We start from the raw sequence: 62,207 nt of genomic DNA, 5'->3' as shown, positions 1-62,207 counted from the left end.
CTCTAAATCCATTCATAATCCTTTTCCAGAAAAAAACCTGGTTCTTTCTTCTCTCCAACTACCTAATTAACTTTCCTTCAATACTTATTTTTATCTCAATGACTCCACCTCCCACTTATCTGTGTGCCCTTCTTCCCTAGGAAAAATATAGTCTCCAAGGCCCCAACTGGCCTTTACCACCATATAACAATTGAGGCCCTTTATCTCTCTTTACCTAAGGGAACTTTCAAGTCCAAAATTACAGAGTGCTGGAACTTCATCCAATTATTCTGATTTATTTGATTCCCAATTATTTGAATTCTTGTCTCCATGTTTGGTGCTCTCCCCATTGCACCACATAAATGCCCTCAAAGTGATAAAGTTAGTAGTAGTTGTGATAAGGTGCAAGAATTGAAGGGAGGAGGGGGTGGAAATCCCCTCTGTTCATAAGTGCAGGTCCTATTTGCAAACTCAAAATCTGTGTGGCAAAAAGAGATTTATTGGTAGTGAAAAGACAGCTTGCTAGGGCAAAAGGTCCTCTTAGGAAGATAGCAGAGGTTAGCACTGAGAAGAGAATATCTTTACCAGTGGGCAAAAAAAGTCCTGGTAGGACAGTTTGCTAAGATTCTGGGCAATCACAATCCTGTTTGGACTTCTGCAAAGATTCAGGGTTCAGAGTTGTCTTTTATTAGCCATCTGAGGCTTGGGCTTCAATTCAAAATTGAATGAGATTCCCTCAATGTTGTCAATGCCCTGGGCCTAGATCTCAAATTGAAAAGAGATCACTTATCTTATGAGTTTGAGCTATTGGGAGTAGTTCCGGACTAATCTTCAACTGAATAAAGGGTTCGATCATATCCCTGGCCTTGATCTCCAACTGAATGAGACCACTTAACTACCCTGAAGGGTGAGCCTCTTTCAGAGGAGAATTTGGACAATTTCCCCAAAAAGTCAAAGGGAACACAATTTGCATCAAAAGGACCTTCAGAGATCATCTAATGCAATTGCCAGTGCTTTTTCTATTATATAACTCTTTCCCTAGAGGAGAGGCCTCAAGTGGAATTCTTCAATGTACTTTCTGGCTTAGACTAGGTATATCTGGTGTGAGAGGGTATGGAAAAATACTGTGTTCTTGCTCTACAGGCTACACAAAGGCTCTCTTCACAGCCTCTGTTTCTAGCTTCTCCCCTCAACTACTGGTGTTATAATGAATAAAGAAATATATCTGAAGTTATGAAGATCTAATTAAAAATATAGCCTCAAATAATTCTATTAGCCATGTGATCCAGGGCAAATCACTTAAGAGAAACAGGAGGGAAGGAAAGGGAATAATTATATAGCATCAGTTATATGAAAGGCACTTTGCTATGTTGTTTAACTAACCTCTGCCTGCCTCAGATTCTTCATCTATAAAATGGGGATAATAAATTATCACCTACTTCCCAGTGTTGTAACAGACAAGAGAAAATAAAAAAATAAGTAAAAAACTTTGTAAACCTTACAGTGCTATATATATCTGTTAGCTATAAATAAAGGTAAAATCCCTTGACCTTAATTGGAATATGGAAAATAATACATCTTCTGGATTTGGGCCAAGGATGTAAAATATCAGAGATCCTATTCCACTTCACTGAGCCTCTCTTGGTATCATCCCTATTTGAGGCTGGTCCTCCTTTATGAATATGAACTCTACCAGGAAAAATAAAAAGACAGTACACATTTGAAGGCTTTGAGAGAAACAAGTAGCAACATACTATATAAGGTCAGAGTTGGGATATGACCAGAGAGACTATCTAATCTTGTCCCCTTTACTTTATACATGAAATTGAAATCAGAGGGACTATATAATTTGTTTAAATTCACACAAAAGTTGTGACTTTAAACTAGAATCCTGGGCTCTATGGTTTATTGAATGATTTATGAACACATAGATATTATATTGCCTTTCCTTTACCCAATTTCGGTAATAATTGGTATCTCTCCACAAAATAAGTCTCAGGCAAAGAATCATGCCCAACAGACTTGGCTTTTACATCATTTCCCCTTTCATCTCCCCATAGACCTATGACTGGGACCCTGAATTACCTAGATCCCTTCTTCTACAGGGGCATCTTAACCACATATGGCTTCCTTTGAAAACTTTTATCATTCCATCATAAGATTTAAAGCTAGAAGGCATGGTATTTGGGATCAGAAAATCTGGTGTTGTGAATCAGAACACTTCACCAGAATTGGAAATATTTAAGCCAACTCTCACATTCCCACCAAGGTCTGTTGTATACCAACCATAATACTATACAGTAGACCTGGGGCAGTTTTAGTAACTTTGCTTCGAGGTAAACTAATTTGGAACCCAGCTGTGGGCTCTTTGAAAAGGCACTGAAGAGGAGATCTGAAACAATAAGGAGCCTCCTTGATGTTTGATTTTAGTGATTTTTACCTGTTTTTCCTACCATTGCCTTTTACCATCTTATAGATCATGTCTTCTCTAGGGATTAGCAGGGTTTTGTTTTATTATTATTTTTAAGAGTCTGAAGAGGAACCTAGCATAGTGCAACAAGGAAGTACGAAGGTTTTGATGCCTGAGGCAACCAGATATGATCTCTGCATCTAGCAGTGACCACCTTTTGAGCTGGAGGTGTCTCTCCTTCTCTTACTGGCTGTTCATATAATTTCAAAGACCCAAAATAAATAGTGGGGACCAGGAAGTAGAGGAGTGCAGGATGTGATCACATACAATAAAGACTTGAGCTTGCAAGCTTCTGTGTCCGGGTGCTCTGTTGAACAAAGAACCACTGCTCAGTGAGGCAGTGGTTGGAGGTTTCCCAAGACCTGGGATTAGGCAAGACTGGCAATCAGTAATCTCAGAGGGAGGTTACAATTATTATTAAAGGAATTTGAACCCTCTGGCTCTGAGTGACCCATCTCACCAGAAATGAAAATATGATGAGTCCTCCTGGATTCAAACCCCAGCTCTGCTGCTTCATAAGATAATGAGATCCATTTTGAATGATTCAGAATGGTATTATCCAGAATGGTAACTAGCAAGGGGCTTTCCCCCAGTGTTGGTGTAGAAGGGAGAGAAGAGCTTGCTCCCAATGACAGCCCTGTACTTGGTTCAGGTGAGACAACCTTAGAGGTATGGAATGAAATGGAACCTTAGAAATAAAGTTCTAATTTTCCAAATGAGGAAAATTAAGTCCAGGAAGTTCAAGTTGAATTCTAGGTTCAAACTTGAATTCTAGGAGCTCTTTTCAGCAAACCATACTGCCTTTATTTATTATGGGATCTTAGACAAGTTATTTTTCTCTGAACTTCAGTTATTTCAGCTGGCAAATGAGATGTAAAATGACTTAACATGATTTAAAATGGTTTGACTCCCATTTTATAAATAAAAAACTATATTATTTACCACTTCCCCCCAGCCCTTCCTAAATTAGAATGGTACCATGATGCCTTTAAGGTAAATTAGGTAGCAAAGTTATAGAACTGTGAATCTCAAGTCAAGAAGACATGAATTCAGACCTGGTTTACTAGCTAGCTGTGTGACCCTGATCAAGCCACTTTTCTTCTGTCTGTCTCAGTTCCCTCATCAGCATTATAATAAATCTCATTTAACACAGTGACTGTCACATAGCAGCTGCTTAATAAATGCTTTCCCCTCCTTTTCTTCTTCTTCAATGAGATTTGAAATGGCTTATCTGCCTTTCACTACTAGCTGCAGTCATCTTAACTAGTGCATCATGGGAGATCTCCACCCAAGAATGTGCTGGAGTCAGCTACATAGCTGATTATGTAAGTGAGTATTTACACTTCAGAAATCAGCAAGCAATACAAATCATGGCTTTATTTATTATTTTGTTTACTGTCTAGACTTAAGAAAGAAAGCGATACATAAAATCTTAATAATGAAGATTAAACTTAAAACTCTGTCCTGCACACATTATTTCCCCCAGAGAAGTAATTGCTAAGAATTTACCAGCATACATACCCAAATGTTGAAAATTTTCAGATCAAATAGAGATGGCAGATGCAGATAAACAGGTATGTGATAATAGTGCTGTCGTGTCCAACTCTCTGTGATCCTATTTGGGGTTTTTTTGGCAACATCTAGAGTGTTTTATCCACTTTTATCAGAGTTTTATTCACCGCACCATCTAGCTGCTAGCTAATAGCTAATTTGACACTCCTAGAATAACCTTGTCTTGGTGGTCTTCCAGGTGTATAGGGAACAATGGACCTCCTATTCTGAAAGCTCTTCAAAGTTAAGTCTCTCATCTCTTGTTTCCCCTCAAGCACTATCCCCTCAGCTTCCCTCATCTAGTAACAATATTTCTGTTTGTGGTACCGCTCTAGGGTGGCTAGGTGGTGTAGTAGATAGAACACTGGGACTGGAGTCAAGAGGACTTGAGTTCAAACCAGCTCACTAGCTGCCTCATCTGGTTTCACTAGACATTTACTAGTTGTGTGACTTTGGGCAAGTCATTTAACTCTGTTTGCCTCAGTTTCCTCATCTGTAAAATGAAATGGGGAAGAAAATGGCAAAAAAAAAAAAACAAAACAAAAAAAAAAAAACTCCAGTATCTTTGTCAAGAAAACCCACATAGGGTCATGAAGAAACAATAAAAAATTAGTGCCACCACAAATAAGTGGGAACCCTAGAATCTGGAGCAAATTCACATGAAGAGAAAGTAAGAGGAAAGACAGAAAAACCAGTCCCTGCTGGGGAGAGTGGCTCATTATTACTAATGACCCCAACTTTCCCTTGAGAGCCCATTTCCAAATCCAGAGGTAGGTCCTGGAAGTAGTGGGTGGCATTCAAAGGCAGGGTGGGAAGAGGGATTTGCCTTACCTGAACCAAGGACAGGGCTGTCATTGGAATCACGCTCTTCTCTCCCATCTACACCAATACTGGAGGAAAGCCCCATGCTAGTTACCATGGATAACACCATTCTGAATCATTCAGAATTGAAATTTTGGATCTGTCTTTGAATTCTTTCTTTCTCTCTCTCTCTCTCTCTTTTGGCTAAGGCTATTGGGATTAAGTGACTTGTCTAGGGTCACACAACTAGCAAGTGTTAAGTGTCTGAGACCAGATTTGAACTTAGGTCCTCCTGACTTCAGGGCTGGTGCTCTATCCACTGTGCCACCTAGCTGCCCTCAAATTCTTCCTCAATTTATCCCCCACAATTGGTCACAAGGCTTGTTAAACCTTTCTTCAAACCTTGTGAATTCAACTATTCCCTTCCACTGTTATTTAATCACCTCAATAATAGCTTATCTGGTCCTCTTTCCTTTATTTTATTCCTTTCTTCAATCCAACATCTTCTGTTGCTCCTCATTGCCTGAAGGATAAAAATCAAAATTTCAAACTTAATAGACATTCAAGGCCATCCAACATTCTGGCCCCAAACAAACCAGCCAAACTTCTCTCTCACTACTAACTGACATGAATCCTCCACTCTATCCATTCCCTTCACTATCCTCCAAATAGGCCCTGCTCAATCTCAATTTTATATGTATATATATATATATATACATATATATATATATATATATATATTTTTTTTTTTGGCAATTGGGGTTAAGTGACTTGCTCATGGTCACACAGTTAGGAAATGTTTGTTCGTTTATTTGTCTTCAGCAAGGTAATTTTTAAAATTATAGCTTTTTATTTACAAGACATATTCATGGTAATTTTTCAGCGTTGATCCTTGTAAAACCTTCTGTTTCAACTTTTCCCCTCCTTTTCCCTATACTCTCCCTGAGGTGGCAGGTAGACTAATACATGTTAAATATATTAAAGTATATGTTAAATATATATGTGTACATATCCATACAGTTATTTTGCTGCACAAGGAGAATCAGACTTTGAAATAATGTAAAATTAACCTGACAAGGAAATAAAAAATGCAAGCAGACAAAAACAGAGGGAGTGGAAATGCTATGTAGTGGTTCATACTCATTTTCCAGAGTTCTTTCAGTGGGTGTAGCTGATTCTATTCATTATTGAACAAATTGGTTCATCTCACTGTTGAAGAGAGCCACGTCCATTGATCATCTGTGCTGATTGATGATCATCATCATTGATTTGATCATTGAATTGATCATCATATAGCGTTGGTTGTTGAAGTATATAATGATCTCCCGGTCCTGCTCATTTCACTCAGCATAAGTTCATTAGTTTCTCCAGGCCTTTCTGAAATCCTATAGCTAGGAAATGTTAAATCTGAGAACAGATTTGAACTTAGGTCTTCCTGACTTCAGGTCTGGTGCCACTGTGCCACCTAGCTGCTCCTTCAACTATAAGCTTTTTATCCCATCTGGAATGTCCTTACCCTTTCACCTCTGCCTAAGCCAATGGATCCAGCCTTTAAAGCCCCAACTCCAATAGCAACACATCCATAAATCCTTCCCCAACTCATCTAGCATCCACCCAGCAGATTCCTTGTGAATTCCTTTAGAGTCTATTGGTCTGTAGCATTCTTTCTCATGCTTCTGTCTTAGATTGCTACTTGCATGTTCTCCCTCACTAGAATCCAATTCTATTCAACAAATATGTGTTGAGTGCCTATCTTTATGCAGTCCCTCCAGAAAATAGTCCCTGACTTTAAGGAGTTTTCAATCTATAAAGAAAAAAGTTAAACAAGGTAGAATATGAAGTTCTCACAGACTCATTTTATAGTTGGGAAAACTGAAGGCCAGAGAAGTTAAATCGCTTGCCAAAATCACATAATAGTGACAAATCAGGCATAAAAACAAAATTCAATTCAATAAAATCATTCTTTGAAAAGCACAGGCTTTTCGGTGGCTACTCTAGCCCCCCATTCTTTCACCAGTTGCACAATGACTTCCTATTATAAGCACCTAAGCAACAACTGAATTTAATACTTCTTCATATCTCTCTCAGCCTAGCAAGTACAATGGATGTCATAGGTACTCTATGAATGTTTCAACAAATACCTACTGTGAACACAGAACTATGCCAGGCTTTGGAGAACTAGTAGAATAGACATAAACTCTAAAATCTATCAAAAGAGAAGTAAAAAGTACTTTCAAAAGGCAATTGGGTGGATCAGGAAAAGCTTCACAGCACAGAAAGTATTTGAACTGAATCCTCAGAGAAGTATGATGTCAGCAGGTTTTTAATGGAAGAAAGAGGTTCTATTTCTCTCCTCTATTTCTATAGAGGAAAGAAGTTAGCAATAATGATGTCAAAAATAGCAGTTCTTAGCACACTGTCTGGAAGTCAGTAAGCATTTATTAAGCAAATACTGTAGGCCAGAAACTGTATTAAGCCCTGAAGATACAAAGGAAGCAAAAGATGGTTCCTTCCTTCTTGAAGAGATCATAATACAGAGGGGGAAGCCACCATGTAAATAATTATATACAAATAAGTTATATACAGAATAAATAAGAAATAATCAACAAAAGGAAGACACTAGAATTAAAAGATTGAGAAAAGCTTCCTGTAGATGGGATAGTAGCTTGAACTTGACAAAAATCAGGGAAGCAAGAAAGTAGAAATGAGAATGGACAGAATTCCAAGTATAAGAGATAGCCAATGCCTGGAATTGGATAATGGAGTATCTCACTTGAGAAACAGCAAAGAGATCAGTATCACTAAAATAAACAGTGTGTGGGGAATATTTAAGTAGGAGTAAGACAGAAGATCCTGAAAGTAATAGCCATTGGAATTTATTGAGTAATGGGCCAGATCTACACTTTAGGAATACTTTGGTAGCAGGGTGGAAGATGGACTAGAGACTTAGGGCAGGCAGACCAACAAAAAAGCTATTTTACCCGACCAGGTATGAGGTGTTAAGATTCTATATCAAAATGATGAAGAGGAAAAAGGAGCATATTTCAGAGATGCCGCAAAAGTAAAATCAGTAGGCCTTGGCAATAGATTGGCTATTTCTGGAAGAGAAGGGGAGATGACACTTAGGTTGTAAGTCCAAGGGACTGAGTGAAAGGATGGTAGTGCTTTCAACAGTATTAGGAAAGTTAAGAAGTGGAGAAAGTTTAGGAGGAAAAATGCTTTGGATATGTTGAATTTATAGATATTGAGCTCAAAATGTCCAATAGGCAGTTGGAAAATGGAGATAAGCAGAGGCTAAGGATGGCTAGGTAATTTTGAGAATCATCAGCACAGAGATAATAATGGAATCCATGAGAACTGATAAGTGAAGTAGAGTGGAGGAATAAAAGAAAAGGGCACAGGACAGAGCTGTGGAACACTTATGGTTGGCTAGTATGACCTGGATGAAGACCCAGTTATGGAGACTGAGAAGGAATGGTCAAATATATGGGGAAAATCAGGAGTTATGAAAACTTTGAGAGAAGAAAGTATAAAGGAGAAGGTGATTAACACTATCAAAGGCTGCAAAGTCATTATGAGACTGAGAAGATGCCAATGAAGAGATCATTCTTAACTTTGGAGGATGATAGAGGTTGGAATCCAGAATGAAATTAAGAAAATAAGAAAGGGGCAAAGGATGGCAAAACAAAACAAAACAAACAAACAAAAAAAAAGCAGGGACCTGGCCTCTCTTAAATTTCCCTCCAAACAACTTTAAGTAACACTTCAAAATGAATTCTTGGGTGGCAGAAGTCACAAAAGGACAGGATAAAAAAATTTTTTTCAACCTAAAACAACTTAGAAGGTTGGCAGGAAAGGTCAGTTATACCAGGGGAAAGTTGATGTGCAGGCCAAATCCTAGCAAACCAGCAGTAAGCCTTGGGGACAACTGAGTCAGCAGCTTCCAGAGGTCTCAAACCACAGAGAGAAAATGGGTAAGACAACTGATCAGAAGATTACAGAGGTCTCTGCTATCACTGGGTGCAAGACAGGCAAAGGCCTATTACTTTGCCCATATAAAGATCCAGGTCACAATCCTGGTTCACTGTCGCAAAATGAAAAGGAATTCTAGCACACCAGAGCTTATGGCTGCAGGGGAGTACAAACTTCACACTTCCAGGGTAGAACAGAGTGCTTGTGGTCACTTACAGACCAGAACACAGACCAGGAGAGGTAAACTAAAGTTTACCTTAGTAAAGACCTTAAAAGATGTTTACCTTTCCTTCCACTTTGTAAGAATTGAAAATTTACAGATCCTAAAAACTAGTTCTGAAAACAACTGCACAAAAAAACTGAAACTTAAGGCAGTATCCCCTCCATCCTCAGAACCAAGCTCAATTTTTACATAAATTTAAAAGTTAATAAACTGGAAAGGGGCAGCTAGGTGGTGCAATGGCTAGAGCGCCAGCCCTTAAGTCAGAAGGACCTGAGTTGAAATCTGGCCTCAGACACTTACCACTTCCTAGCTGTCACTTAACCTCAATTGCCTCAGCAAAAAAAAAAAAAAAGAAAAAGAAAAAGAAAAGAGAGAGAGAGAGAGAGAGAGAGAGAGAGAGAAAGAGAGAGAGAGAGAAAGGAAGCAAGGAAGGAAGGAAAGAAAGAAGGAAATGGAAAAATGAGCAAACAATTAAAAAATAATTTGACCATAAAATGTTACTATAGGGAAAATGAAAATACAAACTCAGAAGACAACAAAGTCAAAACAGCTACATCCAAAGCCTCAAAAAAAAAAAAAAATTGAGTTGTTTTGAGGCCCAAAAAGAATTTCTGGGAGAAATGAAAAAGAACTTTTTAAATCAAGGGGGAAAATTGGGGAATGAAATAAAAGTGGTGCAAGAAAATTGTAAGAAAAAAAGTTTTGGCAATTTTCAGATGAAGAAATTAAAATCATCTATAATTGCAACCTCCCACCCAGAGGTTCTTGATTGCCAGCTTACTAAATCCCTGGTCTTGGATATCTCCAGCCACACTATCTCTCGGAGCAGTGGTTCTTGTCCAACAGAGCACCCTGATGCAGCTGCTTGCAAGCTCAGGTCTTTATTCCACATGTTCACATCCAGCACTCTCCTACACTCTTACTGACTTCTTGCTGACTCCTGTTAAACTTCTAATGAACTCCACCTACTTTCTGGTCCCCACTGATTATATAGGGTCCGTGAGGTCACATGCATAATCAATAATGGAAGGAGAGGTCTCCTGTTGATGATGCAATCTCAATAGGACCACAGCGGCGAGAGAGGCGGTGCCTGCTGGCTGCAGAAATTACATCTCGGTGCCTCCGGCTTCAAGGCCTCTCTGCTTCCTCTTATGCTGTGCGAGGCTCCTCCCCTGACTCTTACATATAGTCATATGAAAAAATGCTCTAAATCACTATTGATTAAAGAAATGCAAATTAAAACAACTCTAAAGAACCACCTCACACTTATCAGATTGACTAAAATGATAGGAAAAGAGAATGATATATGTTGGAGAGGATTTGAGAAAACAGAACACTAATGCACTGTTAGTGGAGTCATGAACTGAACTAGCCATTTTGAAGAGCAATTTTAAACTGCCCAAAGCTATAAAACTGTGCATACCCTTTGATCCAATAGTGTCACTACCCAAAGAGATTATAAAAGAGGGAAAAGGAGCCACATGTGAAAAATGTTTGTAGCAGCTCTTTTTGTGGTGGCAAAGAATTGCAAATTGAATGGATGGCCATCAATTGGAGAATGGCTGGATAAGTTATGGTAGATGAATGTAGTGGAGTATTATTGTTCTATAAGAAATGATGAGCAGGCTGATTTCAGAAAAGTCTAGAAAGATTTACATGAACTGATGCTGAGTTAAGTGAGCACAACTAGAAGAACTTTATATATAGTAACAGCAAAATTGTATGTTGATCAACTATGATAGACTTGGCTCTTCTCAGCAATACAGTGATACAAGAGAATTCCAATAGATTTGGGATAGAAAATGCTCCTCACATCCAGAAAAAAAACTAAGGAGACCGAATGTGGATCAAAACATACTATTTTCGTGTTTTGGGTTTTTTTTGGTTTGCTTTTTCTTTCTCATAGTTTTCCCTTTTATTCTGATTTTCCTTTTACAACATGACTAAGATGGAAATATGTTTAAAATGATTATATTGCTTTCTGTCTTGTGAAGGGGGTAGGGAAGGAAAGGAGGAAGAAAAAAATTTGTAACTCAAAATCTTACCAAAACGAATGTTGAAAACTATCTTTACATGTAATTGGAAAAACAAAATACTATTAAAAATTTTTAGAAAGAAATGAAAATTTTAAAAAATAATCTTGGTGAAGGAGGCATGCAAAAAAAAAAACATGCTGAAGAAAATAATACTATAAAACAATAGGCTAAATAATAAAAGAGATACAAAAATCCACTGAAGAGAAGAACTCCATAAAAAATAAAATTGGACAAATGGAAAAGGAAATACAAAAAGCTACTAAAGAAAAGAACTTCTTAAAAAGTAGAATTGGCCAAATGATAAAGGAGGTATAAAAGCTCACTGAAGAAAACAATTCCTTAAAATTAGAAAGGACAAGTGGAAACTAAGAGTTTCATGAAACAACAAAATTTGTGTGTGTGTGTGTGTGTGTGTGTGTTTAAATTCAGAATTTCTTAAAATGAGAAAAGGGTTCTCAGCAGACAAAGAAAGAAAGAAATGAGGAAAGGAAGAAGGGCATTTGAGGAAAGAAGAATGGTATAAACAAGGCAAAGAGGCAGAGGAATACATATCAAGGTGTATGTGTAGAATCATTTTGAGTTCCAGGAAGGCCAGAACCATATTTTATCAATCCTTTATAGCAATTCAGCTTGGTGTAATAGGTGCTGTGGGAGATCAGAAGAATCAAATCAGTGAGAATTGGAATAATCACTGAAGCCTTGGTGAAAGAAGTGAAACCAAAGGTAAACTCTGAAGGACATGTGGATGTAGCTACTTGGAGCACCTTATAAATGTTTTGTTGAAAAAGAAATAGTAACATAAGCACAGAGGAAGCAACCAACTAGCTTGGAAAGCAACCTTGACAAATTACCATGGAATAGGAATGTAATAAGTGCAATAAACATTTAACAGAATTCACAATTTAGTTTGGCTAGAAGGTACAATTACGTGTAGGGTAAAAAGAATGAGGCTGTCAGACAATATAGCTTTGAATGACAGGCTAAATCAAGTTTCCATCTGTAAAATGAAAAAGCTAGACTGGATTTTTTTCCTAAGGTCCTTTCTAATTTTATCATTCTACAGTTCTAGAAAAAAATGAGTTCCAGTTTCCAAGGAATTTTTAATACCTCATCCAAAGGAAGAGGCAAAGTCAGCATAGTTGATCCCTTTTCTTTTCCCCTGGCCAGGTATTAAAGTAAGTAATCTGGCCCCACCCTATATAACTAACTTTACTTCCTTACTACTCCTCAGAGGTCAACAAACCTTTCCTTTATCAGGATGCCCACATAGCTAACAAAGTTCACTCCCCTGCCACAAAGGTTTATATTCTTCCCCTCTTCTCTCTACTCCAGCCCCATCTAAATCTTGAATGGTTTTTAAATAGCCAGATCCTACCTAAGTCCTTCAAAATCCAGTTCAAATCCCTCATTTTATAAGAAGGCTCTAACCTTTACTGATCTAGCACTCAATTTCAACCATTTTATATATAACTTTCTAATTGCCCCTTAGTTCCTGGGTATATAGTATTTCTGTGTTCTATCTAGGCCAACCATAGCTAGAATAATCATTAATAATAATAATAAATGCTCATTCCATACTTGACATTCCCCCATGTAACCACAATAAGAAAAGAGGCCTGGGGAGAAAAGAGAATTTATTAGGGAGAGAAAATGTTTTGCAAGGACAAGTTGCAATCCACTTCTCAGGATCAGCGGGCTAGGGCTAGGGAAATGCACAGAATTGGGGTAATGGGTGGTAGTGACACTGGGGCACAGCCCTAGACAAAAGTGAGATGGGTGGAAGGAGAGACCCCACAGCTTTCTTTGTGCTCCTCAAACAAATTTTCTATGGCTTCCATGTAGAGTTTGTGATACTGGTCAACCTCCTCTTGACTGGGATTTGGACGATGGGGGACTGGGATGGGGCGGCCAACTAAAGGAGGGGAAAAAGGTTTTGTGAGTTAAAAGGCAACACAGAAGAGATGGCTGACATATACCCAGAATAAACAAACTTCAAAGGGGAAAAAACTCACCAACAGTGGTAATAGGCACAGGAAAAGGTAAGAGCCCCCAGGGGAAGAGGAGACCCCGACCCCAGAATATACAGGGAGCAAAGCCCAAGATATTCTTGAAGGCTGTCTGCAAAGCCCTCTGCCAGGTTCCAATCCCAAATGATGCTTGTGTGAAGAGTTCATTCTCCCCAAAGGAGTATACAGGAACTAGGAAGGCTCTATTGGACAGAAATTTGTTGTTCAGTTGTGTCTCATTCTTCATATCCCCATTTGGGGTTTTCTTGGGAAAGATACTGAAATGATTTGCCTTTTTTCTCCAGCTCATTTACATATGAGGAAACTGAGGCAAACAGGGTTAAATAACTTGCCCAAGGTCACATAGCCACTAGGTGTTGGAGACAGGATTTTAATTCAGATCTTCCTGACTCCAGGCCTTGCACTTTATCCATGGTGCCACCTACCATGCTATAAGGTAGGTTAAGAGAAGCTCTCAAAGGAAGAGAGAAAAAGGTAAAGTCACTTCACAGAGATGCCCTAATTTCTCACCACATCCCAGCTCCCTCATCATCATGCAGACAATGCCCAGAAAGCTACAGAGAGGAGAAAAACCAATACAAATTCAAACACAGAAACTGTGAAGATGAAATAAACACTGGGATCTTGGTATCTCTAATAATTAGCTAGCCCAGTGTTCTGTTTTCAGCTGTAGCATCAACTCCTATTGCAAAATTACTCCAAAGGCATGGACCTCAGAGGTTACCAATGATGGGATTTGGATGTGGACTCTACCATTTTAATCTAGGATCTCCTATTTAACACCCCTAGGCTAGAGTTTTATTAGCTATGTGACCATGAATAACTAATTTAACCTTTCTGGGACTTAGTTCCTCTTCTGTAAAATAAGGTTTTTCCTCTAAGGATTCTTCCAACTCAAAATCTAAAACCCTCCAACTTGCCCCAGAGCAGTTAGGGCACACCTGGCTAGGTATTATCAGAATGGAGATCTGAACTTATTAGAGGCAACTGGTGGTACAGTGGACAAGGCCTGAAGTTAAGAAGAGTTGAGTTCAAATATAGCCTCAGACACTGTGTAATCCTGAACAAATCACTTAACCTCTATTAAATTGTAAGATGAGATATCTACCTTCCAGGACTGTTGTAAGGATCAAAGGAGGTAATTTTTTTTCCTGAGGCAATTGTAGTTAAGTGACTTGCCCAGGGTCACACAGCTAGGAAGTGTTAAGAGTCTGAGGCCAGATGTGAAATTAGTTCCTCCTGACTTCAGGGCTGGTGCACTATTCACTATCCCACCTGGCTGCCCCAAAAGATAATATTTTAACACAGTGTCTGGTGCTTAATAAATGTTTGTTGCCCTCCAACTTGTTCCCTCATTTTTTGGATTCCAAGTCTAACATTCCATCTCCCATGTCACATTGTCTCAATTAAAATAATATTGCATGTGTAAATTGTCAACACACATTTTCTTCTAAAGCTTTCCAGCTTTCTAACCACTCTCCTCCACACCCTAACCAAACTGGACTCTATCCTCCCCCAAAATTAACTATATACTCATATTTTTTCCCATGATCCCAGAAAACTCCCCCCAAGAAGGCTTCCTTGATTTCCATCTTTACTCCTCTCATCTCTCAAAGCATTTTTAAATTTTAAATGCATTTTATGAAGTGATGTGCATTACATATCTATATATGTTTAGATATCTCCCTACTAAACTGTAAATTTCAAAAAGAGCAGGTTTGTTTTAAACTCTATTTCCACTAACAACTAAATATACTTCTTGCTACAAACAGTAGATGCTTAATAAGTGACATTTTTATTTATATTATAATTTAAGACTTGCAGAACACTTTTCATTATCTCATTTAGTGAAACTTGGAACCATATATAGCATAGCAAGAGATAGTGGACACCTTAGGGGAGAGAAAATTAGGTCCAGAGAGGTCTGCCTTAATTACACGGCTAAGTTGAGACCAAATTTTCCATCTTCCAAGTCCATGTGTCTTTCTATATACTACACTTAAAGATGGAGTTTTCATTGACTGACAAGGGACTAAGTCAAACTGAACACTAGAGTGTGAACCCCAACTGCATATGTTTCATAAAACTCACAGTCTTTTTCCAGCAGAGAAGGACAGTTCCAATGCCTTTGTTTTTCAACTCTAGCTCACCTGCCACCTCCGTTGATGTCAGCAAACTTACCCATGCCTCAGAGCTAGGCGCACGAATCCCTTGCGATTAAGTAGGGTGAGGCAGTGTTCTCCTGGGACCCCATACAATGATTCATTAGCGCCCCCGACCAAGATGATCACAGCCTGGCCACGTTGGGGCCCCGACAACACGAAGTCCAGGCTCTGACGGCTCACTGGGCACGCACCTGCGGACAGACTCACACTCCAGGACCAACGGCTCAATTTTCTTCCCCAACATTTCCCCTTGATCTTTGATAGATGGTGAGGTCTTTTTCCCTTACCTCCCCAGCACAATCACAAATACACACACGCACAAATGCACACACGTACATACATAAATAAATACTTACCACAGCTCATGAGATAGTCTCGGTATACCGGGAGTCGAAAAAGGCCGGCCAGACCAGCCAGGAAAGGACGAATACCAGGGAATTGACGGGAAAAGCCGTTGCTCTCGGTGGCAAAATTACAGAAACTTCCAGCGCATATGATCCCATGAGGATGTGAACCCAACACATAGTTTCTGTCTGGGGGCAATTCTGCTGTCTTCACCAGCTTTGCGGAGAAGGGATGTGTGTGGGGATTGGGAGCGGAGCAACACGGGCTGAAACACCAACACCGACCCCCGCCCCAAATCTCTCCGGTTAAAAGCCTTCCTGAGATTAAAGAGCCCTTCCCTTCCCTCCCTCCTACCCAACCTGCGTCCCTCCCTCTCCACGTCCCGGAGCAAGCTGGGGAATTTAAGAATTTAATATCTACTTGGAGTCCAAAATAGCAAAAGATCAGCTCCTCCTGGAATGGGAGAACCTTCTTTACCACCCCAACCTTTAAGTTTAAGGACTAAAGGAATTAAAGGCGACTTGGCCACAGATAGATTACACATGTAACAACACCCCACTACGACCTTTGACTTACTGCCCCTCAGACACAAATTTTATATATTAGACCATTAGGAGGAGGAGAAATTAATGATCAGAAGGGTAGCAGAGAACAGTATTAGGAAACGAGGGACAGACATGCCCAATATTCCTCTCACCCTGATGGGATAGTAATCTCTAAAATGTTCCCAAACTTTCCAGTTCCTCATGCACTCAAAGCGCCGACCGCCTGCAAGGAGAAAAAGGGAAGGTAGAGGGTGAAGTCTAAGAGCTACCTTTCCCCCACCCATCTCTCCCTCACTTTCCCTACTTTTAGGTTACTTTCTTCCATTCCTCCTCTGCTCACCTCGTTCTGGTGTGTCCCAGTCTACATAAAGCCATATCAGGTAGAGAACGGAAAGGAACCAGAACGACGTGAAGAGGAGAAAGAAGAGGAGAAGAGAAAAGAAGAGACCTGTAAAGAGAGGAATGGAATTTGGGGAAGATTAGACACACACACATACAACTAAAGAATAGCCCCTCGGGCCCTCCTACTTTAACCTCTGTCCCTTAAACGACCCAGATGTCCGGCAGCCTCACCCATGAAGAGATAGGTAAATACAAAGTGATAAACGCTGACGATTTCTATTGTCTGCTTCTTCGGAGTCTTCATGGTGGGAGACTGTAAAAAGTCAAACCTATTAGAGGGGAAAATGACCACAGGGAGGCTGAAGAATGGAATCTTAAGGAGAGGATGAGATCAGAGGAAGCCAGACTCAATGTGCACCTCTCACCTGAGGCGCTCAAATATCCTCAAGCTTCTTTTGCTTAAAACCTCAAACTAATCTTTAACCTTTGACTTACCTTTCTGGTTACTCACCAAGTGAAACAGAAACCAGTCAGCCAAAGTGGGTAGAAGAAAGAGCACTTTGGAGGACCGAGGTCCAGAATCCCCTGAGGGGAAGTGTTAGGGTGTAAACATAGGGAGCGGTACACTAAGGTTCTTAGTGAGGGCTAAAGATAGGGAGGGATCTTATATTTTCTTGCATGTTTCCTTTCTCTCGCACCTGAAGACCTACATCTATGTGCAGATCTTAGTAGGAGGGGTCTAGAAGACCGATTGGGGTCTCTCACTCCAAACGGATGCCTCCAATCACAGACTTCTTGGGCGTCTCAGCTTTCCCTAAAGCCATCCCATCACACAGGCTTCGAAGATAAGCACTGTCTTATTTGTTTCCCCAAACCCAACTCCTAACTTTTTTTTTTCTGAACAAAGAGGAACTTATAGGCTGAAGACACCGGCTCCTCAAAAGGCAGGGGAAAGGGGAAAGGAGGAAAGGAGAGCAAGACCAAGAATTAAGCAGCTCCTAGACCAGGAAGAGGTGGCAGTTCAGAGCTACTTAAGTTCCTTGAAGAGCCGGAATGAGGCATTTCACCTAGTCTTTTTTTTTTTTTTTTTTAATTAACAGACCATTAGAAAAACAATCATGGTAGGCAACATGAGTTCATTCTTCTAATAAGCCTGCTGGTCTGTTTTTATTTTAATCAGTAGCTTCCCCAAAATGTGTAGTCTTTTTTTTTCTTCATTCCATCCCCTGGAAAAGATCATTCGAAAGGCCACAGGAAGTTGTTGGCAACTTGGAAGTGGTTGGCAAGAGTATAGATGTCATGGATCAAGTCCTCCCTGCAGATAATCCCATATTTATCAAGAGATTTTGCAATAAGGGTATTATGAATCATGGAAACACTGTTTTTTGTTCTTACCATGATCACTTTTATCATCACAGACTTCACCTTTGGATAACCCTATGGTTCTACAATCAGCATGTGCACTGAAGTTGTGTTTTAACAAAAGTACCCCTGAAATCCAACCATTCTAAACAGCAATTTGGGAACCATGCCCAAAGATTTCAAACTTTTAGTTTCAAACTGTACATTCCCTGTGATCCAGCAGTGTCTGTACTGGATCTGTATCCCAAAGAGATCATAAGAGAAGGAAAAAATGTTTGTAAGCAGCCCTTTTTGTAGTGGCAAGATCTGGAAATTGAGTGTATGCCCATCATCAGTTGGGGAATGGCTGAACAAGTTATAGCATATGAATATAGTGTAGTATTATTCTATAAGGATTCTATAAGAATATTCTATAAGAAATGATGTGCAACATGACAAATATGGAAATATGTTTAACTTATATTGGATTGCTTGCTGTCTTAGGTATGGGGGGAGGGAGAGAGGGAGAAAAATTTAGAACACAAGGTTTTGCAAGGGGGAATGTTGAAAACTATCTTTGGATATTTGGAAAAATAAAATACTATTTAAAAAGGAAAAAAAAAGTACCATTGAAAAATTGATGAAGAAGCTACAATATTTGTAATACTTTAGGGCCCTTTGGACTAGTAACAATGATACCTATGATTATGGTGGCAAAAATTAACTTGGATTCAGCAGGTACATTGTAGTTGCCAGCTTTGTGTGCCACTCTAGCCAGATTTTGCTCCAGCATATCTGTCTGTATTCTTTATAGTAGGCTTTAGCTTTTTCATAGATTTCTTTTCTCTTTATTTTATAGAGCTTTTTTAAATAGCCATCTTCTTCAGGCATCTGGCACTCAGTATTGCAAATGCCTTCTTTACAGAAGAGATTCTGGAACTAATGGTAGCTTTTTTCTATGCCCATCATGATTACAAGCTGGAAAAAAAGTCTTTTCAAGCTCTTCCACCTGGGCTCTTTTCAGGATTGGGGATCCTCAATGAGAGGCAAAGGCTTGTAATACACAGACCCATTTTTAGCCTCCCCATGATATGATCTCCATGGGATCAGTATTCCCCTAATATAGGATTTTTTTTACAAAACAGTTCCTTCCCTCTCTCCTTCTCTCTCTCTCTCTCTCTCTCTCTCTCTCTCACACACACACACACACACACACACACACACACATCCTTCTCAAATGACATAGACTTAAAGCTCCTGAAAAGATCCTTGAACTTACTCTCCAGTGAAGAACAAGTCAAGGTCTGAGGAAGGAGAGCAGGACCTAATCTCCTTTTCTGTCATGTGTCATGTGTCTGCACTGTATGTAGAGCTAGAGCTTCTGCCAAAGTTCAGGCATAGGGAAGGAAAGAAAAGACCCAAAGTCTCTCATGGGATAAACAAATTGCAAGAAAAGAGTAAGGGGAATAGGTTCTATGTGTGTGGTAGATTTTTTTGTCTTTGCATCATAGGGGACTTGAGAACATCAACCCTGGAACTGAGAAAGCAGAGCTGGAAGGACAAATGTCTGGGATTACCTGGTTAAAATGGAAAGTTATAGAAGACAATGTCTAAAGACGATATATGTCTGCACTCTCTTTTATTGGTTTGTTATTAGGATCTGTAGAACCAGGGTGAGTGTTGAATGTAATTTGATTTATGCAATCTGTATGTATGTGAGAGACAGAGAGACAGAGAAAGAGAAACAGAAAAAGACAGAGAGAGAAAGAGAAACAGAGAAAGAGAGAGAGACACAGAGAGAGAGACAGAGACAGAGAGAGACAGAGAGACAGAATGAGAGAGAGGAACGGACAGTTCAGACAGGACAAGGAGATGAGAGGTTTTGATCTCTGGGATCTTGCATAAGCAGGTATGACTACAATCCTGGGATAAGGTGAGAGAAGATGATAACTTCAATGAGAAGTTACTGAAGGAGCCAGCGACCAAAAGAATCCTATGGAATTGGAAGCCTAACAGATAGTTATGTGAAGAATCTTGCTCCACTGCATTCATCAGCTAAAGGAGAAAGAAAAGGAGGTTGGGCTGGAAGAGGGGATATACACAGTAATGAGTAGGATAAATAATCTGCCCATTTCACCAGAGTACCTCACAATCCATTCCTAGCTGACTTTCCTTTGCTGATAAAGCAGGTGTTCGGGGTTATAAGGCTGCTGATAATCATTGATATGGAGAAATAAGTCACAGAAAAATCACTAGACAACTCAGTTGCAAATCCAGGCTGAGTGTTTGCTCCAGCCTTTGCCTCAGTCTTTGTCATTTTAGCCAGATAATGTACAGGAATTTGAGGAACCAGATTCATCCCAATTTCAGCTGCTAGAAGACACAATCAAGCAAACCTGAGGATTGGGAATAGGAGGAAGGAAACAACCTTCAGGTCTCAGGGAGCTCAGGTCTCCTCTAGTCTCTCCTACTGACTTTAGGAACATGGCAAACTCAATAACCTCAGTAACAAAATAAGTACTTAACACTCATGGACTTATCTGGGATTCTGGAAAAAAACAAGACTAAAGCAATAGACAGAAGGTTCTCCAGTCTTGTTAAACCTCACAATCTGCCCTGCTTTGCAATCTAGTGATACTAGCCACCCTCTTAATGCTTTCCTTCAATTGATTATTTCCTATTTATCCTGTAGATAGCTTGTTTGTACATTACTGTTGGCATGTTATTTATTCCACTGAATTGTTAGTTCCTTGTAAATAGGGATTATCTTTCTACCTTTCTTTGTATTCCCATTGCTTAGTACAGTAGCTGACATATAATGATAGACTTTTAATAAATGTTTATTGAATGACTGACAGCAAAATCCTGGGATGTTTCCCAGAAGTGAATGAGATGGAAACAGTCATGTGTCTGTCCAAAAACTAAGTTCCTATGCTAGGCACTAATTTCTCTGTGTTAGATGTTAGATTCCAACCAGCTTATATTTCCCACCAAAAATAAAAATTCTTCCTCTTTAGTCCTGCCTCTTCTATTTTTTTAAACAAGTTTTTATTGATACTTTCTGTTTTTTATATCTCTATAACTCTATAGTATTCCATTCTTCCTTCTCTCCCTCCACAAGAACCATCCCATATGATAAATAGTTTTTAGAGAGGAAAAATTGTCAGAAAAGCCTAGAAACATGTGTAATGTATATCACTTGTGGACCTCTTACCTCCACCAAGGTGTAGATTAGGGAGGGAGTCTTCTCATATCTCTTCATTCAAGTCCTGTTTGATCTTTGTAATTGTTACATTTACTTTTGATTTGGGTTATGTCATTCCTTGCATTTACATTATTGTTACAGTATATATTGTTTTCACAACTGCTTGCTTACGAAAGGGACCTGTATGTGCCAAAATGTTTGTAGCAGCCCTGTTTGTAGTGGCTAGAAGCTGGAAAATGAATGGATGCTCATCAATTGGAGAATGGTTGAGTAAATTGTGGTATATGAATGCTATGGAATATTATTGTTCTGTAAGGAACGACCAGCAAGATGAATACAGAGAGGACTGGCGAGACTTACATGAACTGATGCTGAGTGAAACGAGCAGAACCAGGAGATCATTATATACCTCAACAACGATACTGTTTGAGGATATATTCTGATGGAAGTGGATCTCTTCGATAAAGAGAGTTAATTCAGATCAAAGATGGACAGAAGCAGCTACACCCAAAGAAAGAACACTGGGAAATGAATATAAACTGCTTGCATTTTTGTTTTTCTTCCCGGGTTATTTCTACCTTCTGAATTCAATTCTCCCTGTGCAACAAGAAAACTGTTCAGTTCTGCACACATATATTGTATTTAGGATATACTGTAACCTATTCAACATGTAAAGGACTGCTTGCCATCTAGGGGAGGAGGTGGAGGGAGGGAGGGGAAAAATCGGAACAGAAGTGAATGCAAGGGATAATGCTGTAAAAAAAATTACCCTGGCATGGGTTCTATCAATAAAAAGTTATTATAAAAAAAATAAAAAATAAAAGTCAAACAGAACATTTATAAAAAAAAAAAAAACTGCTTGCTTAACTCTGCATGAGTTCATGTAATCTTTCCATGCTTCCCTAATTCATCAAACATATCATTTTTTACAAGACAGTAATTTGCTTATTCATTCCTCAATTGATTACCATCTACTTTGTTTTCAATTTTAAGTTATTGCAAAAAGTGCTGCTATAAATATTTTGGAATATATAGGGATTTTTTTTTTCCTTATTGATGACTTCCTTGAATATAAGCCTAGTAACACAATCTTTGGTTATGGACATTTGAATCATTTTGTTTGCATAATCCTAAATTGCTTTCCAAAACAGTTACATCATTTCACAGCTCAATAAACAATATACTAATATGCCTATCTTTCCACAAACTTTCAACAATGACCCTGAAGTATATCCCAATTTTTTCACCACCACTCTAGAGAATTTATATTTTTTTCAGTATTGAGCAGAGCTGTGATTAGAGCAGCACCTATAAATATTACTAGGACTGTGAAGAGTGGAATAGAGTGGAAGCTAGGAAACCATTTACAAGGTAATTAGAGCAGTTAGATTAGAAAATAGAGTACAAAATGGAAAAATTGTTGACAGCAACAACAACTTCTTCTGATGAATTGATGTGACAAGTGAGGAACTTATGGGAATGAGAGATGGCTTTATGTTTTGTGACTGAATAATTGGTGATGCAGTTGACAGTAATAGAGAAGTCAGGGGAGACTTCAGGGAGAAATGAGCAACAAGATGGAGGACTAGATATTTTCTCTGATTCCCATGATCTCTGAAATCTCTCAAAAATATAAATTATGGGTCAAAGATAAAGCATCTTCAGCTGTCTCCATACTTTAAGACAACTAGAACTGAAAACATGAAAAACAAAACAAAAAAACCTATAAACTGATGCTTACTGACCCTGATCTCATTCAGCACCTATCTCCCAGATCCCATGTAATTATCAATGCGGCTACACTAGCAGACCCAAGGACATGACATAGGCTTACATCAAAACATACCCCTGCACCCTGGCTGTCCTTACCTCTTTCCAGTGCCATGGAGACCCTGATTGCAAGCTATTGAAGTTTGTTCAAGCCCCGATAACCCTTGATATGCCCTTGAGGAAGAAAGGCTTTCTGGGGCCTATAACCTAAAGGCACCAATACTTCAAAGCTCTGAATTGCTGATGCTAGGTCAGAGATCTGAGGAACAGGGGGAGTGGGACAATTCATCAGAACAAAACACCATGGGTGTCCGGGACTGTACAGCATTTCAACAAGGCTGTGAGAAAGCAGAGTATCCAGCTGGAGCCAACTCTGACCATCCAAGTCATTTAGGGAATAGAGTTAAATCATGAATTACCCAGGGTAAGAGGACATTAAGGTGCTTTGACATTCAACCTACAAAGGAAATCACTTAGAGAAAGAAGAAATCAGAAAGTGAATAGTTGGAAAAATAATCCCACTTTTCAAAATTGCTTCAGGCCTTCCCTCTTTCCTTCTCCTTTGTCTACTTCCCATTAGTGAATATCAGTCTTTCCTTGTATTCAGTGATGTATGGGGAGAGTAGGAAGTCAATAAGGAATAGAAACTAAAGTATCATGGTATTTAAATCTAGAAGGGACTTTGGAAGTTAGCTAGTGCAACCCCTTCACTTTGTAGATAAGGAACTTGAGATGCAGACAATTTAAGTGATATATCCAGGGTTGCAAAGTAAGTATCAGATTCAGAATTTGACTGTAAGTCCAGATACTCTAATTCAAAGTTTTTTTCACTGCTCCAGATGAGGACAGAGTGGAATACTTTTCTCAGGATGGGTGCATACATATGGACACAAAGATTATAAATCCTCCTTTATTCAATAACTTATCACAGAGAGAACCTCCCCCAAACATATCACTACTCTACCATTTGTGGTTGAGCGTAGGGAGAGGAAAGACAGGAGTTCCAAGAGATACCTGAGAGGGCCACATCAAGGCAAAGTAGATAGACACACACTAAACTGACAAACAGATGCACAATAAACACACATCATGGAGCAGAGCTCAGAGAAATTCTTCTGTCCCCTCCCCCTAGCAATGAGGAAGGGGACTGGACCTAAGGCCCCAAGAAGGCACAGTGGTGACAGGACAGAGAAAAGTAATTAGTTGTCAGGGATCCACAAAAGACACCATGATGTATCGTGTACCCTTCGTAGTAGGCAGTCCTTCATGGTAGTGGGTAAGGCGCCCAGGGTGCAAAAGTCCCCAGCCTTTCCTTGGAGATGAGACAATGCAGTCATATCGTAGGAATCGGCAGCCTCCTCCCTAAATAAGGAACATAAAATATCATGACAATAAAATCTGATTCCCCAAGGAATAAAGCTGGGATAAGAGTGGAGACTTAGATTAATAAGAAGAGGAAGAGGAAAAAAATATAAGTAGAATCTAAGTGAAGAGAAAATAAGGAACTGTGCGTGTGTTTGCCAGAGAACAAGAAATGGGAGACAAAAGGAGAGGAGAATATGTATATAAGATGAAAAAAAGAAGTTCTGGGGATTTTTGGGGGGAAGTGAGGATATTTCTTCTGTTTTTCAGTCCTGGGGCCAAGGATCTGTGGAGATCTCAAGAGTGTATCAAAAGGTATCATTTGGTTCCCAGAAGAGGAAAGAGGTATCACACTCACCTCATAGTCAAGACCTTTGTTATTGAGAGCAATGTTGAGGGTGAAAGTAGAAGAATCATGATGTGGTCGTAAGGATGGTTGTTCATCTGGCCTGTACCGGACCACAAAGTTCATCACTGCTCGGGTCTGGGGAAAGACAGAATCATGGGAGTGTGGGATGATTCCATAAAATCAAGGCAGGAGGATCACTAACATGGACTTGGAAAGGACAAGGGAAAGTCCTAGGGTCCTCAAGTAGGACCTCTACCTTCCCTTTCATCTCTACGGATACAATCCTATGAGCAGTCAGTGAGCTGAAGCTGGAGAGTGGCTCAAGGAGGCAACAGGCAGGCCACAAGGTGGCACTATTTCTGCCAGTGCTCAACGGGAACCAAAGTTTGTATACTGAGATTTATACCAAAATGGTTGAATGTAGACCATTTTTGATTGTTAGGCAATTCCCCTACTCTCCCTCTATTTTATCTCTCAGGCAGTATAAGGCATCATTTTACGGAAATTCCCCCATTCTTGGAATTCTTGATGTGCAATGTAGCCAAACCTCATCTGCATACACAAATTAGATATGGACTTGGTGGGGCGGGTACAATAGACAAAGCCCTGGACTTACTATCAGAACTGGGAATCTTGGCTCTGCAACTTATCAATTATTTGATGCCACACAAATCACCTCTTTGAACCTGTTTTTTATCCATAAAATGGGAATAGTCCATATCCTACCTATGATGTATAAGTTATCTATAATTGCTAAGTATTATGAGGATAGCAACAATTATTTATATTCTTAATAATCCTTCTCTCTCCCCCCCCCCCATTCCTGAGGAAGAACCTAAAATTGGAAATTACAGTGCCAAAGTGAATAACACTAGAAGCTCTCAGGGATCATACAGGGAAAGGGAGGATTAATACTGAGATTTGATGGAAGAAATTAGTTGGGATGGGGTAAGAGTTTGAAGAGAAGTATTTCCATGTCCCCTTGCATCATCCAACCTTTGTGTGGTAACCTGGGAATAGGTTTTCTGTCATGGGTCCTACATAGGTTCTCAGGAATTGCAGCCATTCATCTTCATAACCCAGTTGCTTCATATGAATGTCCACAGTAGGCACATTCTCATATCCCCCTGCCAACCTAGAATCCTAAAAAGGAGAGTTTGGGCACAAAGAAGTTGAGCCATCTTAACTCTCTCCTGGGAATACCCTTTCCCCAGGATAGTTTCTTAAGCTCTCATTGCCACTGTTGCCACCCTCCACACTCTATACTCACCCCACATTACCTGGCCCCTACCTAGAGAGACATAATAATGTGTGATAATCCCATCCCATCTCCTGAGCTTATGTTTCTTTTATCCCCTTCCCCTACCCTTTCACTTATTCCCAAGTCATCCCTAAATCTACCTTTCCCCGTCTTTTCCCTAGGTCTCCTTCATCCTCTGCAACCCTCCTTTCCAGAATAATAAGTGTGACATCTCCTGATGTTCCCTCTTTCCAAGTAACCCCATCCTACCTCATGCTTTCCCCCAGACCACTGGCCAAAGTTCTCCATTTCTTCTACTAGTTCATCACACATCTGCTCTGACAGCAGTGGAAACCAGTACACATCTGGACATGGCTAAAAGAGACAGGGTTAGGGAAGGAAAGAAAAACAGAGCTTTGGAATCCTGATGATTAGATGGAGAAAAGAATCTGAGTTGAGTGATTCATTTTTGATCTGGTAGAGTTGGAGGGGCTTAAGGTAGAGAGGAAAAGACAGTGAAAAGGATGAGGAAAATAAAGTGATAAGGATAGGATATGAGTCAGGGCAAGATATGTGTGTGTGTGTGTGTGTGTGTGTGTGTGTGTGTGTGTGTGTTGGGCTCAAGAGACAGTAGTTGATAGATTCCCTAGGGTATGGTATTTTGGGGAGGAAGTCTGTATGTTTGAGTAATTGGGGATATTCTCTTAGAGGGACATACCTGTTCCACAATGCCATCCCCATCAAGTGCCCAACTATAATTCTCATGAATGTATTGCTCTTGCCAGTCCTACAGGTAGATAATGGAGAAGAAACCATGATTACCTTTCTATCCCAACAGTCCCAATAGGCTACCATTCTAATATCAGATACCTGAAGATTATTCCATTCTCTCATTTTCCTCTGGGCAAGGGTAGAGGGTTATTCCTCTGAAAGATGGGATTTAGGGAGAAAGCTAAAAGGCAACCATTCAGGCATCAAGAACTGGGAACAAAGACATGATCCCTCACCAGAGGATTGTCAAAGATCTGCCAGAGGTCAGGATATAAGTGATCTGTTCTGTACCGGGCAGTGGACAAAAGGCGCCCAAACTCCTCCTGGTTGCTGAGATGGAGAAAGATACCCTAGGGGGAAAAAAATGAGGTGATATTAAAAGAATTGAGGAATAGTCCTTCCAGTCTTCACTTGCCCAGGGACCTAGAGATCAAATTTCACACCTTATCACGGACAGTCTTACAGAACGCCATGTCAGGATCACTCTCACTCTGTGAGAACATTTCTCTCTGGGGCAGCTCCTTCCGAAGTGTCTCTCCCTTAATCAAATAGGCCTGGGATACATATGGAACGTTCCACACACCCCTGTGTATGTGTTGAAGAGGACAAGGTTAGAATAATAATAAAGCTTATAAAGTATTTTTAATTACAAAGTATTTTAAACATATTATTTTATTTGCTAATTTACTTCCATATTACTTCGAAGTTTACTTCTTTTATACTTCTGTAGGGTAGGCAATACAAATATCTTACTTTACAGATGAGGAAACTGAGGCTCAGGGAAGCTAAGCAATTCCCTCAAGATCATACAGTAAGGGAAAGAGATCCAATGGAAACTCCATGCACTGCTCAGTACACCATATGGACTCTATCCAAGTCAACAGAAAGCCCTCTGCTTATTCATCCTAGGTATAGCTTTACCTCTGTATTCCTTATAGCTTTATCATCTGTATTCCTCATCAGGGTTTGCTTTGGCCTGTTTCCTGCTTCCCCAAACCCTGCTCCTCTAAGCTATAAAACCAAGAGGATGTATTGTCAAGAGGACGGTGTCTGGGAGACTGATCAGAAAGAAAGCTATTGAAGTAGTTCAGATGAGAATAAGTCAATAAATTCAATGTGTTCAAGAGTGATAAGGACCTGAATTAGAGTAATGGCAATGTTGAGAAAAGGACAGGTGCAAGAGATGTAGTGAAACATAAGGAAGGAATTCCTCCATCAGAAAAAGACTCACACTCGTTTCCTCTGCACCAGTTCCACATAATCTTCAGATCGAGCATAGTACTCCTCAGGACTCAGTGCCCCCCAAAAATTGGACCATAATTTTCCATGTCGGGACAACATAGGCGCTATCACCTTCCTGGAGGGAAAGAGAAGAGGAAGACTGAAATGAAGACTGGGCTGAAGAAATCTGAGTGTAACCTGGAGTACCCCCTAGAGATGGACATAAGGGAGTCTTCTTGAGAAGAGGAAAAGAATTTGAGAATCCCTTCAGAGATTTGGGGAATGACCCAGCTGGGTGACCTGTTCTCCTCAATGAGGTTGCGTAGAGTCTGAGGGTTTGTGATGACAGCATCTGCATCCAGGCTAAAATAGAATTCACACTCAGAATCCTGACGACAGTTGTCCCTGCAGACAAACAAATGGACCGGTGAGTTCCTAAATGCAAACCTCCCCTTCTACTTTCTTCTCACCCCCATTCCCAGCTTCTAGAGAAGAGGAAGAGACAAATGAATTCAAGCTACAATAAGATGAATCAAAGACATAATTCTGAAAAGAATGCTTACTATGGGGAATGGATAATGTAAGGAAAAGCAAGGATTTCAACTTCCCCTTTAGTTGGCTTGGTGCAAAAGAAAAAGACAAGATGGCACAGAGAAGAGACACGTCAAGTTGGATAATATGGAGGTATAAGGATGATTAGGTTAACCTATAATTCTGGAGATGGCAAGGCTATATTAATGAGATGATTGGGGTAAGTATTAATGTGGTTGAAATGTACCCTTCCCCATTCCAAATTTACTCACATAGCCATGTCCCGGGCCTGAGCTGGAGTTAGAGCCTCCTCTGGTCCAACAAGCTTCACAGCAGAGAAATGGTCCTGAAGCTGAGGCCACGCAGCTGCAATATGGGGCTCATGGTGGACTTCCTGGGGTTGAGAAAAGACAAAAAAAAAAGATTGGTTAATAAGGAGCAAGAGAGAAGGAGGACATTAGATGAAATTCAAGATGGGAATGTTGATGAGGAAAGGACAAGGAAAGAAATTAGAAAAAATCAGGTCAGGGCCACTAAAAAAGGCATAAAAATTAAATTATGCCTTGATCTGAAATTGACAAGCATTACTGAGATTTAGGGATAAAAATATAAAAGGAAAATAAACCGTTTCTCAAGAAGCTTACATTCTATTAAGATTAAGTGGGTTTATCTCAGGAAATGAAAAGTAGGAGGCAATTTGGGAAAGTGGGATGAGGTTATCTCACATTATTATGCAGGAAGAGTATAATCTTCTCTGGTGGATAATCAATGAGTAGCAATCTCTGCAGGAATCGAGGCAAGAATGGAGTTGGCTGTTCCACAAATACCGACAGAAACACTTTGGGGAAAAGCTGATATAAATGAAGCATATAAGGAAGACTGTCACTGGGAAAGGCCTGGTTTATCACTCCCACCCTCCTCCAGAAACACACTATTTTCCTGATGATATCCACTCCTATTTACAAACCTTCCCAGAAATGGGTTGGGAAAAACCTACTCTTTCTTCAGGGTCTCCTCCCCAGGAGCTCCCTTTGACCCAGCTAACACCTAGCACAATGCATTGAATACTAGAGGAAGTTAATGTTTATTACATTAGATTGAATCCTAACTAACTCCTCCATACCGTTTCATTCTTTCCTCCCTTCTCATTTTCACAAACTCCTCATACCTGCCGCTCCTGGAGATCTATCCGGTCACGGTCACAGAAACCACAGCCTCCCTCTGGGGACCAGCCATTAGGGATGTAGTTTCCCAAGTAATTTAACTGAAGCTATGAGAGAGAAAAGCAAACAAAAGTCTGAATCTAGAAAGCTATGGGGATCAGGAATTTCCCAGAAGTGAGCAAAAGAGGAAGGGGATTAGCAAGGGGAATTAGACATTACAAGTTTCCTTATCTGTCTCATCTCCTTTGTAGAAGCTAGGTGGCACAGTGGAGAGAACATTGTCTTTTAAGTCTAGAAGACGAGTTTGAATCCTAACTATAATATTCTAACTATGTAATTAGGCAAATCATTCTGAACCTCTGAAACCTCAGTTTCTTTATCTTTAAAATGGGAAAATATACCATCAATCTCACAAAGTTGTTGTGAGGATTAAATAAGATAATATGTTCAAAGAGTTTTGCAAACTACTATTAAAGTACTACGTGAATGTTAACTATGTTTTTGTTATTTTTATCATTATTATTATTAGAAGGGTCGCTATGCAGGCAACCATGAGACAGGGATACTGTAATCCCTGGAATAGAGAGGTTCCTTGGGAATGTTAACATCCATCAGATGGGACAGAAAAGTACCTTGGTGGGTCCATTGCCATGGATCACGACAGGGAGTGTGTCATAGGCCACATTCCGAATACGAACCTGATTCCGGTCAAACTTTAATACCACCTCATCTAGGGAAATGAAAGATGCAAGTTTTATACTTCCCAATCTCAGGATCTATGGTATTACAAACATGAAAAAATTTCTGTATCCTAAATGACAGATTATTCAGGGAAGGGATCTCAATGCCAACAATAGTTACATGAAGTACTCCTCTTAATTTTGGGATTTTCCCAATATCAGACAACCCAATTGTCCATGAAAATCTCCCAACTGCTCATCAACTTTAGTTGCGCCCCCTTTCATCTTCCTGACCTATGGCTCCATTGAGATTCTGAAAAATTCGAGATTTGTGATCCAAAGCCAGGCCAAGCTTTTCCTAGAAAGGTCAGAATAGGAGAGGTTAATTGAAAGAACTTCTTTTCCAATGTTTTTCTTCCCATATTTCTTTCATATACCCTGATACTTCTTTCCATCTTCCCAGCCTCCCAGATTTTCCTTCAACTGCATTACTTTCCCTCTCTCTACACCAGTGAATCCCCATCACCACCCCTCTAGAGGATAAGATAGCCCTTTTTCTAGGTATTTCAGACTTCTTCCCAAACCCTTCTCCTTACTCTGAGTCTAGAATCCAGGTAGAGCCGAGTGTAGAATAACTGGTCATCATCATCATCCTTGTATTTCCACTGACGAACAATATGATGGATAGTTGGTGCAAAGCCAATGAAACCTGTCCAGATTGAGCAAACTTTGGAAACCAAGCTTCTGATTCTGGAGAAACCAATTATATAACACCCCTGCCCCTAGCTCTCTGTGCCAAATCTTATCTCTAGAATTTCCTAGAGGCCCAGGAGCTTGTCTTCCCTATTCCATAAGTTCCTGTCTGAGATCAGGTGTCCAGGCCATCTCCATTCCATCCCATGTCCTTCATTCCAACTCTGAGAATGATCTAGCTTCAGTCACTAAAGTGGCCCAGCTGCACAGCTTCCCCTGGACTCTTACCTCCAGAATTGAGGAAACGTTTTCCATTTCCCACAGTGGGGTACCTCTCTGCTAGCCCCCACTCTGGCCAACAGAAACTCTCTGCTGAGAAGAGCAAGCGGCTGCCACTCTGAAGAAACTTCCACAGCAACTCTTTGGGGCTCCCAGCTAGAAGTACATCATAGCTATGTGGAGGAGGAGGAAAGTAACTTTAAAACCACAGTCTTCTCACTTCCCACTTGCCATTTCTGCCTTTAAACTTGGTGCAATAGAAAGACTGTTGAACTTGAAGTCAGAGAACTGTCTCTGTGGCCCTGTTGTCCAGAGACATCCCTCTGTATCCAAGAGTCCCCTTGTCCCAAGTTGAGTTCCTCCTGGAATCTTTATTTTGAGGTAGTGCTCTGTGAACCATCCTGGAACCTCATCCTGGAATTTCCCTCATCTCCTGTGGCCTTGAATTCCTTTCAGAACCTCCATTTTAAGAAAAGGTTCAAACTAAAGGCATCCTTCATGCCTCTCCTAGCTGTGCTTCTGATTTTCTGGACTTTGCCACCATACTTTCCTTCCTCAGTTCACTCTTATGTATTATTTTTTCCAATTAGAATGTAAAGTTCTTGAGAGCAAGAATTTTCTTCTTTTTGCTTGCATTTGTGTACCCAGTACTTAGCACAGTAGATGCATTTCAGAGTGCTTAATAAATGCTTGTTGACTTAACAAGAATTTAAATCTTGCTTCTGAAATTTATTATGGACCCTTTGGGTCTCATTTTGGGTCTGAAAAATGATAAGATTGGATGATCTCTGACATTCCCTTCCAGCTCTAAATCAATGATCTCATGATCTTTAATCTTTGCTCATTCAAGGTCTTTTCCAATGATCTTTCCCTTTCCCACCCCAAACTCTATCAGTTATTCCCAACCCCATACCTGTCTACAAACATGATGACCATGTCCTTTCTTTCAGCATATTTCTCCATCTCCTTCTTCAACCATCGAACCTTCTGACCCCCTCCAACTGTTCGAGCCACATCTCCTCCTCTCCATTCTTCTCCTAAGCCCAGTGTCTGTTGAAGGAAGAGAAGAAATGCCTTAGCCAGACAAACCTTGCTCCTCTGACATGCAGTACAAACCTCTTCCTGCCTCCTTTCCCCAGCACACATCCCCAACTGCCCATGGGGGTTCCTCACCTGAACAGAGTAATTGAAAAATTTTGCAGACTGCAGAAATCTCAGATATCCTTCTGTCTCTTCTGTTGCAGCAGTGATTACTAGTAGTTTATCTGAAATGATAACCAATGAATAAGGTTCTTCCCTTCCCCCAAAAAATACTCCTAGCCCTCCACTCCTAACCCAAAGAAAACAAAGTCATTGATCTAGAACTGGAAGTCATACAAAGCCTTCATTTTATAGATGAGGAAACAGATTTAGGTAGTTTAAGGCTCAAGCATCTAACCCAAACTCAAGGAGTATTACATATCTTAATTCTGTTCCAGCCCTCCTAATTCTTTCTCGAACCCTTCTCTTTTAGTTCCTAAATCTCTGCAATTTCCCCTACCTCTATTAAAATGTTCCCCCTCAGCCTCTGCTTATGTCTCTTAGCCAGGCTCCAATTCTGCACATAAGTAGGAATAAGAATGTCAGATGGGGAAGCAGAGCTAAGGAAAAGGGGATGTAATCAGAGCGGAAAAAAATAATAATAAGGGAGGGGGGAGGGGGGACTAATGTGTTTGTTGCACTCTTTCTGGATGAAAATAGAAGCCAGAGAAAACTGCCTGGGAACTTTGCTTTGCTTCTCAAACTTCCCATTCCGTTTCCCCACCCGGGGATTCCAGACTTGGGAGGCCTGGCCCTCTCTCCCCTTCCACGCCACCTCAAACCCAGATCGCTTCTTCCAGCTTCCCAACTATGGGCCCTTCCGCACTCCGCGGCCACTGACCAGGATTGACTCTCTCCCCACCGCTGAGGTTGGCGATGTCATCCGCTACAGAAGCTGACGAAGAGGCCAAGGCGCTTGTGGCTCCCAGCAGCAGCAGCAGCAGCAGCAGCAGCAACACAGGGGGCAGTTCCAGCTGAAGCCTGAGCCAGAGGCGAGGCGAACCTAGGGAGCTCATGACTGGCTGCGGACAGTGACACAGACCAGGCCAGACACCCGCGGGCGCAAGCCGTCCCGGACTACGGAGGAATCGGCTTTAGAGAGCCCAGCTAAAGAAAGGAACCATCAGAATAGGGAAAGAACGGGAGAGAGCTTCAGGGAGGGAGGAAAGGGCGCTCGGGAATACCAGGAGGGGAAAAAAAGACGTAACCCGAGGCGACGGAAACCGAAATTCTACTCTCAGACAAGGCGGGGATTGTTCTTGGACTAGCCGAAGCTTTACGGAGAGCAAGTATAGGAAAGTGGGCAGGGAAAATTAGGGAGAGTAGGGCGGGGAGGCGAAAGAGGAGAGGATGTGGGAGAATGGGGGATGGGGATGGGGAAAGGGGATTGGGAAAGGGGATTAGGAAGAAATTCCAGACGAAAGGGGACAAGGTTTAGGGAAAATGAAACTGGACGATTGCAGAGAATTAAGAAGGAAAAAAATTAAGAGGAAGAAGAGGGGATTGTAGATGTTTGTGGGACAGGGGAATCTGGAGACCTGGGTTCCAGTCCTGCCTGTTACTAATTAGTTGTGTGACCTTCAAAAAGTTTCCTCCTCTTCTCTAGTTCTCAGTTTCTTCACCTTTAAACGGACTAGATGATCTGTCTTTGAGGTCCCCTCCAGCCTTAATATTCTAAGGGTTTTCCGAGGGAGGAGAGTGTAGACTAATAGAAAGGAAAGGTAAACTGGGACTGGGAGAAAGGAAAGGGGTGAAGGACTGGGAGGAAGAAAACAGGCTATAGAGTAAAGAGAGAGAGCACTAACGTTTAGGATGCAAAGCTAGAAGCAACCCATTTACTTTATCGTTTAAAAAACATCACAAAAAAGTTTAGATAAGTCGCCCAAAGACAAAAGGCACAGAAAAATAATTAGGATTAGAATCTGGGGCCCTGTCCATTTTAACTATCCTGAGCAGCTTTCAAAGAGGACATTTCCCAGGGCCTCTCCCCTCTACTTCTTGGGGAGCATATTATACAATGAAATTATCATCACAATTTGGTTTCAGCCTATCTTGGTAAATTATTCATTATCCACATGCAACCTACCTTGTTCCCACATATTCAATCTTTCATTTTTCTGTGTTTGCTAAAATTGTTCCCTTGCCTAGAATGCTTTCCCTACTTACCTCCACTTCTTAGAATCCTACTTTCCTTCAAGACTCGTGTCTTCTTCAAGCCTAATTCCCCCATTTGTTAATGCTGGTTACTTGAATAGTTATGAATTTTTAAAACGTTATTGATGTATTTTGTTTTTACTTACAGATTCCCCTCATTCTTTCTGTAAAATTCTCTTGTAACAAAGTAAAACAATTAACAAAAAATATTTTTTTTTTTTACTTCCCAATACCTCATGTTATGGGGGAAAGAAAAATAAATCCTTGTACAAAATATGTATAGGAAGAAAAACAAATTCTCCTTATGACTATTTAAAGATATGCACATAGCAAGAATGTTTGTGGCAGCCCTCTTTGTAGTGGTCAGAAACTGGAAACTAAGTGGATGCCCATCAAATGGAGAATAATTGAATAAATTGTGATACATGAATATTATGGAATATTAGTGTTCAGTAAGAAATGACCAGCAGGATGATTTCAGAAAGGCCTGGAGAGACTTACATGAACTAATGCTGAGTGAAATGAGCAGGACCAGGAAATCATTATATACTTCAACAACAATACTACATGAGTATCAATTCTGATGGACCAAATCAGTTCCAATAGAGCAGTAATGAACTGAACTAGCTACACCCAGAGAAAGAACTCTGGGAGATGACTATGAACTATTACATAGAATTCCCAATTCTTCTATTTTTGTCTGCCTGCATTTTTGATTTCCTTCACAGGCTAATTGTACACTATTTCAAAATCTGATTCTTCTTGTACAGCAAAATAACTGTTTGGACATGTATACATATGTTGTATTTAATTTATACTTTAACATATTTAACATAACATGGATTGGTCAACCTGCCATCTGGGGGAGGAGGTGGGAGGAAGGAGGGGAAAAGTTGGAACAAAAGGTTCTGCAATTGTCTATGCTGAAAATTTACCATGCATATATCTTGTAAATAAAAAGCTATTAAAAAAAAAAAAAGATATGTCCATAAATGTTTAGGTATAGACATAGAAATATATTTCTCGGTCCACACCCTAAATTCATCACCTCTCTTTCATTGATAGTATATTTTATTTCTGGTGCTCTAGAATTATGAATTCTCATTGTATGAATGCACATAATGAGCTTTTCGTTGTTTTTATAGCAGGGACATTGAATAAATTGTTCACCAAGTTCTGTTCATTTCATTATTTATCAGCTTATATGTCTGAAAAGTTTCTAAATCCAAAAAGTCATAGGATCAGATTTTTAAATCTGGAAGGAAACCCAGAGGCCATCCAAATGGGGAAATTGAGGACATAGGTACTACCGGGAGTGACTTCGCTTTTACAAAGCGTAAAGTTGCCTCGTCTCCTAGGCAACACGATGGCAGCGATAGGGCCTAGGGTTCGACTGAGCTTGGTGCCTTTAAGGAAAATGGTGGCGTTGGTCGTCATTTCTCTGACGTAAAGAGTTTCCGCCGGAAGTAGATGTGATCTTAGCAAATCGGAGCTTCCTGGCGAGCGTCTGCGCCTTCCCTTCGGAAGTTTGTGGGCCGACTAAAACAAACATGGTGGAGAAGAAGACTTCAGGTGAGTTTGAGGCTCTCCATGGGTCCGTCGGGCCCTGCAGCCTCTTACCCCTCCTTGGGTGGCTTATCCCTTAACGACAACGCCTGATCCCGTTTTCCCTTCTTCCACGCAGTGCGGTCCCAGGATCCCGGACAGCGGCGCGTGCTGGACCGGGCGGCCCGGCAGCGCCGAATCAACAGACAGCTAGAGGCCCTGGAGAACGACAACTTCCAGGATGACCCCCATGCCGGCCTTCCCCAGCTAGGGAAGAGGCTGCCGCAGTTCGACGATGATGCCGACACCGGTGAGGCTGAGTGAGAGAAACCTGGGGACTACGATGGATTGCTGCGCCCTTAGAGGTTGGGATTTAAAGATGGAAGGGATCTAAAGAGATCTGGATTAGGGACTCGTAACCTCTCTGATGTCATGGGCTCTGCTCTTGGCAGTGGGGTAAAGCCGTCTGTGTGGGTGTGGTTTTTTCCAACTTCTGTCATACAAAGAAAGAAAATGAGATTCAGAGATAAGTAGTGATTTGCTGAAGAACATCTGAAGAATAAGTGGAAGAGCTGGAATTTAAAAATACGGGTTTCTTAATTTAGTTTTGGTTAAACAAGTGTGCACAATATCCCAGAAACTGTGTTAGGTACTGGTTTAGAAAGATGAAAGCAAATGGGCTCCATCCTTGAGGAACTCACAGAAACACCACCAAAATATATAGATGTAAATACTCTCTCTCTCTCTCTCTCTCTCTCTCTCTCTCTCTCTCTCTCTATATATATATATATATATATATATATATATCAAGTATATGAAGGAAGAGGTGAGAGGCAGGGAAGATATTCAGTCCCTGTTTTTGCCTCACGGTCAACAGGGGTAGAGTTCTAGGGCCAGGTTCTTTGTAGAAAGATGAGGCCTGTTTGAGTGAATGTATTCATCCTCAGTCAGATCAGGTCTGTCAGAGGATTCACTCCAGTACTTCAGAAGTAAAAGAGGCCAAAAAAGTGAGAAACTAGACTAGTTAGTAAAACAAAGCTTACAAAGGAAAAAAAAATAATATCCTGATGAAGGAAAAAAGGTAATGATGGTCAGGGGTACTTTCTTTTTAACCCCAGTTCTCCCTCTGTGAGCAGTGACTGTCACTTTTTCTTCTCTGAGCTAAATGAGTTAGCAGATCCCTTAAGATTCTAAATCACTTTGCATAGTTGGAATCCTCAGTCACATTTAAATTCATAGAATAGCATGGTCATATAGAAAGATTATTAAACTTGGAGCTGGAAGACTTCTCTTTTTTCCTCCTAGATAGCTCTTATTTTTCAATTCATGACCTGTGACCTCTGCTTTTGACATAATAGGTGATTTAAGTTGAAAGATAAAACTTAAGTGGTAGGGAGGGAAAAAACACAATTCTCTGAAGTGGGTAGAGTGGAAGTATGATGGACTTGAGGGATATTAGTCTCAAGGTGAAGAAAAGTGTGGGGAAAAAAAGAGATTGGAAAAGTTCACAGAATAATTAAAAAGTTGTTCACAGAAGTTATTCTGTGAACAACTTCTCTCATTCCCCTTTAGGAAAGAAAAAGAAGAAAACTAGAGGTGATCATTTTAAACTTCGTTTTCGTAAGAACTTCCAGGCCCTTCTGGAAGAGCAGGTGAGAAAAATGGGAAAACTTAGGGGTCATGGGGCTGGGAAAATAGAAATATCAAGGAAGCAATATAAGGGGGCAAAGTTGAATTGTGCAATAAAGAGGTAACTCTAGATCCATGTTCCTACTCCTTTACTTTTTCCAGAACTTAAGTGTGACTGAGGGCCCTAACTATCTCACAGCCTGTGCAGGGCCCCCTGCCCGGCCCCAGCGCCCCTTTTGTGCAGTGTGTGGCTTCCCTTCTCCTTATACTTGTGTTAGCTGTGGAGCTAGATACTGTACAGTCCGATGCCTTGGCACACATCAAGAGACTCGGTAAGACTGTATCCCATTTCCTCCCTCCCCTCCCCCCCCCCAGTTCTCCTAATCCTTCATTAAGCCAATCTACTTCTGCCTCTTCTCCTAATTTATTTTATACTTGAGAAAATGTACCCTCCCCTTTCCTCTCATGTGTATTGACACTCACATTTGCTTACAATGAAATAATCTAAATAAACTCACAGAGGGGAGAAAAAGACCAAACTTCTTTTTCCATAAAAGACTCTTCTTTCTTCTCTCTATACCTTACCTTATTCTACCCACCTTCCCCTGCACCTTTCCCATATAACTAATGCCTCAACTCTGTCTCCAGGTGTTTGAAGTGGACAGTGTAAGTGGAGACCTTTCCCCAAGGACAAAAACCCCTACCTCTTCCAGAGAAAAGATGAAACTATTGGGACCTTACAACTTCTTAAGACAGGATTATTTTATTTTGTCATTCTGTATGCCACAAATATCATCAAAATCAGCATTTCCAAATACACAGAAGTCACAAAATATGATTACACATAAAATTCTTACATATATCTTGCATTCTTTAAAGGATATAATACATGTTAATTTCAGAGCTGTCCTGCTTGTCTCTCTTTCTGAACCTTCTTTTGGTCTCTTCTATGCATTTTTAAAATGCCATGTGATTCTTTTTCTCCATATCTATTGTATATCTCCTAATCCTGTTTCTTTTCCAACAAGAAAGATAAGTTCTGGGGAAATGAGAGCCTCTTCTCCAACTCCTACCCTCAGTGCTTCAGTTTAAATGGGGGAAGTGATATGGAACTAAATCCTGTCCAATCTATGTATCTTTAATAAAGCCCTAAGAAAAAGCCTAGATGTATCAAGTGGACATTTTATTTGTTGCAGATAAGTATGATGGTTCAGGTCCTAGAAGGACATTCTCATAATTCTATCCTCATTTTCCCCCTTTCAATGTTTATTTGGTCCTCACTCTTAACCATCATCTTATCACTTTCTCTCCTGGTTTCTCCTTTAGTGTCTTATGCTCTTTCTTTTTACTTAATTTCCAAACAATCTATATGTGTGCTTGATTGGGCCACCTACTGAGATAATGAACTGTCAACTAGACTGGAACTGGCTTCTAAATTTTTGTATAGCCTGAGCTAAACAGAGTAGGCTAGAGAAGAGTCTGGGATCAAACAGAAGTTTAATTAATTTCAAAGTGAAGAAAATGCATGCAAGTAGAAGTCTTCTTGAGGGGAAGGACTTTGCTAAGTCAAGGGTGCAATGTCTGGTTCCATTCACTTGGCTGTTAGAAGAAACAGGGATTGTAAGTATGTGGTGGAGTGTGATGGATAATTCTCAAGTCCCTGGGAAATAGGGAGCAGTGAACACTTTGCCAGAGGGTGAGATCATTCAGAGTGCAAAGGATTGTTGTTATAACAAACTAAGGGTACAGCCTGTTTGTGGGGCCTTAACTTTGGGAAACAAAAGTGTCTCCAAAATATTTTGACAGAGTAGAGGAAACTGCAGAAGAAATTGGAGAGCTTATTGACCCTGTCTGTGTCCTTGGGGTTTTCTAGTCAAATGGACAAGAAGAATTGGTCCTTATAACTAATTCCGCAGCCAATTGGCTCTTGTTACTAAAAGTAATGCTGTTTGAAATGTCTGGAAATGGAGCAGAGGGTGCAAAAATCACAAGAGTTTTGTTCAGTTATTTTAAGTCTTAACTCTTCATGACCACAATTGGGATTGGTTTACCTTCTACAGCTCATTTTACAGACAAGGAAACAGACAAATAGGTTAAATACCCAGGGTAACACAGTAAGTGTTTGAGGCCAAATTTGAACTTAGGAAAATGAATCTTCAGTACTCCAGGCCTGGCAAGAAAAAGCTTTACGGTGGAGGAGAGTGGTAGTGAGTGAACTTTACTCTCATCAAAATTGGCTTAAAGAGGAAATTACATATATGCTCAATATGGGTATAGAAATTTGCTTATCCTGCAGGAAAATAAGAAGCGAAGAGAAGGTAATAGAGGAAAAGGTATATTGGAACAGGGAGTGGTTGGTAGTAAAACACTTTTGAGGAGGGTCATGGTAAAAGGAGAGAGAATGGAAATACAATTAGTAGTAATTGGAAAAAGAATTTTGAAAAAGTTTCTCTGATGAAGGCTTCATTTCTCAAACATGTAGGGAACTGAGCCAAATTTATAAAAAACAAATGAGTCATTTTCCAGAAGATTATAAAATCATATATATCCTTTGATCTAACAATACCACCAGTAAGCATGAATCCCAAAAAAGATTTTAAAAAAGGAAAAGAACCTATATGTACAAGAATATTTTTAGCAGCTTTCTTCTCAGGGCAAAGAATGGGAAACTGAGGGGATGCCCACTATTTGGGAAATGGCTGAATAAATTGTGGTATGTGATTATGATGGAATATTATTCTATGGGAAATGATGAACTTGGGATGTTCTCAGAAAAATCTGGAATGCCTTCCATGAACTCGAAAAGTAAAATGTCCTGTGTACAAAGTAATAGCAATGTGAATGACTGCTGTTCCCAGCAATACAGTAATCCATGAGTACTCTGAAGAACTAACTGAGTACAAATTGAAGCACACTCTTTTTTTTTTTTAACTTTATTTTTCTTGACAGTTTTTTTTTTTTTTTTTTGAGGGGGAGGGGAGTGCCTTCTTAAAGGATAGGGGTGAGGATCTAGAACTCAAAATTTAAAAACAAATGCAAAACAAAAAATTTTAGCTGGGAAAATGAAAATATTTAAAGGAAAAAAGAAAAGAATAAAAAGACTTGATGCCCAGCACTCTCTTCTACTATAACACCTGTCTTAACACAGTTTTTAGATCACCTATAAACTTTATTCTAAATGTGAGATTCTTTTCCGGTGACTGAATTGCTAGAGGAAATAAATTATGTCAATCATGACATTCTTGCTGCAAACCATACCAGAAGAAGGAAATTTAAGCTAAAAAGTATTCCTAATAGATACTCTTTGGAAAGGTAAGGAAAGGAGTTAGGAAAGAGGCAAAAAAACAATTTTTGTGAGGTATTTGGATGTTAGATATTGCAGTGCAGATAAGTATTTCTCAGAAGAGAACAATGAAAATAGCCTTTTTTAAAAAAAATCACATTAAGGAGGAAGAGATGAAATTGATGAAACCTTCCAAATTAAATCTTCATATGCTCGGATACTTAGTGACTTAATGCATAAGTAGAAAGTGGGAATGGGAGAAATGTATGCTTATATAAACATACAGATATGTGTATGTGTATGTTGTGTGTGTGTAAAAACATGTTGTGGAAGAATGACTGTAAGGGTTCTTTAAATGGGTCACCACAGTGCAGCAGGAGGTGTGAGAAGCCCGAAAATAGTTTTCTGTGGTTAGGGACTGCCCATGGGCAGGGCTCCTGTCATATGGAGATAGCTTCTTAACGGGAGAAGGCTCCCTCTCTGATTGGCTGTGTGTGTGACTTCACAGACCCTTTTTAAGCCCACTGAAGCAGGAGGTCGCTCTCTTTATCCTGTAGTGGTTGAGCTGAATGGATGGATAGCCAAGAGAGGCAAGGAGCTTGATAGTGAAGATGTAGGTCTCCATACCACGTGTTCACTAGGGAGTTAACAAGTCAGGTTAATATGTGAGCATATATAATAAAGACTTTAAGTTTGCACATGGCTGTGCTTGAGTGCGCTATCGGTTATTAAACTACGATTTAAGAAATCATAGCCAGAGACCTCTGAAGGCCTCAAAGGAGGTGAGCCAGGTAGAATTTGTTGATACTGCAAAGGTCAGTGGCCAGAGATACCCTGATACCCTGCAAATTAGGAGAGATTGGCAATATAAAATAGCAAGTAATGCTAGGGCTTTTGCAAATGAAGTGACTGCTCAGGGTTAAGTAGTAAAACGATATTTTACAAATGACAGAACCCCTTCTTTAGGCAATGGTAGTAAGGGCTGGGCTAGAAGCAGAACCTGAGGTCTGAGAAATATTATCAGTCTCAGGACTCCTGTTGTAGACTAGGACATGGGGGGGAAGCCCTGGTTTAAATTAGGAGACTTAAAAGTCTGACTCTTCCAATTAGGAAAGTGTGATCTTAGGGAAGTCGGTTCTCTTTGGACTTCTGTTTTCTCATCTGTAAAATGAGGAGATCAAATCAGATGATCTCTTAAATTCTCTTCCAATTTTACTTCCTGTGATCCTCACAGAACCTGGAAAGTGTTTTGAAATATTTGGCCAGGAACTGTGAAAATTTGCAGATGAGAAAAAAGGGACTTGGTAGTGATGGTATGGAAATTGGATTAGAAGTAAAATAATAAATTTCTATTTACTAATAGGACCCACCTTCATGAAAAAATTTCAAAGTCTCAAATGCAACTAACTTTAAGAGGAGAAGGGGATATTTGAATTGAGAGGCGCCTAGACCACCTAAAAGTCACTCAAAAAAAGAAATAACCTATAGACTTTACTTTGTCCAATAACCCATAGAGAAATCTCCAGCATTCTTAAGGGACCCTAAGATACATAGGATAGTGTAGGGCCAGGGAAGTAACTGAGTGAGTCTGCTCAGTACTAGCAGCCCGAACCATCCTGAAACCTTGGGCTACAGAATCCCAGTTCAAAGATCAGCCCAGGGAGTGGCAAGAGGAGCCCAACTTAAAACTAAGTAGCCTGAAACCAGCTTCAGGAAAAAGGCTATAGATAAAATCCACCTTAAGTGGTCCATTAAGCCTGTGGTGGGTGCTTTACAAGGGAATAGTCTGGCAGCTTGAGAAGCTAATGGAGGAGGAAGTCCCCAAGTCCTGTGGCAAGAAGAGTCTCTAAGCAGACCTCGGCACCAAAATAACTCCATAATTTCTTGGAAGGAGAATCCAAATATAGCATCCTATATACAGGACCAGGAAGCCCTGCCCATGGCATTCATTTGTAGATACTGCCTCAAGATACTGAAGTGGATGAGATGAGCAAACCAAGAAAAAATGATACAGAATTAAAAAGCTGGAAGAAAAAGAGGCAAGAAAAATGGTTACTTTAGGATATTCAGTAGAAAACTTCACCCAAGGGCAAATGCCTTGAAAATCAGGATGGATAGAACAGAAAACAATAAAATATGATACTTTAAAATAAAGCTAGACAATTAGGAGAATGGGAAGTGTAAAAAATACATCAAAAACAATTGCCTTGGAAAATAGCTTAAGGAAGGATAATGAATTATTGCACTCTCTGAAAATGCTTTTTTTTTTTTTTTTTTAAATAAAGTCTGGACTTCTTATTTGAACATTATTACAAATTACAAATGAAAACTACTCAAATCTCTTAGAAGTAAAATAACAATTAAAAGTTACCTCCTGAAAGAAATCCCAAAATGAAAATCACAGGAATGGTATGGTCCAAACCAGAGTATCCAGGTCCAAGAAAAAATATTGCAAGAAGTCAAAAAAGGAATCCAAGCAGCAAGGAGCCACAGTCAGAATCACAAGAGACTTACTCAGCCCTTTTATAGGAATGGAGAAGTCAAGAAATAAAGACTTATAACCAGGGGTTCTTACTGAGAAAAAATATATTGCAAAGAGAAGGGACACTTTTAATAGAATATTTCGATGTACTTCTGAAGAAAAGGTCAAAACTGATTAGACATTTGTACATGCAAAGGCAGGAGCTAAGAGAAACAGAAAGGTACACATAATTAATTGAAAAGATGAATTATTAAAAAGGGGAGAATCTTCTCAGAACTCTAATATCTAAAAGAGAAAGAGAAAAAATGATAGAGGATTTGTGTTCTATTTAATGGTCTTGAGAGGACAAAAAAAAAATCCACTTGAGAGGAGCAGACAGAAGAAGGAATATCATCACATAATTGGTACTAAGATATGATCATTGAGGAAAGAGTGGGGGAACAAGCATTCCAAGAATCTAACTTCTAAACTGAAAAAGGATGATTAAATACTTTTATAAGATCACAAATGTCAGACAAATTCCCTCTTTTCTTGCCTCATTATTTGTAAAGAGGGGTAGGAGCAAAGAGTAAAGTACAAGAGAATCGAATGGAGATTAATAAATACAACTATAAATGTGCATGAGTTCACCCATAAAACAGAAGAAGATAGGAAAATGGATTAGGAAACAATTCAATATGTTATTTACAAGAAACACACTAGGGGGGAAAAAAAGCATAGATTCACAGCTAAAATTAGGGACTAGAGAAAAATCTTCAGCTTCAATAAAGCAACTAAGATTTCAGGTAGTGCTACAGGTTCTATAGGGGTTTCCTCTTAGTAGAAAATGACTAAATGTTTATGAATATAATGGGATATTACTGTGCCACAAGAAATAACATAACGGACAGTTTTAGAGGAAACAACATCTGTAAACTAATATAGAAGCAAAATATGCATAACTAAAAGAATGGTTTGTACAGTTTATAAAGAAAAACAACTGTGAAAGATTTCAAAATTCTGATCAATAGGATGACCAGCAACTATTCTACTGGACCATAAATGAACCACATTATCTACTGCCAGAGAGTTGATAGACTTAAAATTAAGAATAAAACACATTTTGGGGGATATAGCCAATGTGGAAAATTGTTTCATATGATAGTGTATATTTGTTATTAGGGCAGTTAAGTGGCACAGTGGATAGAGCACCAGACCAGGAGTCAAGAAAACTTGAATTCAAATCCAACCCCAGACACTTATTAGCTCTGTGACTGGGCAAATCACTAAATCCTATATGCCTCAGTTTCCTCATCTGTAAAATGAGATAAAAAATGAAATGACAAGCCTTTCTAGTATTTTTACCAAGAAAATCCCACGTCATGAAGAACTGAACAACAAAAATTTGTTATAAATTTTTTAAAAATCATATTGGAGGGAGAAAAAATGCTTATACAAATGTAAATTTTAAAATAAAATTAAATTTATCACCATAACTATGCAGAAAGTTTGATCTGCCTGTATCATTAGGAAGTAAAGCCCAACAATTTCATTCTTTGGTTCCCCAAATCCTCTCTACTGAGGAGGAATTGTCTGAACCATTCAGGGAGAAAGGAGACTTGCCAGTAGAGGAGAACATGAACCATTTTCCCAGGACATATGGAAGCCCTGGGAGACTACATGCAGAGGATAGAAAAAATCAAGAAGCTCCTGTAGTGGAAAACCCTTTTCCTTTTCCTTCCTTGGGTGGTATAGATTTCATATCTTCTGGCCACTGGATATGAGGAGCATGGAAAGTTCCACTGAATCACAGCCTTCTGTGGCCAATAGGAAATTTGGCTAAAGCTAAAGATCCTTATACTGATGGTAGATCTTTGTGAAGTGGTGGCAGCTTTGCCTCTGTCTTCAGGATTTTTATACCACTTTTCAGCATCCCCAGAGCCCTCCATTTTGTAAGAAAGAAAATCAGTTAAACAAAACAAACCATTAAAATGGCCATACCTCATTGTATAGACTTCACTTTTCAGCTGTAGTAGTCTGTTTTCTGATCTCTAGTTTGCAATATTACACCTTTTTATTCTGGTTCAAAGGAAAGAAAGCATTTATATACTTTTCAAAGCCATACCCATTTACTCTGGAGAATGAAATGGCAAACCACTCCAGTATCTTTACCAAGAAAACCCCATGTACAATTGGTTCATGGGATCATGAAAAATGAGCTGTAATTAAAAAGACTAAACAACAAACAAAAATACCTTTGCTCTCCTGTTAATAAGTGAGACTTATCACTTAAATCTAATTGGTGCTATTCATCATAACATGGCCAATTCTAGTATTTGCGTTCTTTTGGACCCTGGAAAAATATTGAAAGACATCTTTATCCCCTCTCTTATCATACTTTTCCATACTTTTCATATGAATCCCTACTGTCTCAGAGTAAGAAATTCAGGGTTAACATTTTATGGATCACTCCTGTATTAGAGAACATACATTAAAGATCAATACTCCTCCATTCCTGGCTATATCATTGGCACCATGTTTCCTTGAGCAGCATGACATTGCAGCCATGTATATGAATACCTTCTTTGTTAATTCCTCCAGCCCTTCCTCTTTTCTAGAGAAAATCTGAGAACACCCTTTCACAAGACTATCTCATTGCTTTCTTTCTGTTACTCTCACCACAATCTCAGTCATTATGAGCATAAGTTGGTCCCATTATACTGAAAGGGGACATTATCCTTTTTTAGCTTACCTCTGCCCCTCTCCCTTTTCCCTTATAACAAATCATTCTCTGAATCTCCACCTAGAACAAGATAGCTTGTTAGAGTTCTTAGAGTATGAAATGTCCTCTCTCACATTAGAGTGAAATATGGCTCACATTATGGTTTAAATTGGGGAAAAGAGATGCAAACAGAGTATTCAGATAAGCCAGATAAAGCAGTGTGTCACTCAGTGGCAAAGGATCTGGGGGAGTCTGGAGTTTTCTCAGTGGAACCAGAGAGAAAGTCTCCACTAACTCAAAGTGATTAGCTAAGTAAGACTGACAGGAAAGATTTTAAAAGGTACTAGATCTAACATTCCTTAGTTATTATCAACTGTTCTGGAGAACCTGGATTGCCACCAAAAGAAAAGTGAAAGTAATTTGGTTCAGCACATTCAAAAACTAAAGATAGCTTTCATTTTTTTAAGATCAGGCAGTGAAAGCAGAAGGCAAGTGGCTGATGAAGCTAGCACAAGTGAAAGAGCAATAGGCCATTGGCAGAAAGTACAATCTCTGACCCAGTGCTTTCACAGAAAAATGCAATATCCCCTGAGATCATAATTATAAGACATAGAATTGGGAAGAGAAAAGAAAATAAGACTTGAGGATCAATAATAAGCTTAGCTTATCATTACCTATCCCCATGTGTGATTTCCTTCACAGAGGGAGCAGAAAGCAGATAGATGGGCTCTCATCATTAAGGAATTGGGAAGGTTACAAAAAGTTTGAACAGCAACCCGTTAAGTTACAGGAAAAATACCTGACAGTGGGGTTCGGTAGAGCTGAATCTTCTTCACAGCAGAGTTTCATCAATTTGGAGACCTTTCAGATGACTTACTTTTTGGAAAATAGTTAAGTCAATTCAGTACTTCAAATGAAGACTGCTCTCTGTTTTTAGATGGCTAAGAGTTTCAAAAAGGTGAATTTTCATTCCATCTAATACCCTCAATGAGGCTCTGTAAAGATGAAAGTTGACATTCCTAAAAGAGTTGTTCTGATTCAGAGAGCAATTTGGTCTAACATCAAGCTTTAGTTACAGTTCTTCCCATTAATCATATAGATCAACTAGTGAAATTTGAATGGCGGAGTGGGCTATCAGCAACCATCTAGGCAAACATGACTCCATGAACCAAAGTATGAGAGAAAAACAGTTTTCCTCCACTAGTCTTGCTCACAAAGAGAACAGCCTTTTATTGTCTAGTCCTACTCTCTCCAGTCTAACAGGTACATGACCACCATACAGAACTTAATGTAAATGAAGATCTCATTTATTCTGTCCCTGAAGGTTTTCTTACATATCAGCTATGGAACTCACAGTTCAGCCCACTGGGAGCACTTGTCAGCACCCCCATACCACATGACATCACTTATTTCCTGATAAATTGCTAGTGAAGTTCAATTGCCCATGCTATTAGTGCATAGAAACCTCAATAACCAGAGGAAAATTACATTATTCAGGATACAGATCCTGAGTGTTGGGGCTTATTGGGTTATTTTGAAGAGGCTCAGGACATCAGCAATTAAACTGAAGTAATCAGTCTCTATTGGAGTCATAACTAAGTACTAACACTCTCTACAGATGACTGCCAAAGATTCCATTCAATCTGATTTTTATGGACAAAGACTTCAAAAATATGAGACCCAAAGTGTTATAAGTCCCAAAAGGGAGAGCCTACTAGATAGTCTGCTTTAGGTCTCACAGGGTTTTGGTGTATTCTGGGCCTTACTCAAAAGAATTAGTTGTATAAATGATTGAATAAATGGGAATCATATGAATACCCAGATTAAGAATGCGGGTCCTAAAAAATCTGAAGAGTCCAAAAAGCCCCTGTACTTTCCTTATAAATTGTGAGGAAGTGTCAGTTGCTTATTTTGGATTTTGTCCAGCATTATCCACTGTGTTCTCCCAAACCTGACTGATAGTCCGGACCCTGGATTTTCTTAGGACTGATTTCTTACCTCTTGTACCTCATATAAATCAGGGCCTCAGTCAGTGTTCACTATGTCCTTAAAGCCTTTAGGAAAAGAAGCCTCAATTTACCAGGAGATAGCAGTATGAGAGAGAATTCAGGTAACCCGGGGGGGAGGGGTAGAAGGTAATATAGTTATTCCTTTCACATTGCAGGTGTTAAGGGCATGGACCCCCCCTACTATCAGGAAAATCCATGTAAAACTTTTTGGCTCTCCCTTCATACCAGAGAATTTTTTCTTTTATTGGTTATGTACATTATTAAAAGATAAAATATGTTGATATTATATAATTCTACACATATATTTTATGCATTTATGAGTTTTAAACTTCTGTGTCATAAGCTGGCTTTCGTGTGTTATCTGCAGTTTCCACAAAATTCCCCCCCAAATCCCTATTTAATTTCTTATAACAACCTACCAAATATCAAAACCCTAATGGGGAAAGTCATTCAACTTTAATTGTTTATGATTTTTCCTTTATACTTGTCTTTCTTTCCCGGAATCCTTTGCTGGATCTTCATCTACTTAATATGGGTATCTTATATTACTTATGTCAAATTGCTTGCCATCTCAGGGAGGGAAGAAAGAAAAAGAGAAGATATGAAATTCAAAAAACATTTTTTAAAGAATTAAAAATTGTTTTTTACATGTAATTGGGAAAAACAATAATATTATTCATTTAATAAAAAAAAATGTGGGTATCCTGAAGAATAACCACATATATACTGCGTCCTCATCTCTTGTTTTTCTGTATCTCAACAATTTCATCAGCTCCCATAAGTTCAATTATAATCTCCTTGCAAAATGTTTCCTAGATCTATATATTCAGTTCTAATGTCTCTCCTGAACTCCAGCTCAACAGCCTTTTGGACATCTCAAACTGGATGTCCCAAAGGCATCAACATGTCAAAACAGAATTCATTATGTTTTCCCAAAACTCATCTCTTTCTGAACTTTCCTGTTACTATTTACCTTCCTTCCAGTTACCCAAACTTGTAATCTCAGTGTTCTTTCTCCCTCCATATCTCTTATATATATATCTCCTCTTCATTCACTTAACCCACCACTCTGCTCATCACTTCAGCTCTAGATCATTTATTTCAATAGCCTTCTTGTTGGTTTTGGCTGTAAGTCTCTCCCCAGTCCAATTCAGTGAAGGAGTTATCTCATTCCTCCAGACATAAATGAAGGAAAAGTGAGGCAGTAGGGCTGATTCAGCTCTTTAAAACAAAACAAAACAAGCCTTCATGCCCAGTCTTCTCCACCATGTGTTTACCACTACAACTAGGATGAGTTACAGAATGTACAAGAATGTTTCCCATCTTTCCAAGCCACTTCCCTAACAAGAATCTTGATTCTTCCAGAAGCCATCTCCACAGCATGCTCCACATAGAGGGATGCCATTTGAGTAAGCTGATTGGATATGTACGTCCATTGTGCCTTTAATTCCTCCCTTACAATCAGTAAGTTTATTTTTATTCTGTTTCCCTCCCAGGGATTATTCTAATTCCTCTCTCCTTCTTGCTTTGTTTGCTTTATTCAGATTCTCCTTGAACATATAGCATAATCTCTGGTTTTACTCTCCCAGAGCCAGGCTGGCAATATTTATCCCTCCAGGTTCGAAGGGATATCCCTCAGGGATTGGGATATCAGCTCTTCTCTACTTATATTAAATCAGGTCTTCATTCTGATTATATTTCCTCCATGGTAAACCACTAGAAATTAGCATCCCAGTTTTATTTAACCAATTAACATCAATCAGCTTTTGCAAAGGAATGTTTACTTCAAAAATGTAGGAAGAAGTACAAACATCCCATACCCCCAAGACTGTAGGGACCCATCCTTCCCATACCAATTTGTTTTTCGGGGAGAGAGTTGGCTCAAATTTAATTTAGTTTTTACATAATATTTATCATATTAAGCTCTCATCCAAATAGAGTATTGCTATTAGATGAGCCCTTAATTCAGCTACTGTTGGGCTAGGTCCCTAAGGTTCCTCTTTCCCCCTCAAAACTGGACCAGCTGGCTGCAGACCTCATTAAGTACTCAACTTACAAGTAAGGCAAAGAACTTGAAACCTTTGTTCATGGACCACATATCTGCTTTGGATAAGGAGGAGCCAAGCCTTTTTCCTCCTATAGTCTCATCTCTTCTTTCACTAGAATGCCATCAGACTGGAAGAAGTCAACCAAAAAGAGCAGAGATAAGGCCTGCTAAGGCCTTGTGAATGCACCCCCACGTTAGGTTATATAACTATGGCCAATTAAAAACTGTTCTAGTCATCATATGGTTAAGGACTAGAACCAGTTATGAAATAGGCTTCAAATCTCCCCAAGATACTTCCATTACAAGTTATCACAATTCTCCCAGAATCAGGCTTCCCAGGAGTGTTGCAGTATTGGTGCTATCATGCACGTCTGGAGTAGAATTCAAGTGAATTTGCACTATTATATTAGGATCAATTAAAATGGTTTATTTGTATTTAAAGCTATGTGGTCCAGAAGTGTATAGATAGATGAGAAAACATCATTTCAGTCAGAGATAGACTTCCATGTGTCTACCTCCACTCCTTTCCCACAGAATAGCATTTTGAGTAGTAATCCAAATGAACAGTGAGATATGCCCTCTAATTTAAGATACAAAGTTGCTAAGGGTATACATTGGTTTTCAGCCAAAGATCTGCCATCATGGTTGTCACAGGGTGGGATAAAGGGATCAAGTAATATGAACCAGTCACAAAAGGCGTATCAATGCTTTAAAAATTAACCAGAAAGGCATACTTAAGGAGGAACAGGGAATTCTAGCTGTGCCACATCAGAAAGTTTGCTGGAGATTGTAGTTTAAATCTCAATTATATCAGAGAGACAAAGAGATAAGCCTATGAGAGTGGGACCATAGACTTCTCTGGCTATGCAAGTACTTTGAACATGCTCATAAGAACTGTTCTCAACAGCTGGTTCCCCATTATAATTCTATTTCTTACTCCTTTGGACCCCTCACATTTATCCTCTCAAATTGCCACTGTGATAATAGCTCTCTTTGCCCTACTTAGGATATCCACAATCTCCCAATGGCTTTCTCTATTGGGCTTTCAAATTCCTTAGTCCCTATACTCTTTCCATAACCCATGCTCTAATCCCCTCTCCTGCCTAGTCACAATATGGTATAACTATGTGTGGTAAACAACATCTAAATTTACTGAAATGACCAGCAAGATGAATACAGAGCGGCTTGGAGAGACTTACATGAACTGATGCTAAGTGAAATGAGCAGAACCAGGAGATCATCATATACCTCAACAACGATATTGTATGAGGATATATTCTGATGGAAGTGGACTTCTTTGACAAAGAGACCTAACTCCGTTTCAATTGATAAATGATGGACAGAAGCAGCTACATCCAAAAAAAGAACACTGGGAAATCAATGTGAACTCTTTGCATTTTTTGTTTTTCTTCCCGGGTTATTTTTACCTTCTGAATCCAATTCTCCCTATGCAACAAGAGAACTGTTCGGTTCTGCAAACATATATTGTATCTAGGATATACTGCAACATAACTAACATATATAGGACTGCTTGCCATCTAGGGGAGGGGGTGGAGGGAGAGAGGGGAAAAATCGGAACAGAAGGGAGTGCGAGAGATAATGTTGTAAAAAAAAATTACCCTGGCATGGATTCTGTCAATATAAAGTTATTATAAAATAAAATAATATATATTTAAAAAAAGTTTGTGAATAGGAAGAAATAAAAAAAAATCTAAATTTACTGTCATTTAGACTAGGCAAGGTTTCCCATAAGTCAATGAAATTATATTGATTTTTCTTTTTCTTTTGATGAAGTATTGGGAGAGCAGTTCAGAATGTGAAAAACCCACAAAGATTTGTCATAGCCAAAAGGAATGCTTTATTTTGTGAAAGACACAAGGTCTAACGAAAAGGGATCTAGTAGGGGCTGAGAGTGAAGAAACACTACTTAAATGTCAAGAGGTAGGGAAGAAGAGGGGAAGCAAAGGTAGACTAAAGAGTTAAGGAGAGTCCTAGGGGAGAGAGAACTCACATGTATATTCTAGTGTATCTGCTCAGCTCAGGAGGAGGCAAAGTCCCTCAATTACAGGGTCTTTGAAACTAAGAAGGGCTCCTTATTTGGGTCCAGATGCAAGATAGCAGCACGGCTTTTTGGATGACAAACCAGACATCCTTGAAGGATAGCTTAGTGGAATAAAGATATCAGGCACAACTCTCTTTCACACACATTCTCTAAGGTTATGCCACATAACTCCCAATAGCTACATTTACAAGGTGACTACATAGTCTTAAGGTAGTCTGCAGTTTCTTTTTTTTTTTTTTTTTTAGCTTTTTAATTTTTTTATGAAAGCTTTTTATTTTCAAAACATATGCATGGATAATTTTTCAACATTGATCCTTGCAAAACCTTGTGTTCCAAATTTACTCCCCACTTCCCTTCACCCCCTCCTCTAGATGGCAAGTAATCCAATATATCTTTTTTTTTCTTTATTTTTTAATTTTTATTTAATAATTACTTTATATTGACACTCGTTTCTGTTCCGATTTTTTTTCCCTCCCTCCCTCCACCCCCTCCCCTAGATGGCAAGCAGTCCTTTATATGTTAATCCAATATATCTTAAACATGTTAAATATATATATATGTTAAATCCAATATATATATACATATTTATACAATTATCTCGCTACACAAGAAAAATCAGATCAAAAAGGGAAAAAATGAGAAAAAAACAAAATGCAGGCAAACAACAAGAAAAAGAGTGAAAATGTTATGTTGTGATTCACCTTCAGTTCCCATAGCCCTTTCTCTGGGAGTAGATGACTTTCATCATCACAAGATCATTGGAACTGGCCCAGATCATCTCATTGTTGAAAAGAATTGATTTTCAGGTAATCTTGTTACCATGTACGATTTCCTGGTTCTGCTCATTTCACTTAGCATCAGCTCATGCAAATTTCTTCAGGCTTTTCTGAAATCATCCTGCTGATTGTTTCTTACAGAACAATAATATTCCATAACATTCATATAAACATAACTTATTCAGCCATTTTCCAACTAATGGGCCTTTTTTTTTTTTTTTTTTTTTGCATATGTGGATTCCTTTCCTTTCTTTAAGATTTCTTTGAAGAATGACAGGGAAAGATAATGGGGAATGTTGGAGGGGATGTGGGAAAACAGGGACACTGATACATTGCTGGTGGAATTGTGAACACATCCAACCATTCTGGAGAGCAATTTGGAACTATGCTCAAAAAGTTATCAAAATGTGCATACTCTTTGATCCAGCAGTGTTTCTACTGGGCTTATACCCCAAAGAGATACTAAAGAAAGGAAAGGGACCAGTATGTGCCAAAATGTTTGTGGCAGCCCTGTTTGTAGTTGCTAGAAGCTGGAAAATGAATGGATGCCCATCAATTGGAGAATGGTTGAGTAAATTGTGGTATATGAATGTTATGGAATATTATTGTTCTGTAAGGAATGACCAGCAGGATGAATACAGAGAGGACTGGTGAGACTTACATGAACTGATGCTAAATGAAATGAGCAGAACCAGGAGATCATTATATACCTCAATAACGATACTGTTTGAGAATGTATTCTGATGGAAGTGGATCTCTTCGATAAAGAGAGGTTTAATTGATCAAAGATGGACAGAAGCAGCTACACCCAAAGAAAGAACACTGGGAAATGAATATAAACTGTTTGCATTTTTGTTTTTCTTCCCGGGTTATTTCTACCTTCTGAATTCAATTCTCCCTGTGCAACAAGAAAACTGTTCGGTTCTGCACACATATATTGTATCTAGGATATACTGTAACCTATTCAACATATAAAGGACTGCTTGCCATCTGGGGGAAGGGATGGAGGGAGGGAGGGGAAAAATTGGAACAGAAGTGAATGCAAGGGATAATGCTGTAAAAAATTACCCTGGCATGTGTTCTAGCAATAAAAAGTTATTTAAAATAAAAAAAAAAAGATTTCTTTGAGATATAAGTCCAGTAGAAACATAGCTGGATCAAAGGGTACACGCACAGTTTGATAGCCCTTTGGGCATAGTTCCAAATTGCTCTCTAGAATGGTTGGATCAGCTCACAGCTCCACCAACAATGTATTAGTGTCCCAATTTTCCCACATCCCTTCCAACATTCATTATCTTTTCTTGTCATCTTAGCCAATCTGAGAGGTGTATAGTGGTACTCCAGAGTTGTCTTAATTTGCATTTCTCTGATCAATAGTGATTTAGAACACCTTTTCATATGACTAGAAATGGTTTCAATTTCTTCTGAAAATTGTCTGTTCATATCCTTTGACCATTTGTCAATTGGAGAATGGTTTGAATGCTTATAAATTTGAATCAATTCTTATATATTTTAGAAATGAGGCCTTTAGCAGAACTTTGAATGTAAAAATATTTTCTCGGTTTATTATTTATTATATATTCCCTTCTAATTATATATATATGTATGTATATATATATATACATAACATATCTAAAATATATATCATAATTCCCCTCTAATCTTGTTCAATAATGAACAAATTCTTCTTTGGCCACAAATTCCCTCTTCTCCACAGATCTGAGACGTAAATTATCCTTTGTTCTAATTTGCTTATAGTATCACTCTTTATGTCTAAATTTCAATCTTATCTTGGCAAATGGTGTTAAGTGTGGGTCAATGCCTAGTTTCTGCAATAGTAATTTCTAATTTTCCCAACAATTTTTGTCAAACAGTGAGTTTTTATCCCAAAAGTTGGGGTTTGGGGGTGTGTCAAACACAAGATTACTATAGTCATTGACTATTTTGTCCTGTGAACCTAATCTTTTCCACTGATTGACTACTCTATTTCTTAACCAGTACCAAATGATTTTGATGACTGCTGTTTTATAATATAGTTTTAGGTGTGGCACAGCTATAGCCCGGAGTTTCTTTTCTTTTTTTCTTTTTTTTTTAAATTAATTTATTTTTATTATAGTTTTTTATATACAAAACATATGCATGGTTAATTTTTCAACATTGACCCTTACAAAAACTTCTATCAACTTTTCCCCTCCTTCCTTCCACTTCCTTCCCTAGAGGGCAGGTAGTCCCATACATGTTAAATATGTTAAAGTATATGTTAAATACAATATATGTATACATATTTATACAGATATCTTGTTGCACAAGAAAGAAGGTAAAAATAACCTGAGAAGAGAAAACAAAAATGCAAGCAAACAATAACAGAAAGAGGAGAAATGTTATGTTGTGGTCCACACTCATTTCCCAGTGTTCATTCTCTGGGTGTAATTGGTTCTGTTCATTACAGTTCAATTGGAACTGATTTGGATCCTCTCATTGTTAATAATTATAACTTTATTGACAGAGCCCATGCCTGGGTAATTTTTTACAACATTATCCCTTGCACTCACTTCTGTTTCGATTTTTCCCCTCCTCCCTCCACCCTCTCCCTCAGATGGCAGGCAGTCCTTCCATCAGAATATGTTAGAATCCTAGTGTTACCTTTAGAGTTCACACCTTTGGGAGAATTCACATGTTAGAGGTCTCACATTAGCGCTCACATCTTTAAGAGAGTTTACACATTAGAGCTCACACACTGGAGTTCACAAGTACAGGAGATTCACAAAGTTAACTTTGTAACTTTGTGAATTCACACTTCTCATAATCCCACTCTCAGATGAGGAGTCAACCTTTGAGTTTACATCTCTAAAAGAGCATTAAAAAATCTGAGTTAGTGAAGTAAATTCAGTTTGGAAGATTTACAGGAGTTGGAGTTGAGCTAGAGGCAGAAGCTGGCAGAGGCAAAAGACTAGCAACAAGAGCTCTCGGAACCGAAGAAAGCTAACTGGGCTATTTTGGAAGAGACAATAAAGGACTATATTTAAATTCCTGGCTGTGTTTAAGATGATTATTACTTGGAACGGAAACTAAGGCTGCCTCCAGAAAACCTCCCCAAGAAGCCTGTTCCCAGAGAACCTTCATATTTTAGAAATGAAGAACACCACAAGAATACATTCTCATACAGTATCGTTGTTGAAGTATATAATGATCTCCTGGTTCTGCTCATTTCACTTTGCATAAGTTCATGTAAGTCTCTCCAAGCCTCTCTGTATTTATCCTGCTGGTCATTTCTTATAGAACAATAATATTCCATAACATTCATATACCACATTTTATTCAGCCATTCTCCAATTGATGGGCATCCCTTCAATTTCCAGTTTCTAGCCTACGAAAAGGGCTGCCACAAACATTTTTGCACATATGATAAGTTTCTTGAAAAATATTGGGGTTTCTACTGCTATTGGGGTTTCTACTACATCATTCCCAAGGCTGCACCACATAATCTTCTAATAGTTTTTCTTATGATACTTTGCTGCTAATATAATGTTATTTTTAATGATGCTTTCAACTTCCTCCCTCCAACTCTGTGAGGACAGGACAAGATAAAAAGTAAATTAAGGCAGATAAATAAGGGCTTCTCTCTCAGAAAACACCAGAGAAAATCTAATGATTATATCAATAATAGGTACCTCAGATCACCTCCATAGTACTAATTTTGAGGCCCCACATCACAATCTCTGTAACTAGATAGGCCTGCTAAAGTCTAGCCAAAGAGAAACTATACCCCTTAATTCAAGCTCTAAAATTTGCAGAATCCTACAAATTACTTTTCTTACAATAGAAATCTGCCTTTACTTGGATCTCACCTCTCTTGTTCCTACAAATCCTTTCAGCCTCAATGTCAAGGCAAAACTAATTTCTTTGGCGATAGCATGCAGTTTCAGCTTGGCCAAAATAAAATATCTCTTCCATTAGTTTTTATTATACTACTTTAATATCAGTCTATTTTCACAGGCTCTCTTCCCTCCTCCCCTAACCCTTTCCATTTACCTATTCTATCCCAAGTTCCTTGAACTTATTTATATAATAGGGCATGCACAAAGCTGCCTTGCTTCAGCAGTCCACATGTTAGCTCAGTGTGTGGGTGATTAGAGAATGATGAAACTCCGTGATGTATTCAGCTGGCCATAGGAGACTCAGCATCGAAAAACTCAGCCACTTCAGGGATGATAAAGCAATCCCCATAATGACTACAAATTCAGGAAAAGCCTGAATAGAAACTTTTTAAAAAGAGAGAGAGACGATATTGCCAGTCTTTTTTTTTTCTTTGACTCTCATTATGGGAAGAAGCTGCAGAAAGGACTACACTCCTACCCTGGTTTCATTGCATAGCAACCACTGTCACATGACAGCTAGAAGGGTGTTTGGCTAGATGAGCTAAATCTAGATCTTGGGGCTCCTAGCTGCATTATGTGCTTTGTGTTTTCTTTATTGAGTACAAGTAGCTAAACAACAACCCTAATTTGGATATGTTTTGTCTTATGAGTAATTTTATGAGTTCAAGGTATTTTGGAGATCCTACAATTCTCAATTGGAATTTACTGGAGGGAGGAAAAATGTAATAGCTTCACAACTAGAATTTATATACTGTCTCAAAGTTTGCAAAGCATTTTGCAAATATTATATCATTTGATCCTTACAGAAACTTTGGGAGACAGGTGCTGTGTTCCCATTTTATAGATGAGGTAACTGAAGCAGAGACTAAGAGACTTGTTCAGGGTTACACAAAGGAGCTCAAACCCTAGCCTGTCTTGCTAAATAACACTGACCTGGAGGCAATTGTTTGGACTGTCTAAGACCAAAGTGAAATTTCATGTCCCATTGTTTAAGTCTTAACTTTTCAGTATAGTAAAATGTTGTTATTCAATCATTTAAGTCATGTCTGATCCCATTTGGGGTTTTCTTGGCAAAGCTATTTCCTTCTCCAACTCATTTTACAGATAAGGAAATCGAAGCAAATAGGGCTAATTGACTTGCTTATGATCATACACCCAAATAAGTGTCTGAGGCTGGATTTTAACTCAGGAAAATGAGTCTTTCAAACTTAAGACCTGGCACTGTATCCATTGTGCCACCCAATCGTCCTTAATATAGTAATAATTATTGATTATTGTTTAAGTTTCTGTCAGGGTCTTTTGTGTTTAACATTTCTTTTGTGTAAAGGAAATCAGTATCTGTCTAAATCTAATCCATAAAAGAGATCAATTACATTTCTATTCTTTAAATTGGGGAGACTCTAAACATGCTCCAAACCTAACTTTTAAATAATTTTCCCTGTAGATATAATGAAGCAAAGAGTATGAGAAAAAGAAGCTAAACTTTCAGGCAGTCAAGCTCCCCCGGAAGTGAATGTGATTAGGACCACATATATAGGTCCAAAATAAATGGATGTTGAGAGAGGGGACAAAATCCAGCTCGTTGAACCAAGTAGTAATTCTAATCGTTATGTAAATTTTTGTAAATTTATCTTTCTTTTTATTTATGTAGTATGCCGCCATGGAATATATATGGAGGTGGACATGCAAAGGCCCCATTTCACTGGGCTTGCTCTGAGGTGCTCTGGCTGCTTCCAGCTGATCATGTGTGACTTAGTACTGAAGCACTTGGCTGCTTTAGGAACAATAGACCTTTTGGGATGCTTCCCTTGAAGGCAACAAGGAGGTGTTTGCATCAGAATTCTCTACTGATCGAGGAATCATTATCTATTTAGTACTTTCAAAAAAGAGATTATCTTCTTCTCTACTTTTTCTCCTTCCCCTCCTCTTCTTTCCCTGGAATGTGTAGTCAAGAAGCTCTCTTTCCATGAGTTCTTTTTCCTTTACCATAACAGAAATGCTATATTTCTGGAACATGACAATCAGTACATGTGCTGACTTAGATGAGCTTGGGACTATATCACAAAAATCCAGTTTCCTCTTTTGCTTTGTGATTCCTTGCTGAGCATAGACAACTGAACAGGAGTCCTGAGATGGATGTTTTCAGATATGAAAGCAATTTTATAAGTCTGAAAGCACCCTCAATTGATGCCAGTTGTACTGTGGAAGGATAAAATTTAGATAAGTCAGAGAAACTTAAAATCTAGTATCCAATACTCCAATGTGGCATGTACAGATGATATAAAGATCCCAAGTCATTATCTGTTCATTGGGATGATGCTTGTCTTTAGCTTGTTTGCCCAGTCATTAAAAAGCTTTCTTTATTATCTCTCTCTGAGACCAGCCTCACTCTCTTAATCACAATGATCCTGTGTGTGTGTTATTTTAATAATTATCCTCAATTTAAGCTAAGGAAACTGAAGTTACTAAAAGGTTCCTATATGCCTTATCATATGATAATTTAAATGTCAAAGATAGGATCTGAACCTGAGTACAAGACCAGCACTTCAGCTACTACAAGCTAATGACAATTTGTTAAATTCCCAAAGAGAGTAGGTATTTCAAAATTGCATGTGTAATTCCTCCAAAACAAAAACAAAAAACAACAAAAAGAAATCTACTAATTTCCTAAACCAGTTAATTTAGTTTAGTATTAATGTGGGGGGAAGTAGCATTTCTTCTTTTGAGAAATATCTTTAATATCCTCTAGCCAGCAATAATATCTGACATTTAGCACTTTAAAGATTTTTATATCCATGTTTCATTTAATCCTTACAACATAAAGTAGGTAGTTCAAGCATTCTCATTTTAAAGACAAAAGAACTGAGCGTTGGAATAGTTACTTGCCAAAGGAGGAATATGAACTCATTTTCTGATTATACATCCATTATCTCTCTCCTTTTTCTCACATTCTCCCCGTCACACACACACACACACACACACACACACACACACACGCCTTATGCTACCACAATTTACCTATAGATATGCACATCTATATGCATATCCACCATATAGATCTGTATATATTTGCCTCCCCACTCATGCTCTCTCCTCCCATCTTCATATGCTGCCCTGTTCTCCACCCACCACAACCCACTTCCCATGAATCCCTTTGTTTCACCACTATGGTTGCAATATGAACTTTTATTTATACAAAATTCACATACTCAGTGGTCCCCCCCATCCTGTATCTCCAAAAGTCTAGTCAATGAAGGAGGCAATATTGAGAAAACTGTCCAACCAGACATTTCTGTAGGGGACGGAATATGACATTTGAGGTGAAGCCTGGCGGCAAAGTAAAGGTAGGGTTTAGATATATGGTGGAATGCTTGGAGTTTGCTTAGAATTGAAGTGGAGCAGAAGCGATGGGATGAGGTCTGACTTGGAGAGCTCATATCCCTTTTCTTTCTTTTTTTTTCCCCCCTGAGGCAGTTGGGGTTAAGTGACTTGTCCAGGGTCACACAGCGAGAAAGTGTTAAGTGTCTGAGGTCACATTGGAACTCAGGTCCTCCTGACTTCAGGGCTGGTGCTCACACCCCTTTTCTTGTTCCCTCCACGATGGTTCAACAGAAGACAGCAGAATTTACTACCTCCTAAGTCTCTCTATACGTAGGCATTTTTTCCGTATTTGCTGAAGCTTGCTTCACTGTTACCTGAATCCCCTGGGGCCAAACGAGAAGCATGGCCCAGGGAGGGTAGTACAGACAGGGGAGCCTTGTAGCGTTTGTCACTGCAAGCAGGTTAGAGACAAGAGTCAGATGATGAGGTCCCTTCTTCCCTTCCTCCAAAGTTCCCTGTATCTCCTCCCTCTCTCTCCTGCCTCCTCCCCAGGCTCACCTGTTCGAAGTCCTCTCTGGTGGGCAGCAGCAGTGGCTACAGAGGCAGATACCCCCAAGGATGCAGAGTAGGGAGGCACTCCAGCCTAGATACAAGGCAGGACCCAGTTCATACCTGGGAGCAGCACAGAGATGGAATGGTGAATAGATAAAGAGTTTTGGGGCCACTGCTGAACAGGGGAACTGAAAGGGACAAGGGTCTTACCAATATGTGGGAAGGGTTCAGACTGAGGTGGGCAACTGAGAATTGAAAAGTATAATAGGACTGTGAAACTTTGTTACTGGCTATGAAATCTGGGGGCAAATAGAATGCTAGAAGGAGTTCCTATACTTACTTGGCTCCAGAATGCAAGGGGTCAAAGAATTCTCGGGTGATGTTAGAGGCATACCAGGAGATGGTCACCATCCCACAAATACCTAAGAGAGGAAAGATAGAAGGGAAGGAGATTTATACTGAACCTTTTCAAGACTCACTCCTCCACTCAATATCCATAGGCTCCCATACTGTGTAGGAAAGAGAACAAGGAAGAAAGGAACTAAGCCATGGTAAAAGAGACAAGCCCTAAAGAGAACCTATGTTCTCAGAGGAAGGAGAGAGGATAGATGGTCCAATACAAAGTGGACCCATGGATCTTAAAAACACTTTCGTCTGCCAGAATCCTATACAAAAACTGTCATTATTCACATTGAGTAAATTCCCTCAGCCAAAGATTTAAGGCCCTCCACAATTTGACTCCAGTCTTATTTGTTCATCATGTTCATCATGAATCTAAGTCAAACTGATTTTATTATTTCCTTGACTATGCCTTATATATTCCCACTTTCTCCCCAGTTTTTCTCCCAGGTTCAAATTTTCCCTGTCCTTCCAAGCCAAAGTACATGAAACTTTCCTGGAATATTCAATCCAAAATGTTTTCTCCCCTCTATAAGCTGCTAAAGCATATTCTGCATTGTACTGTTAAGTATCTTTTCTTTTTTCTTTTTTCATAACATACATAACATACATTTTCATACATAAACCACTGTCATACATTGTCATACAGGGACAGGCATATGTGCCAGGCTTTGTCCTAATGCTGCAGATTCAATACAAAAGTGAAGTAAGCCCTGCCCTCAAAGAGGTTATATTCTTAATTTTTTTTTTATTTTAAACTTCATTACCAAATAAAATGGGCATTTCCAAGTACAAATTAATGAAGATAACAAAATAAATTCTTTTAAGAAAAAAGTGTGCCTTGATTTTTCTTTTTCTTTTTTTTTTGCTGAGGCAATTGAGGTTAAGTGACTTACCCAGGGTCACATAGGTTAAATGTCTGAGGCCAGATTTGAACTCAGGTCCTCCTGACTTCAGGGCTGATGCTCTATCTACTGCACCACTTACCTATCCCTACAGACTGATTTTTCTGCACAACATGACAAATATGAAAATATGTTTAAAAGGATTACACATATTTAACCTATATCAGATTGCTTGCTGTCTTGGGGAGGGAAAAGGTAAAAAAGGAAGGGAGAAAAAAATGGAACTCAAAATCTTACAAAAATGAATATTGAAAACCATCTTGTAATTGGAAAAATAATATGCCATTAAAATATATTTTTTTAAGAATTATATGTGGCCAAAC

General features: G+C 39.2%; 4 protein-coding genes across 4 annotated transcripts in view; 1 reads left to right on the top strand and 3 right to left on the bottom strand.

Annotated features, from left to right (window-relative positions):
- Positions 1 to 12,649: 12,649 nt before the first annotated feature.
- MOGAT3 (monoacylglycerol O-acyltransferase 3) lies at positions 12,650 to 16,874 on the bottom strand. Its single transcript, XM_051995952.1, has 7 exons — positions 16,688 to 16,874; positions 16,455 to 16,562; positions 16,267 to 16,337; positions 15,581 to 15,785; positions 15,241 to 15,415; positions 13,045 to 13,241; positions 12,650 to 12,944 (listed from the first exon to the last, which is right to left on the bottom strand). Exons 1-7 carry the CDS (start codon positions 16,758 to 16,760, stop codon positions 12,790 to 12,792), a joined length of 984 nt encoding a protein of 327 aa, XP_051851912.1. The 5' UTR covers positions 16,761 to 16,874; the 3' UTR covers positions 12,650 to 12,789.
- A 6,794-nt stretch (positions 16,875 to 23,668) lies between these two features.
- PLOD3 (procollagen-lysine,2-oxoglutarate 5-dioxygenase 3) lies at positions 23,669 to 35,672 on the bottom strand. Its single transcript, XM_051995950.1, has 19 exons — positions 32,983 to 35,672; positions 32,235 to 32,326; positions 31,975 to 32,111; positions 31,071 to 31,234; positions 30,686 to 30,798; positions 30,384 to 30,447; positions 30,042 to 30,139; positions 29,415 to 29,516; positions 28,972 to 29,097; positions 28,519 to 28,640; positions 28,016 to 28,120; positions 27,726 to 27,851; positions 26,938 to 27,079; positions 26,731 to 26,844; positions 26,442 to 26,510; positions 25,994 to 26,098; positions 25,480 to 25,626; positions 24,493 to 24,618; positions 23,669 to 24,134 (listed from the first exon to the last, which is right to left on the bottom strand). Exons 1-19 carry the CDS (start codon positions 33,155 to 33,157, stop codon positions 23,979 to 23,981), a joined length of 2,283 nt encoding a protein of 760 aa, XP_051851910.1. The 5' UTR covers positions 33,158 to 35,672; the 3' UTR covers positions 23,669 to 23,978.
- Positions 35,673 to 35,758: 86 nt separating this feature from the next.
- On the top strand, positions 35,759 to 38,633 carry ZNHIT1 (zinc finger HIT-type containing 1). The gene is made up of 5 exons (XM_051995951.1): positions 35,759 to 35,867; positions 35,980 to 36,150; positions 37,413 to 37,492; positions 37,632 to 37,801; positions 38,118 to 38,633. The coding sequence occupies exons 1-5, from the start codon at positions 35,846 to 35,848 to the stop codon at positions 38,137 to 38,139; spliced, it is 465 nt and encodes a 154-aa protein (XP_051851911.1). The 5' UTR covers positions 35,759 to 35,845; the 3' UTR covers positions 38,140 to 38,633.
- A 21,240-nt stretch (positions 38,634 to 59,873) lies between these two features.
- Positions 59,874 to 62,207, bottom strand: part of CLDN15 (claudin 15) — a 15,852-nt gene continuing 13,518 nt past the window's right edge. The window contains exons 3-5 of the mRNA XM_051995949.1: positions 60,921 to 61,002; positions 60,587 to 60,700; positions 59,874 to 60,479 (exon numbers count right to left, since the gene is read on the bottom strand). Of these exons, the coding sequence (XP_051851909.1) occupies positions 60,353 to 60,479; positions 60,587 to 60,700; positions 60,921 to 61,002 (323 nt within the window). The 3' untranslated portion in view covers positions 59,874 to 60,352. The remainder of the gene's footprint in view (positions 60,480 to 60,586; positions 60,701 to 60,920; positions 61,003 to 62,207) is intronic.

The sequence above is a fragment of the Antechinus flavipes genome, chromosome 4, assembly GCF_016432865.1.
Source record: "Antechinus flavipes isolate AdamAnt ecotype Samford, QLD, Australia chromosome 4, AdamAnt_v2, whole genome shotgun sequence".
In the NCBI taxonomy this organism is placed as follows: domain Eukaryota; kingdom Metazoa; phylum Chordata; class Mammalia; order Dasyuromorphia; family Dasyuridae; genus Antechinus; species Antechinus flavipes.
Note: the sequence above shows the minus strand (reverse complement) of the source record. Positions and strands in the feature narration are given on the sequence as shown.

Coding starts and splice junctions, on each gene's coding strand:
- MOGAT3 (XM_051995952.1), bottom strand. CDS start 16,760: ATGAAGACTCCGAAGAAGCAGACAATAGAAATCGTCAGCGTTTATCAC. Junction 16,563..16,687: donor ATTTACCTATCTCTTCATGG/GTGAGGCTGCCG, acceptor CTCTCTTTACAG/GTCTCTTCTTTTCTCTTCTC. Junction 13,242..15,240: donor CGCCTAGCTCTGAGGCATGG/GTAAGTTTGCTG, acceptor TCTGTCCAATAG/AGCCTTCCTAGTTCCTGTAT.
- PLOD3 (XM_051995950.1), bottom strand. CDS start 33,157: ATGAGCTCCCTAGGTTCGCCTCGCCTCTGGCTCAGGCTTCAGCTGGAA. Junction 32,112..32,234: donor TTTTCAATTACTCTGTTCAG/GTGAGGAACCCC, acceptor TTCCTTCAACAG/ACACTGGGCTTAGGAGAAGA. Junction 31,235..31,974: donor GTCATCATGTTTGTAGACAG/GTATGGGGTTGG, acceptor TCCTCCACATAG/CTATGATGTACTTCTAGCTG.
- ZNHIT1 (XM_051995951.1), top strand. CDS start 35,846: ATGGTGGAGAAGAAGACTTCAG. Junction 35,868..35,979: donor GGTGGAGAAGAAGACTTCAG/GTGAGTTTGAGG, acceptor TCTTCCACGCAG/TGCGGTCCCAGGATCCCGGA. Junction 36,151..37,412: donor CGACGATGATGCCGACACCG/GTGAGGCTGAGT, acceptor ATTCCCCTTTAG/GAAAGAAAAAGAAGAAAACT.